The following is a 72,089-nucleotide window of genomic DNA, read 5'->3' as shown; positions in this document are numbered from 1 at the left end:
ATGCCACAGTTTTAGTCATTCCCTAATTGATGGGTGCCCCACTTAGATTTTAGGAAGTTTGTTTTGCTTAGGACAATTCCTGCTTAGCACTCCTTTGACTCTATCTTAACCCCTCTTGTCTCTGTCTCTACCTTTTTTCCTTATTGAATTTAATGGATTTCTACACTGAACTGTTTATGCTTACTCTCCTTTGTCTATTTCAAATAAGAGTGAGGTTCATTTGATTCTTACTCACCCCATTCCTTCCTTCATTTTTGTATATTCTTCTCTTCACACATGCTAATAATGAAAAAAATAAGTTACATTTCCTTCTTCCTCCTTTCCACTAGCCTTAAAAACAAAACAAACACTTTCCCACACTGTAAGGTTATCCCTTTGATCCTGCCTTGTGTTAAAGATATCATTTCATCTTTCTCCTTCTCTTCCTTGCCAGACTTTTAAAGTAAGTACTCTCTGTGTATTGGCTCTGATTCTTTATCATCTAGCACCCCTTTAAATCTGAATCCTTGTCCCACAATTCCTCTGAACCAGTTGTCTCCAAGGAAAGAATTATTTATCATTACTAAATCTAATGATGTTTCCATTATTGGACTTCATTATGGAACAATGGATGGAACCCTCTTTCTTGAAGCCCTCTTTTCCTTTGGTTTCTATGACACTGTCATATGTTTCAATAACAGGGGCAGCAAGTTGGTGGAGTGGATAGAGCAACAGTGCAGGAGTCAGGAGGACCTGAGTTCAAATCTCACCTCAGACACTTGACACTCACTAGTTGTGTGACCTTGGGCAAGTCACTTAACCCCAATTGCCTCATCCTGGGTCATCTCCAGTCATTCTGAGGAATATCAGATCACTGGATTCAGATGACTCTGGAGGGAAAAGTGAAACTGGTGACCTGCACAACCCTCCCTCACTCAAAACAAAGTCAAGTGCAAGTCATGTCATTATTTCTCTGTTGGAGTGGTCTTCTTCGGGCATGAAGGACAAACACACATGACATTGTATTCTCATGGCTCTCCTTCTGTTCATCTGACACCCTTTTCATTCCTCCATTGCTGGCTCCTCAGCTTCCTTAAATGTGGGTAAACCCCACTGGGTTTATTGGTTACATTTCTTGCTCAACGATCAAGCCTTAAACCCAATTCACTCTGGAGGTCACAGACTGGACAAGTCCCCACTCATTTAGCACAGAGTGAATGGAATAACTAAATAGTAATTGATTCTCTTTTACTCAGGAACCCTGAGGGTTTTCCCCTCCCAGATGGAATTTTTTTTATTAAAGGAGCCATCCCTTAAGTAACTTCTTAAAGAAGGCTATTCATTGAATGGGTGTATCTCACTCAAAGTGAGAATGTGGGGCAGGGTCTCCCACTGCATCCTGGACCATCTCCAGTCATTCTGTTGAATATCAGGCCACTGGACTCAGATGACTCAGGAGAAGAAAGTGAGGCTGGTGACCTTGCACAGCCCTCCCTCACTCAAATCAAAGTCAACTGCAAGCCGTCATCATCTTGATGTCATGGTCCTCTTTGAGAATGAAGAACAAACACTTAACTAGTGTATTCCCTTTACCTTCCCATATGATTACTTTCTTAATCCCCCCAAATCAAAATCAATAATGCAAAATTATAAAGAACAAGTATGACTTAGAAGAAGACATATGATGAGATACTCCCATCTCTCCCCTCTGCAGAGGTGAGAGGTCCACAAGTACTTTACACATTTTTATACTTTTTTGGGAAAAAATTATGATCAGTTATGCTGATTGCTTTACTTTTCTCTTTCCCTTTTTTGTTTAAAACATTATTTGCTATGGTGATGTTAAAAATGCATCAGTAAAAATTTCTTTAAAACAAAACAAAAACAACCAATATACCTCTAGGTCACCCATTTTTCTTATATGATTCTCTTAATACCCTTTGGAGACTTTCCAATAGAGGTAAAGGGGTAGCGGAGATGGGTGGACATTTTTTAAAATTAATTTATTAGGTTTCCTAGAATGGATGGGAGGGATCATTAACATGTACATTTGAATCTGGCTTTTCCTGTCTATTGGCGTCAATCCTTCCTTGTCAGAGATATTTTACCAAATGTAGAATGTAGGACTGACAGATTTGAGTGTTTGGGGAAGTGGTGGCTTGTATTAATGCTGAATCAGTTGGTAAAAGAAGGAATTCTTTTTTATCCATGACAAACTTGACAAATCCATGACAACTTTTGACTTGTTGAGATCAGACATAATTTGGAAAGACCTCCACTCTCAGAACCTCACTTGGCCCACATGGAAGTGCTGTCAGCATCCAAAATCTCCTTGGTTCCCAACAGATGGGTAATTTTTCTCTCTGGCTGTTGCAGGGCTTGATTCTTGAGAGCAAATATTATTCTTCTATTGTTATAATATTTAGGAACATTAATTCATGTTAATTGGTCAGACATTTGCCCATTAGTCCTAAAAAAGAAAAAAAAGGAAAATGTGTTTTTTTCTTCCTGAAATGGTGGGAACAAAATGGTCTTGATCACCCATGTTATAAGTTCCATAAGCATCTAGGTATGAAAGGCAATGGTTAGGGAAAGAACAGCTAGAGTGGTGTTCAAAAACTCCTGTGTAGACAGAGGTTTTGGAATGGATCACTGTGGTCCTTGAAGAAGGCTGGAGGAGGTAGCCAGGAGATGCTCTATCAACCACTAGAAGACTTGGCATCTTTTTGGACCTTAAAATCATTCCAAAGCTATTCTTTTTATTTTTATTTAATCCAATAAATATGAGGATTTTTTTAAATGAAAAAAGCCTGAGAATCTATGTTTGATTACCAAATCTTCTACCTATTTACTACCTAGGTGGGCCTAGGTAAGTGTTACCATCTTTGAGTCTCGGTTTCCTCATCTTAAAATTAAGTGGTTGAACTAGAAGGTCCTTGAAATCTCCTGCACTGGATCTTTGATCCTACAATTCTACTAGACTAGATACCACTCCCTTCTTCTGTTATCTTCTATCTGGTTTAGCTCTCAGTCTCTTCTAGTTCACACCATCTTTCTATCAGCTACTAGCCTGAGCAGACTTCCCCCAGATTAGTGAGTTTTTCTGCTCTCTATTGCCTGTCTTTACCCAATTTAGCTTCCCTGTGGCGATACCAGTCCCTCCTCCACATGAAATAAAAGACAATTCTTCTCCTATCCCTGTCAACTTCCAAATAGAGGCAGAGGGGTCAGCATATCCCTTGCTCCTCCTTGCTGTTTCCACTTCATTTTTAATCCAACCTTCTCTCCTGCCTCAGAGGAACAAGTCATTCCCCTCCATTTCACCAAAGCTATTATTCTATGCTCGTGATTCATTGCTCTTCTTGTGCTCTGGGACCCTTTTCTAACCATTATACTCCCTTTCTCTTACATTGTTATTTGAAAAACCTTTGTTTAGGTTTCTGAGGCATAAAAGGCACTGTGTTAATTTAGATAAAACACAGTTATCTTCAGCCAGCCCTCTCTGTTGGCTCCTTCAATTGAATCTACAAACATGCTGTCATTTACCTTAGATTAAAAAAAATCCTTCCCTATGTCTTCATATTATTATTATATTGTGACATATTTTATAATATACTACATGTAATACACACATTATATGAAACAAAATGTTACACTAAACGATTTTACCATTTATATTGTAGTACAATAATCATTGTTACTCAAATAAGAAAATGGTACATAAATGCTAGCTGCCATAATAATATATATTATGTCATAATATATATTATGCTGTATAAAATATAATATAATATATTATATAATATATAAAATATAATTTTGACATATTTTGAGTGATTATATTTAATATTTTATAATTATTGATCAAAGGATAAAATAGTATTTAAATATGAGTTACTCTACTAATAATATTATATATTATATTGTTATAATATATTAGTGTATAAATACATGATATATAATATATTATTATAGCAACTAACATTTAAATGCTGTTTTATAGATTGTAAAGTACTTTACATATGTTGACTCATTTGATCCTTACAACAAACCTTACCGTCCCCATTTTGCAGATGATGAAACTGTGGCAGGCAAAAGTTAAGTGATTTGCTCAAAGACATACAGCTAAGAAGTGTATGAAGTGAGATTTGAATTCAAGACTTCTTAACTCTAAGTCCAACACTCTATGTGCTACTCCATATGAACTACTGATCTTTTTTTCTCTGCTTTGAAGTTTTTTTCAAAGAAGTATACTCATTGATTTTACTTTCTGACAACTCATTCACTTCCCTACATCTGATCTGATTGACTCTCTCCCTGCTTGCTAACTCCATCACCAACTCCAACTTCGTCCAAAGTTACCATTGATTTCATGGGTCAAATCCAGTCTTCATCCTTCTTGTCTTTTCTACAGTACCAGAGTCTGCTAAATGTCTCTGACTCCTGGAAATACTTTTCCCCTTTGCTAAGACATTCTCTCAATGTCCTCTCTATCTCTCTGACTACTCCTTTTCTCACTCTTTCAGTGGCTCCTTTCTATCTTCTTTCTTCTCATCTGGAGGTGTTCTCAGCAGTTCTAAAGTTGACCCTCTACTCTTTTGTCTCCATTCTCTTTTTCCCTGGAGAGTTCATTCACTTTGTAGTGTGAATTAAAATCTGTTCTCCTGTGTACACCTGGCACATCTGGAATGAAATTCTACAATATCTACAGTTATGCTTATAAATGAGGAAACTAAGGCCCAAGCAGGAGAATTGATACAGGGTCACACAGGTAGTAACAGAGATGGAATTCGAACCTAGGACCTCGGATTCCCAAAGCAATATTCTTCCCATAAGATTTGTTAAATTGAATCACATCTAATCTAAGGCCCAGGGGAAGATTGAAAAAGAGGCAAGAAGATCCCAAAAGAACTACATGACTCATTCAAGGTCGCACAGGATACTCTTCCAATCATTTCTTTGAGTTCTTTACATTATCTCATTTCATATGCTCTCATACTTATAATCCAAGCAACGAAATCTTCCCTTGAAAGTGATGGATACTTTGCCATTTAGAGAGTTAATTGTATGTACGACATCTGAGGGGAAGGGAGCAATCAGAGAAGCATAGTTCCTCTGGGACCTTCTTCTCACTTTTTGAGTCAGCTGACAGAGAAGACACTATCTCTCCTCTTGGTGTAGGAATGGGGGAGAAATGGGTTGGAGAGGAGGGAATGGGAATTCCCAAATTATATCACTGTTGGAAATTCCCAGAAGGTGGCAAAGAGAATTCTTCTGGCTGGAGAGCTCCTAGAATATTGGTTCTCATGCTAGAAGCCTCTCCCCAAACCACATCTTAGGCCAGGAGTCCAATTGTTTTTGATAGTCTCATAGTTCCACAGGAGAAAATATATCTGTAGAACTTCTGTTGGGCCTTTTCCTTGGAGTAATTTCTTTGGAAGTGGATAAACTAACCGGAGGGCAATGAGCAGAGAATATGGTATGACAAAATCATGCTGGCTGCGGAATCAGAAGGTTTGTTTTTTAATCCCATTTCTGGTACTTATTACTCATTTGACCCTAGGCAAGTCACTTGATTTCTGGCCCTGTTTCTCATCTTCAAAATGAGGAGTTTGGACAAGATGACCTCTAAGGCTGCTTCCAACACTAAATCTAAAATCCTATGGCACCAAGACAGAAGCTTTCCATTTCTGCAAATTTTCTCTCTCTCTTTCCTCCACAGCAACAATTAAAGATTTTTTTTTGGTGAATAATCACAGTCTTCCTACTTTCCACTGACCCTGGCCCAGCACCCTTCCATGAACACCTAGTTTAGCTCCACTAGTCAGAGTTCTGACTCGAAAGTTAGCAAAGAAAGAAAAGCAGGAGGGAAAGTGAGCTGCTTCAGAAAGCTTTCAGGCAGGTAGCTATCGTAGCAAGTATCCTCACCCCAGCCTGAGTGTATCAGATGTGTGTGTGTGTGTGTGTGTGTGTGTGTGTGTGTGACAGAGAGAGAGAGAGAGAGAGACAGACAGACAGACAGACAGACAGACAGACAAAGAGAGAGAGAGAGAGAGAGAGAGATTTTCACATTCACCACTTCTGCGGTTCAGCTCTGGCCGTCAGCCATCACGATAAACTTTCTAAGGCTTTGAATGTGACTCACCACATGTTTTGAATTCAAAAAGTGGTTGTCACCCAGTAAAGGGTGGGACCCACTTTGCTAGTGGAGAACAATGCTTTCAGACCCTCCATCTAGGGTCTGTCTCACCTTACTTAAGCTCCAGCCTCTTCCATTTACACTGTCCTCATCTATTCTCCCATCTTGTGATGGAATGTTCAGACTCTCCTTTCATATCTTGTTCCCTGACCACTTCCCTGTCCAGCCTCAACAGCCTTTCTAAGCTAGGGAGACTTATTGGTTTTGGAAATGACCGTAGCATGTGTGAGAGTGTATATGGGTGTGGGCATGGATGTGGGCATGAATGTGGCTGTGGGTGTGAGTAGAAAGACATAAACCAAAATAGCACATATGCTGAGAAAGCATTGTAACTTGCCTTGCGTAGAGAGAATGGCCACATTTGTACCGAATCACTGTCCACTGAAGTACTGAAATTCTGAATGACTTTTCAGACCAGTTCATCCCTTATGGCTCCAAGGAAATGATGGCACCTATTGTTTTCACAGAAAAGTGGACTCACAGAGAGGGAGACAGGCTTTTCCTTAAGTCATAAGATGCAATAGTGTCAGAGTCCTCAACTAAAACCTATATTTGAAAGTTCAATCATCATCTATCCTAGGATGCCCCAATTCTTTTCCTGAATAGGAACCCATAGGAGAAGTTAACGGATCAAAGACACCAGAATGCTTCTTTTGGATTTGTGACTTAATGGTCAGAAGTTTCTCTGTTTCTGTGTGTGTGTGTGTGTGTGTGTGTGAGTGAGTGTGTGTGTGTGAGTGTGTGTGTGTGTGAGTGTGTGTGTGTGATAGAGAAACAGAGTGACAGAGACAGAAAGACAGAAACAGACAGACAGACAGAAAAAGACACACAGAGAGAAAAGAAATAGAAACAGAAAGACAGGGATAAAGAGAAAATGAGAGAAAGAGAAACAGAGAAAATGAGATAGAGAAAGGGATGGAGAGAAGAGAGCTGGGAGTGGGAAAGTGGAGGAAAGAAGAGTTAATGATGCTGATTTTCTTTGCTTAACACAAAACTAAGCTGAAGTATCTGTCTAAGTAAAAGTAGAAAGTAGTGTTGGGAAGGGTAATGGCATTGAATTGGAAGGAGCAAAAGCTGATCTAGTTCCTACTATGCAATTATTTTCCTCCCTCTGCAAAATGTTGCATGATGAAAAGGGAAAATTTCAGACACCAAAGCAGTTCGTTTGGTTAGTCTCACAGCCAGCAGGGAGAATCCATAGTTGCAAAGAATTGGCCCTGCTCCTAAGTATTTCTTCCCTATTTACTAGAGCCTAGAAGAGTCTGAAAGAAGAATGACAGATGGTATGTGGCCAGATGTTTAGTTATCTAGACTAGAAGCCAAAGACTTGGATTTAGACCCTGGATTTGTTTTGTAGTTTTATACAAACACCGTAACCTCTCTGAGCTTCCATTTGGTACGAAATGACCTTTATCATCAGTGGAAACTGGGTGTTGTTATTCCTGTATGGATCAAAACTATGAGACTGTAAAAGCTGTAATCTTGGCATTGGTGGAGCATTTCTCTTAAGGAAGCAATCAGTAGCACCTGGAGAACAGAGGAAGCTAGATGGAACTGTCACTGACTACTGTGTGGTCAGTGTAAAGCTGAGGTGAAATATAAAACATGTAATGAACAGTCCTGCAAACTACTTCCTGCTCTGATGTTTGTCTCAACTTAAATATTAGACCAGGATGTGTCAGCTTCCTAAAGTTTTCCAAGCAGGCTGAGGGCTACCGTCCAAAGGAGCACCTCTGACTAGCAGCCTGAACTGGAAGGGACCTTAAAGCCCATTTGGTCAAGTCCCTCATTTTGTAGATGAGGAAACTGAGGTTCAGAAAAGGTAAGCAATATGCTCAAGATCATACAGGTAGTAAGTGGTGAGATTTGAACCCATATCATCTGACTTCAAATTCAGTGTTTTATCCACTGTAACACACTGCCTTGGATGACAGTCTGGATCTAAAAAGATTCCTAAAAGCTAAAATAATAAAGCAAATTTAAGATGATATTTAATAGGTATCTAATTATTCAATGTCAATAGAGTCAGTGGATGCTGGATCATTGCATCCTCTCCCTCTCTACTAAGTAGTCTCTCTACTGTAGAACCATAAACTTGGCAAATGGGTTCAGTCCTGGAGGAGCCTGACCTCTACTGAAAGGGACTGAGATGCTTTTCTCACATCCTGGCTTGTTATATCTCCACTGAATAAAAAAATTCTTTGGAAATTTCATGGAAAAATTACTTAAAGCTTAAATTTTTGTTCACATATATGGTCTCTACAAAGAGAGCAGTAGAACTCAATGTACCATGAAAATTACACTTAAGAAAGGTATGTATTTCTTATGGATAATAGAAATACTTAACACTAAAGGCTCTGTAACACATATAATGGAAAACTTTAAAAGCATAATTCAATAACAACTATTGTTGTACTCTTGTGAGAGATTGAGATTTAAACAGAACATTGAGAAATTTATGGGACTGTTGAATAGGTATAATATACTTTGCCTCTGCTTTGTGCAGTCCAAACAATCCCAGGTCTATGTCATCTGGAAAGCCAGGGCAGATCTTAGACTTACCCTTTTGTGGGTAATCATCTTTTCTAATGCAGAAATAACCCTTGCTTCTACTCAGCTCCAAATATGGAATCCAGAATCTTTGGGCCTTTTGAGATAATAAAATCATCTCTTAGCTAGGACAGGTCCAATCTGATACTGATGTTTGGTTATCTTAGGAAAGGCATCCAGAGACCCTGACACCCAGAGTAAAGCTTGCCTAGACAATTTCCCAATTCAGCTTTCATATGGAAGAGACACCGTATTGATCATTTAGCTTTGGACAGGGGAAAAGCAGTTGCCTTTCCTCCAACCTATCCTATTCCTTCAAGGATAGACAAATATTCTTCACTTACTCTGCAGCCAGGAAGAGACACCTAAGAATGAAATCACTCCTTTCAAGGATCCCTGCATCTATAGCTCTTCCTACTCATTGACCAGTAAAAGAGTTGCTTCATCATCTCACGGTTCAATCCTTTTAGCATCTTGTCCTACATGGTCAGCTGGAAACATCCAGGGACTTTGTTATCCCCAAAGAGACAAAGTGCTGAGTTAGCATGAATGGTTGACAATGTAGACAGGGAAGTTTTGTAAAACCCCAGGTTACAAAGATAAAGGTAAAGTCTTACACTGATATTCCAAAACTGAACTTTGAAATTTTAATTTGGGGAATTTAAATCTAGATAGTTGAGGGTCACATGGGAAAGATCTATTGGTTTTAATGGATTATAAATTCAATATAATTCAATAATCAGGCAGGAAAATATTTTAATGCTCACTTAGGCTACATTGAGAGACATAGTGTCCCAAATTAGAGCTTGATAGTCCTCCTTTTCCACATCTGGAGACATAATTCAAACTATAGATGGAGCATTGTGTTCAGTTTTAAAAGGAACTGACAAACTCAAGAGCACACAGAGAAGGGCAGTCTGCATGATGAAGAACCTTTAGATCATTGCATACAATAGCTGATTGCTTGAGGGAACTAGGCTATATAAGGCTATAACTCTCCCGGTATCTGAAAGTCTGTCTTTACAATCCACATGACTTTTGCTTCTTGTTCTTAGTGGTTATAACAGATGGACAGATAAATAGATGGACGGATAGATGGACAGATGAATGGATGGATGGATGGAAGGACAGACAGATGGATGAATGGATGGATAGATGGACAGATGGGTGGATGGATGGTTGAATGGTTGGATGGATGGATGGACAGGTGGATGGATGGATGGATGGAAGGTTGGATGGACAGATGGAACATTTATTAAGCATTTATTGTTTGTCAAGCACTGTGAAATGAGTAGACGTTGCAGAGAGGCAGATTTAGACTTAATGTCAGGAAAAGTCTAAAGATTTGAAGCATTACAAACAATATGCAGTAGAGCTATCTTTATCCTTGAGACCTATTCCATTTCCTAGGATGTATGGGTGCAAACTAATCCTTCCTATGCCCCAGCAGAATACATATCCCTGCTTCCCTTTCAAAGAACTTACAGCATCTATTTTTCATGGTTATGATTTTTGCCGTTTTCCATTTATCTTTCTCACTTCTGCCAGTTCATAAACTTTCATCCCCCACCGCACTGATCATGTGTGGACATAGAGAATATTTCAGTTATCTTATTAAGATGATCCCCAGAATGATGACTTTCGAGTTCTGCTGAAGGAATGACTGTAGATTTCAAACTCACTAGCCAAAAAGAGAAATTCAGAAATTTTCTTCTGCTTTTATTAGGTTGAGGGGGAAAAGCATTTCTTCACCCACCTTGAAGGGCAAAGATCACTGATTATAGCTTCCACATTACTTATCAAAAGTGACAGTAGTTAGTAAAAAAAACATTTATTAAGCACCCTGTTGTATGCCAAGGATTGTATTAGGTGATAAGCATACAAGACAAAAATAAAACAGCCTATGTTCTCAAGAACCTTACATTCTATTAAGGGAAACAATCCAGGATGGCCATTTCTTCATTTCTCACCAGGCTACATTCCTCTGGACTTCTCTGTCATCACTTTCATACCAGCTACCTCCCCTCTTCCTCCTGCCTCCATTTTCACTTTCTTTTCATGTATTGTCTTCTCCCTGCCACCTTTAAGATTATAAACTCATTGAGGACAGGGACTTATCCTTCCTTTCTTCCTTCCTTCCTTCCTTCCTTCCTTCCTTCCTTCCTTCCTTCCTTCCTTTCTTCCTTCCTTTCTTGTTTGTAATTATAATGCCAATACAGCACAGTGTCTGTAACAAAGTAGGCTCTTTAAAGGTTTATTAACTGACCAACTTGCAGGAGAGAATAAACACAACAGGGAGAGAAGCAATAGCAAAGTCATACATCCATGGCCACTTGTCATCACAAGTGGGGAAATAAGGTCCTGAGGTCTCTCTCACAACATGGAAGTTTATAGCATTTATTCTGTTAATCGCCACCAGGAAAATGAGATTAATTTCTCTGTTGGAGTATTTTATATCTACTCTTAGTTACAGTTCAGTGATCAGTTAAAAAGCTTTTCTTCACCATTAAGTGGTCAGGAAACAGTCGCAGAACATTGTGAATTCCCTGAGCTGTAGGAAGAGCCCTCCACTAAAGTCATCATTTACTTTCAGAAGCTGGCTTACCAACACCCCACTTCAGTTGGCAGCAAGTAGAGTCCTTTGCACTTGCTCTGAGCACTGAAGCACCCATTACATAAATATTACTTCACCATTGGAATTAATTAATATAAAACACTATAGAAAAACATAAAAAGATATGAACTAACATTAATCAAAGTCAATAATCAGAAAAACAATGTGCACAATGAATTCAACAATGAAAATCAAAACAGTAAAACAAAATCAAAGATGAATCCTATATAATGATAATTACTAAGCTCAATCCTGGGCAAGATATAGGAGAATGAATCCATATTTCTTTGAGGAAGTTAGTTACTATGGGTATGGAACACTGTGTGTATTGCCTATCAATATGTTGATTAATTTTTACTGAACTGTTGTTCCTCTTTCTCTATTTAAAAAGAACATTGCTATAAGGGATGACTCTTTTGATAGAACAGAGAAAAGGATATGCAAGATATTTCAAACTTTAATAACCTGAATAACTTTTGGGACACCCTATATTGGGAAATGAAGCTAATATATAAAGAAAAGGTATCAATAATATTTTTGACAATTTTTTTTTAAAAATTAAGAAATATGTTTTTCTCATTCCAATATACTAGAAAAAGGGAGAAAATCCCATTAGTCAACATTCACTGTCTTTGATAGTTTCCCCATACCATCATGTTTATGGATAAATACAAATGTGTCATGAGGTTGCATATTGAAAAATATTTATTGATTTTTTAAAAATGTTTTTCTCCAATGAAACCTGATATGGCCCCTGCTATACATAAAGGTATAATTTAATCTTTGTATGTAGTATATGCAAAGTATTCTTATTAGTTTTAATTTTCTTTTTAAAAAGTTCCATTGATACCTTTTTTCTTTTCAACCACTGCAACCCTCCCCACATTCCCCCCTCCTTTGCAACAGAGAAAACCAATTGACCAAAAACATCTGATACAGTGACCATTTCCAAAACTGTATTCAGTATCCCGTACTAGTAGGATCCCACCTTTAAAGAAGGTATGTTTCATCATCTATTCTTGAGGACGTTAATTTGTTTTTCTAGTTTCTCAGAGATTTACCTTCTGTCAGTGAACTCATTAATGTTGTGTCATTTTCATTGTGATTATTGTTTCCTGGTTTTACTTATTTTGCTCTGCATTAATTCATACAAATCTTCCCATGTTTCTATGAATTCCTTATATTTATCACTTTTTGCTACACACTAATACACTATAACACACACTAATATACTATAACTATTTTCATTAATTCTGTCATTTTCTTTGATTTACAATAATAATTTAAATTGATATAATGATTTAAGGTTTGCAGAGTTCCATCAATACATTATCTCATTTGATTCTCATAATACAACCATCAGTGTAAGTAGGCATTATTCTTATTCCCATTTTACAGCTGAGAAAACTGAAGCTTAGAAATATTGAATGACTTGTGCCAGGTCACATGTATGAATTGGAACTACCTCCTCCCCCAGGCTGCCTGATTAGATCAGGGACATCTGAAATGTACAAATCACCATCATTGTCAATAATACAGTTCATATAACCAACTGTAACTGATGCATCATAACGTAACTATCAATTTCCTTCAGTGATTTCAGTTAGTCAATCGAGAAATTGTCATTAAGCATCTGGGGACCATCTCCATTTGTCTTGATCCATATCTTGCCACCGGACCCACATGGTTCTGGAGGATAAAGTGAGGCTGGTGACTCTGTACAGCTCTCCCTCACTTAGATCCAATTCACGTACAAGTCACGGATTCACCTTTATGATGTCCTCTTCAAAAAGGAAGGACAAACAGCAACAATTTATGGAGAATCTATTCCTATGACGTTTTTCAGTCAATTCTAAGACCCTCCAACTTCTTCTAGTGCTTGAACAGGGCGTATTTAGAAGAGCATTATTGGGTAAATACAAAATTTCAGGATGAAACCACTTCAAACATTCTTTATATCTGCAGATTTACCTTCTGATTAAAAAGAACCGAAACTGCAATTCAGCAAAGCAACTGCCTCTCCCTCATGTAAGTGAGAAACCCAGTATTACTCATGCCCACAAAGAAAGGAAGGAAGTGGCTTCCTCTTTAAAAAAGAAATCTGGAAGTGGAGGCGGGAAGAAGGAAGGAGAGTGTTGTTTCAGGGCCAGAAAGAAAGATGTAAGGGACCTTAATAAATCAAGACCGATCCTCTGATTTAACAGCTTTAGAAATTAAACTATTTGCTGAAAAAGTGAATTGATCAAGGTCACACAGATAGCGTGCAGGAGAGCTAGAATTCAAACTTGGCTTCTCTGACTCCAAAATTAAAGATTTCCATAATGTAATGTTCGACATCCCTAGGATGTTGAGATGGAAGAGACATGAAACCTCAACTAGGTAAACCTACTCATTTCACAGAGACTAAATCTCAGTGAGGTGATGTGCCTTGTCAAAAGTCACGCAGGATGCAAATAGTAGAACCAGAATGATGTCCTTTGACTCCAGAACAAGTGTTAATTTTGCTATAATATGGCTAGGATAATCAATACAGCAAAACATGGTCAATAAAGGGAAAGATGGTCCATTCAAGGCGAGGGGGAGAGTCAATGTTAGAAGTAACAGTTATTGTTTATAACATTGATTATAAATTATATAATTTTATATATAAATTGATTTTCACCTCGTGTGTAGGTATGAGTTCCAAAGTTACATTAATAACCTCAAATTCCCTACAGAAAGAAAGGTCCATTTTTAAAAAAATATGAAATCTTACAGATAATTTTTATATCACCTACATTTCTTAGTGCATCCCTCACCTCTTCTCATCCCAGAAAGCCATTCCATGTAATAATAATGATAATAGTTAACATTTAGATAGCACTGGTCTGCAAAGTACTTTGCAAATATTATCTCATTTTCTTCTCACATCAGTCCTGGGGAGCAGGTATTGTTATAATCTACATTGTATATCCACAGAAAGAAGAGATAAATAGAAATATGTATGGAATGATTTTACACACATACACACATATGTGTGCATATATATGTATATATACATACACACAAACACATATTTGTGTCTAATGGTAGCCATCTCTAGGGTGGGAGGGGGAGGGAAGAAAAAAAGGAAAAAAAAGAAATTCTCACAATAGCTTTATTATATATTTAAAAGGAATAGCACATTATACATAATAGTTTTGAAGTTTCATGTGCTATCATCTTTTATATTGTACTGAATTATGGAAAAGCTTACTTTATTCTATAAATTACAATTTAAAAATTTTAAAAAGGAAACTGAGACAAATGTTAAGTAACTTGCCCAGCATCTCTTAGAAAGTATATGTCTGAGACTATATATTAACTTAGGTCTTCCTGACTCTTCGTCCAGTGGTCTATTCATTGTGCCTTCTACCTATTATCAGAGGGGTAAGAATATGGAAGGGATCTTTGATTTCTTTGGTACGGGGAATTCATTGATATGGAAACTCCTACTGATGAAGATTAGTAATTTTTTTGTAGTTTATAGTATATTTATCTCAAGCACTGATTGTTGTTCACTTCTTTTAGTTTTGTCTGATTCTTCATGATCCCATTTGGGGTTTTGTTGACAAAGGCACTGGAGTGATTTGGTGTTTTCTTCTCCAGCTGATTTTACAGATGAGGAAAATGAGGGAAACAGGATTCCATGACTTGCTCAGACAGGTTCACATGGCTGGTAAGTGTCTGAGGTCAGATTTGAACTCAGGTCTTCTAGATTTCAGGCTGGGTGCTCTATCCACTTCATCACAAAGAGGTGAAAATTGAGCCCAGATCTCCAGGCTACAAAGTTTCTTCTTTATCACTGCTTTATATATCTTATAATAAAGAAAATCTTTAAAAGGAGGAAAGTTTGGCAAAGCTAAGACATAGAAAAAACAGAAATGGAATTAAGTTTTCAACCCCCATAGTCCCCCATCTCTACAAAGAAGTGGGAGCCAGTCCTCTTACATCTCTCTTCTTTGGGGGTCTATCTTTTTCCATAACAATATTTTAATTGTTACATGGCAGCAAAACATGGAATAAAAGTCTCAGAAGAACTAAAAGTAAATACCACATAGGGCAATGGAGAGATGTTAGGCTGCTGTGAGTAGGAAGCAACATATAACTAATGAGGAACTTTGAAGAAGAGTGGAAGTAATCAGGGGAAGGTGTAATAAGAAAAGAAGACCAGAGAGTCATGTAACAAGGGTAAGAGATGACAGATGAATAGCTAGGGTGCTCCACCGGCACCCTCCCAATGTCAAAAGAAATTGAAGTAGAACTCTTACATGATGGTGGGACTCCTATGGTGTACTTACGGAAGGACAGTGAGTGTTGAACTAGATGAAAAGACATTGATGGGTTGTGAGAGAACTTCCCAAAGGATGAAATAAAAGATCCAATTGAGTAGCTCAGTATTCAAATATTATGCATAACTCCATTTTTTTTTTCAGAAATACAATTACTTTAGACTTATAAGCTTTACACTTCTAGGTCAGAGAATGAAACTGAGGATCTTGTACTTATGGTTTATTTAGAGAACGAAGTTTTTGAAAGGTATCCACCCAATAGGCACATTTTAGAGGGAAATTTTCATGACATAAGGTGCTTGCTTCATCCTTATTATTATCATTAAGAAAAATGGGAGCTTTTCTAAAAGCTCAAATACTTTTTGAAGTACTTTTGAATGAAAAAGAATTATTTCACAATACCACGAAATACTCTATTCTCTGCCTCATGTTACATAGGTTTTCAAAGAGCTTTTTCCCCCCTTTTCAATGAAAAGGTGTTTTTTTTTAAAGATTACTGCTCTTTTAACAATTAAAAAATGCATGTAGCTTTCCACTCAAATTTCTTGATACAAATGTTTATCTATGAGATTTCAATCTGTCCAAATTGTGTGAGTGGTGAGGGAGGGAGATACTCATTTTAAACTAAGGCTTATAAGATTATATTTTGCCCTGCAATCAACTGAGCTCCATCACTACTAATTCCAATATAATTTTCTGATTTATGTAACTTTCATTTTTTAAATCTACAGATTATATTCATATTTCTCCTGATGTGGAATTGCCATCAACTGAGTTATACATAACATCTTTTCAAACATCAGTTTCCAAAGCATATTGTTTTGATGTGATTGTTTTATCCACTTGCAATGCCACATGGAAAGCTTGATCAGGACAATTGAGAGATATATGGGCAATTCTCTATCCCAATATATTGTCTTCAAATGGAACTGTTCAACACTCCTTTCAATATGCTTCACCAAGCATTGTTTTACCTATATAAATAGGTATAGCAGATCTAATACATTTCCAATTAATTGAAGAGTTTTTTACACTTAGCAATTCTGTAGGGGACCAAATGCTGTGCAAACAATACTCTCGATATTATGGACATTTTTAAAGTTTGTTTTTACTTACAAAAACCATCAGATTTTCTCTGGAAAATTTCCTTATCTTACTATCATAGTCTATCAATGTATATGCTTAAAATAGCAACTTAATAGGTTACATGAAGTTGTCAATTAAAAAACATTTATAAAACATGAACCCAGTAATGTTTCCTCTCCATCAATACTAATATTTGCAAATTCCAATGATACGCATCATTGACACATTTTTTGGCTTTAGGGTTCTAACTTTCTGATTTATAATATCTTTTGACTATGTTTGCGCTAGTTGAGTTGTTCAGTTGATTCCCTCTTCAAACCAGTTATAGGTCCATTACGAAAGTTTATTATTTCACTTTAGAAAAATAGAGATATCAAGAGAGTTAATGAAAATAAAGTTCAAAGGAAGGAGAACTAGTGCTACCAGATCTCAAATTTGCTATAGAACTATAATCATCAAAACAATTTGCTTTTTGTTGTTCAGTTGTTTAGTCGTCTGAATTTTTGTGACTCCAAGAACCATAGCATGTCAGGTCCTTCTATGCTCCACTATTTCCTAAAGTCTATCCAAGCTCATTTCATGTTCATTTCTTCCAGGAAACAATCTATCCATTTCATCTCTTCTACTGTCCTCTTTTCCTTTTGCCTTCAATCTCTCCCAATTTCAGGGTCTTTCCCAATGACTCTTGTCTTCTCATTACGCAACTAAAGTATTTAAGCTTTGGCTTCAGTATTTGACCTTCCAATGAATAGTCTGAATTAATTCTTTAACTATTGCTTGATTTTATCTTTAAGGAACTTTCAAAAGTTTTCTCCAGTCCCACAATTTAAAAGTGTTGATATAGCAGAGCTAAGCTTTTTTTTTTTTATAGTCCAACTCCCCTAGCCATATATTGCTACTGGAAAAAAAGCCATAGCTTTGACTATATAGACTTTTGTTGAAAAGATGATATTTCTGCTTTTTTCCCATGCTATCCAAATTTGCCATAACTTTCCTTTCAATGAGCAAAGATCTTTTAATTTCATGCTGCAGGAGCCATCTGCAGTGATTATTGAGTCCAAAAATATAAAATCTGACAGTTTCCATTTCTTCTCAACCCTATTTGCCAGGAAGTGATGGGATCAGTTTCCAAGATCTTAGTTTTTGTTTTGTGCATGTATGTTTAATGTTAAGCTTCAACCCAGCTTTTTATGTTCTCCTCTTTTGCTCTCATCAAGAGGATTCTTAATTCTTCTTTACTTTCTGCCCTCAGAGTAATATTGTCTGCATATCTGAGATTGCTGATATTTCTCCAAGTAAGCTTAATTCTGACTTTTGTTTCATTCAGCTTGGCATTTTGCATGATGTGCTCTGTATATAAGTTACATAAATAAGGTGACACCATACAGCTTTGTCTTAACCCATCTTAAACATTCTCACAAATCTTAAGCCAATCAGTAGTTGCATATTCAGTTCTAACTACTACTTCTTGGCCCACATACAGGTTCCTCAGGAGACAAGTGAAGATGATCTGGTACTCTTTGAGGGCTTGCCACATTTCACTGTGATCCACATGATCAAATGCTTTAGTGTAGTCAATGAAATAGTTTGGTTTTTTTCTGAAACTTCCTTGCTTTTTTTTATATTCCAATGAACGTTGGCAATTTGGTGTCTAGTTCCTCTGCCTCTTCTAAAACTATCTGGTACTGAATAAGAAATAGAGAGGTTGATTAGTAAAATAGATTAGTTATACAATATACAGAAGCAAATGAATACAGTAATCAAATACTCGATGCACTCAACGATCTTAGATATTGAGGCAAGAAGTATTCAGGATATCACTATTCAGCAAAAACAAGCAAACGACTGAAAACTTTTGGGGAAAGTGGAAAGCAGCCTGGCATAAAGTAGGCATAAACCAGCGTCTCATACCTTTTATCAGAGCAAGCGCCAAATGAGCTCATGATTTAGACATAAATATCATAAGCAAATCAGAGAATCATGGAAGAAATTGCCTGTCAACTCTATGGAGAGGGGAAGAGTTCATGATCCACCAAGAGATAGAGGGGTTCATGAGAAGTGAAACTGTTCATTTTAATTATATAACTTTCAAAAGTTTTTGCACCAATGCACTGTAAAGAAGAAAGGAAACAAGTAAATGGTGAGGAGTAAAGAATCTTTGCAGGAAGTTTCTCTGATAAAGCTCTCATTTCTAAGAAATATAGAAAAATTATATTTTTATAAGAATAAGAACCATTCCCCATTGATAAATTGTCAGGGGATATGAATAGTTTTCAGAGGAAGAAATCTAATATATCAATAGCCATTTGAAAATAATACATTACCTAATTAATAATTAAAGAAATATAAATTTAAAAAAACTCTGAGGTGCCACTTCATACTTATCAGAATGGCAGAGATGAAAAAAAGGGGGGGGGGGATGACAAATGCTGGAAAGGCTGTGCACAAAAGGTGAGGAGGAGTATTAATGTATTGTTGGTGGAACTCTGAGCTGGTCTAGTCATTCTGGAAAGCAATTTAGAATTATTCTTCAAAAGCTATCAAATCGTGCATGTCTTTTGATCCCAGCAGTGTCACCACTAGATCTACACCCCAAGGAGATCAAATGAAGAGAAAGAGGACCCATGTGTGCAAAAATATTTATAGTATCTCTTTTACTCTGATGCCAAAGAACTGGAAACTGAGAGAATACCCATCAGTTAGGGAATGACTGAAAAAGTGATGACATATGAATGTGATGGAATCATATTCAATTATAAGAAATGATGGAAATGTTTTCAGATAATTCCATTTGGTTGTACAAACAGATAAAAAGCAACCAGGAGAACAATGTATATCATAATAGCAATATTGTGAAGACAAACAACTGTGAAAGATCTAGTAATTCTGATCAGCACAGTAACCAACTAAAATCACAAAAGAATCATGATAAAACATGTTACCTACTTTAAAAAGAGACAATTTAACATTTTGAGACAGTTAAATTTAAATTATAGCTCTTCTCAAGTTACTTTAACTTTTAAAAAGTTGCGGTAGATTTGGAAATCAACATTTTATGTTGCACTTGCCAGATTGAATGATATTGAAAAATATAAGAGGTATCAAGAAACATTTAACTCCTACACACAGCTTGTTTAACTTGGGGTTTACACATTTCACATTGAATGTAGCAAGTAGCAACAAGAAGCTGTGTCATGATCCCTTGTTGATTAATGGTGATGGTGGGAAATCACGCCCATAGAAACATGCAAACTCAAATAATACCTTATGTTGTGCTTAATTACTTGACAGTTTAGATATGTTTGCCCTGTCAGTCTTATTTTTGTCAACTTTGGCTTGAATTTTATTTCTATAGGAAAAAGTGGGTATATTATTTGAGAGTTGTTCTTGAAATGTTCAATAATTCTGGTCATTTCCCTGTTCACAACTTTCAGATGGTCTTTAACCCACTTTTTTAAAGGACTTTGCCCTAGAGAGTTACTTAATCAAGAAATTCTAAGCAAAGGTATACTGGTGGAGCACACTTTTCTTCAGCCCTTCTCTTAGCTTTCAAAAGTTTGCACCAATCCTGCCTCTGATGTCACTTCCTTTCCATCTGCCATCCCTTCAAGATAGATGAAACTCAAGATGCAAATAGGGCAGATGATAGCAGAACTGAATTTGAGAGTACTGATAAGGGGCTATTACATGTTCTCTATGTATAATGCTAGATTATAGTAACAATGAATTTCAGGGTGGTAAGGGGCCAGAGTAGTAATCCAGGTCAGCCCAAATGACATTTCAGTCAAGAATTTTTTTTTAAACTGGTCACAGGACTTCATCTCCCATCTCACAAAAAGAAGGACCACTCCAAGAACCTCTTGGTATCTCCTCCTCCTGTTAGTCATGGTAATATATCAGTGTACTACTTGAAAAATTAGGGTGTAAGTTAACCATTTTTTCAATTTCTAAACCACAACTTTTCTTTGCCTCATTGCACCATGGTGAAGAAAGAGCCCATTGTCCTATTGGTCAGTATTCAATCTTTAATGAGAAATTTCTTCTTACTCTTTGAGATTTCTTCCTTAGGTAGTTTTCCACTTGAAATCAACAATTCCTAACTTGTCTCAGGGCTTCAAGTGGCAGGGGGAGGGATATTTATAAAACCATGATTAGATAAATACAAAAGATCAGACTGAAATCATTTCAAATATGCTGCACCTGCAGTTTACTTTCCTCTTAATGGAAGAAAAGAAAAAGTAAATCAACAAAGCAACTATTTCTCCTTTATTGATGTTAGAAACCCAACTATTACTGAGGGAAGGAGGGAAGAAGGAAGGAAGGAGCAGTTTTCTCTTTTAACACTAAATCTGCAGCGGAGTTTAGGTGGAATGGAATTAGAAAGAAAAGCTTTCAAGAATTCTGGCTACCATATGAGTAACTAGAAGGGAAACTGGAGATTGTCTAGCCAAACTTTCTTATGTCATAGGTGAGTAATCTGGAGTCCAAATCAAAGAAGTGACTTGCTCAAGGTCACACTGGAAGTATGTAGCAAATCTAAGATCAGAAACCAATTCCTGTGATTCCAAATGCATTGTTCTTCCTACTGTATTTCCTATGATTGTGCTATATTTAGGGTAGGTTGTTTCAGAGTTGTAAAGGTTCTATATATGTGCAATACCAATGGTTCCCTTCACATACAGGTTCCCCAGAATGCTGTTCTACATTTGTTGTATTTTGCAGATCAACATGACTTAAAATCAGAGCATGAGTCCCTACCAATACTTTTTTTTTAAATAGGCAAACCAGATGACACATTAATTTAAAGCAGCAAAGTTAAGTGAAAAGAAAGATGCTCTATTAACTCTCATCTCTAGCTGTCATCTCTTGAACTCTAACCCCAGATCTCCAAATGCTTGCTAGATATCTCTACTCAAATATTCCATAATCATCTCAAACTCAGCATGTACAAAATGAAACTCATCCTCATGTCCCTATCCTTGTTGAGGACATCTAGACCTGGATCCTCAGAATGTAACTGGATTGACCAAGTGGTTATCAATGACTTTTCGTGGTTAAATGTTGTCAAGAATCGAGTTTGTGGATTTTTTTCAAAAATACTTAATGGGAACTCACAGGATTTTTCCAAAATTATATAATTTCCCTAGAATTAAAAAAAAAACCCTAAAATTCATATATTTTGTTTATTTTGTTTTGCCTGATAGGAATCCCTTTGTGAAATGAACTAGTACATTTTACTGGGCATTAAAATTATGCTAATTTCCTAATTTAATGCCACAGATATTGAAGATATATTTTATATGATACTCTAAATTTATGCTGAGTAAGATACAATGTTGCTGCTCTGCAATTACATGGTTTTGCTCATTGTGTGCTAGTTGTTTCTATATTACTGTTGGATATTGAAACTTTACTGTACTGTTGTAAGGCATTAGAATCAAGATCTCCCCAAAGATTCTATATATTTGGTGAGCCTGACAACGCTGCAGATAAACAAATCAAGCAGTTCTTAATTTTGTATGTGCGTACTCATACCTTTCTTTAGCAGCCTAACCAAGTCTATGAATCTCATCCCAAGATAATGTTTCTAAGGAAAGAATAAAATACATAGAATTGCAAAGAAAGCTAATTATTATGAAGTATAGTTAACTGTCAATGGGGACAGCTAGGTGGTACAGTGGATAAAGCACCAGCCCTAAAGTCAAAAGGACTTGAGTTCAAATTTGACCTTACACACTTACTATGACCCTAGGAAAGTCACTTAATCTTCAGTTTCCTTATCTGTAAAATGAGCTGGAGAAGGAAGCAACAAACCCTCCCAATATATTTGTCAAGAAAACCCCAAATGGGGTCATGAAGGGTAAGACACATCTGAAATAATTAAACACCGATATAATTATCAATTTTTGCTTTAAGTTAACAGATTTCAGCTTAAGAACCTCTGTCAAAAATTAACAATTGGGTGTGGCAGTGAATCAATTGGGATGATACAAAATCTTATTAAATATTGATAAGAAGCATACTAAGCCCAGTTGGTAGTCTGTAAATTCCATGCATTTGAAACACATTCTAGCATCCCTGTAGAGATTAGAGTAAAGAAAAATACCTAGAAACTCATCACTAAATAAATCCTTTACTGAATACAAAGACAAAGAGATAAAATTCATGGACCTCTTGCAATGGAAGGACTGCATAACAAGGCTGTACAACTTAATTATAAGGGAAAAGTTGCCACCTGGAACTGGAAAGTAAGCTGGCAAGCAAGGACTTCGCTATGGGAAAGCATCATCCTTTTTGGAGTGAATTGCCCCCTTTCAGCTGGGTAGGAGTCATTTGAGACATGGATAAGACATACCAGAGAGACACTGCAGATCCTCCGAGTATAACAGGATTGGGTCAGTGACTATCAATAATTTTTAGTAGTTAAATGCTGGGGCATTAATTTAGCACTTCCATTCAATGGATCAGGCACTAACTGACAAAGTCACCATGGGACTCCCCAAAACCCATATGCTCATAGTTGAACAAGACTGAGTAAATGACAATCAATGACACTAAGTAGGCAAACTCTTTTGACTTATGGTATGAAAATTCCTTAACCCCTATCTTATCCTTGAGTTGGACAGGTGAATCCTCTCAATCAGCCTAAGAACTTCATTTTGAAAAAATGCAAAGATACTATAAACAAACCTCCATTTTTCCCCAGGTGCCATGCAAATCAATTCTGGATTGAGATGGAGCTATAGTTGAAAAGGGCCTGATAGTGTCAACTTTTGCCCTGTATCCGGAGGTATGCTGGTAAATGTTTAACAGTCAGCTTTCCAGAAACATGGGACACACTTTTAAGTTTAATCTGTATTATTAATATTTTCTCCATCACTTTCTTAATTCTAAGCAATCAACCACACAAGAAATCGTGTGCTGATCTGTAACTTCTGCTTTCCAAAGAATACGTGTTCACATTGACACTGAATAATCCAACGGTCAACAAGAATTGGCTCCAGCACACCCCTTGCCTACTTCCCACTAGAAATGAAAATCACTGTTCTCTTTACAATAAATACTGGGATGAGTGGTGGGAAATGAAGTGATAAATCCACCTGCCTGTCATGCAGGGTTAAGAACTGAGTGGTCTTATGCCCAGCCAAGCTAGTTCAATTTCACTTTCCTTGCTTACTTGCTGATTTGAGAGAATTGAATTGTACCACCTGCTGCTGTAAAAATTTCTCCTTTCTGTAAAATACAGGCACTCTGCCACTGGATTGCACAATTGGTTCTTGGGCATGGTGCTGCTGTAATCCTGGGACTTTCCCAGCTTCCTGTGATTATTCTAAGACATAGAATCAACATGCCAAGCTGTCTGGTCAGAGAAAGTTTTTTTTAATTATTGTTTGTTTGAAGGGCACTCTTAAAAACCCCAAATGGAGTATAAAGTTTTTTAATTACTATTCCTTAGCAGAAAATCCTTTGCCTGCATATTTTGCCAGCTTTCAAAGCCCTGCAGTGATAGAGAGCAGAGACTCCATAGATTGTTTCCAGAATAAGACTTATTTGGCATAGAACATCCACCACAGATAAGCACAAAAGTGGAAAGATTATCCAGGAAAACATAAGCTCTTGAAGTACACAAACTGACCTGGAGTTAGAAGACCTGAATGGCAATCTGGACTTAGACACTTACTAGCTGCGTGACTCTGGACAAGTCATTTTCCTTCTGTCTGCCTCGGTTTTCTCACTTGTAAAATGGGACTCAAAATGTCACTTAGCACCCCAGGGTGCTTGTGAGGATCAAGTGAGATACTAATTGTGCAATATTTTATAAACCTCAAAGCACTATTATTAACATTATATTATTATTATATCATTATTAGTAATATTGATAGTAATGTATGAATGATCACTATCATTATCTTTGTGTCTTCTGTGCCTAATTCAATTCCTTATGCATAGTAGACTTTTGATGGGGGTTTTCTTAGTTGAGTGGATTAGATATGATATCTTCAAGCCTCTAAAAGCCACATATTACTATGCCCGTCTTCCCCCAAACCCTCCAACAATGAGTATTTCTTTGTCATATGTTCCAGTTTTGGAGGTATGAGGTGAAAACTCAGAGTTATTTTTAATTTGCATTTTACTGGTATTACTTTGTAGCAATCTTCGACATGGTTGCTGATGGTTCATATTTCTTCTTTTGAAAGCTATTTGCTAATTTCCCTTGTCTACGTATTGTCTGGGAACTTGTCTTTGTTCTTACATATTTGTGAAAATCCCTTCTATACATTTGACAGCAGGGTTTTATCACAGGTATTTGATGCAAAGATTTTTTTTTCCCACACTAATCAAGAATTTTCATTTCAAAAATATCTAGGTTCATTGTTTTCATTTGTGCAGAAGCCTTGTAATATTTTATAATCAAAATTGTCTTTGCAATCTTCTGATTTTGAATTTTTCTTCTAGCTGTAGTTATAGCAGGTATCTCCTTTCTCCTCTTTTTCTGATATGATCTTGTATATATTGGTAACATATCCAATTGAATGTTACTGAAGTATAAAGTATAAGATTGTCCTCTAAACCTAATTGCTGCCAAATTGTTTTTTAATTTTCCCACCAATGATCACTGAATAAGGAATCTTTTCCTCAGTCGTTCATGGTCTGTGTCCTGCTTATCCACTCTTCCATTGATGCACTTTTCTGCTTTGTTTTGTTCTTGGCAAAGACACTGATTAGTTTTCCATTTCCTTCTCTAGACCACTTTACAGATGAGGAAATTGAAGCAAACAGAGTTAAGTGATTTGCCCAGAGTCACAGAGCTAGTATCTGAGGCTAGATTTGAATTCAGGAAAATTATAGTCTTCCCGACTTTAGGCCTTTCACTCTGTGCACTATGGCACCACCTAGCGGCCCAGCAGCATTTTTATGTAGTAGTAAAGACTGGAAACAAAGTAGATGACACCTATGGGGGAAAACTGAGCAAATTTTCATACATTAATACACTGTAAGAAACAACAAATTTAATGAAGACAGTGAAGTATATGAATATCTGCATGAACTGATGCAGAGAGAGATAATCAGAGCCAAGAAAACAATATATACAATGACCACAACTATGTAAAGGAAAGAAACCGACCACAAAACAGTTTTTAAAATATCACAAACTTCTAAAGAAAATATTTGGCCCCAGAGAAGAGATACGAGAATACATATCCCTCAACGCCTTTGCAGTGATAGGGTGTCCAGAGATGTAGAACATTGTACACATTGCCATTTTAAAAATGTATTCATTTGTTTTGATGATCCCAATTACCTTCTTTTTCTTTTGAGAACATTCTTTGTTATAAGGGATAACTCTCAGAGGGAGAAAGGAAAGCAAAAGGAACATAGGATAAAAATTTATATGATGCGAGAACTAAAGATATCAAAAAAGCTTTATTAAAAAAGAAACAAACCTCATTACTCTTCCCCAAAGGAGCTCCAGTCTCTCCCAGTCCTAAGAAAACATCAAGATTTAGATGGAACTCCTTAAGGCCACTGATTTATTTCAAATTTCACAAGCTCGACAATATATGAAGCTATATTAGCAGAATGGTTTTTGTTCCTTCCATTAATATAGTTCCCCAGCAGCCAATTCTACCCCTATATAAAATTGTGGCCATCGACTACTGTCCTATATCCCACAGAAACTTACTTAGAAAGAAATCAAGCATTGTCCTACAGAATCCAAGAGAAATTAAAATATAGTGAGATGGTAGCCCTTTCCCCAAGCTTAGGAATGAGATAAATGTGGCAGTGGCTGCCATGTTTGCTGAACTCTTGAGAATATACCCCACCATCAAAGTAAAGTGAAACTGAAACAGTAGATACTTCTATGAGTAATCAGTCAGCATTCAATAATGCTGTTGCAGCTTCTGAGGATAATATAACAATGATTTTTTAAAAATCATCAAGTGTGATGCCTAGAGAAGGCTTTACTCATTTTACATGGATTAGAATCTGCTTTTGTTATGATACCATCAAACACAAAAACAAAAATTCTCTTTTATGAAATCCACAAACCATATGGCCAAAGAAAGTCAAAGTTGTAAAGGACCTTTAAATTCCTCTTGTCTAACACTCCCACTGTATTCAGCATTCTTTATATTACACAATATTGTGTCTTAAGTGAGACAAAGTGTTGTAAGAAAATATAATGAAAATAAGGGGTGGGGAGTAGTTCAAATGGGTGTCATGTTGGTGAGGTAATGTGGTTCTATGGAAATGGTATTGGATTTGGAGTTAGATAACCTGGATTGAAATCCTCATTTTGGCACAAACTTCCTGTGTAACCTTGAAAAGTCACTTACCTCCTCTGATTCTTATTTGATAGTTCTATAAAATGGAGAGGGGGTAGAACTAGGAGAGCCTTAAATCTGTAATCTATGATCCTATGAGTATGATGAAAAATATAATATGAGAAATGTACATTACAGGCAGACAGAGGAGGCCACTGAATGACAATAGACACTGATATTTTATTCAGTAGGGAATGGGGAGTCACTGAACACTTTCAAGTAAAGGGACATGATCAGAAACAGAATTTGGGCAATAGAGGGAAAAATCAATCAAAGGGAATTTACTGAACAGAAGACTGATGGGAAGGCGAGGTGAAAAGGAGATGGGGACATGAAATAAGGTGGTTGCATCAGAAGCTAAAAAAAAGGGATTATGCAAGATAGACTGCTATGGTAGAATTGAGGGAACTGCTTAAATGGCAGGGTTGAGGATGAGGGAAGAAGAAAAGAGAACTTTGAAGTTATAAGCATGGTGACTAGAAAGATGGTGGTACTATCAACAGAAATAAAGAAGTTAGAAGAAGAAAATTTAGGAAAGAGGGTCAGAGATGAGTTTAGTTTGTGATATGTTGTGTTTGAAATACTGGGGCAGAGGGGACATCTAGTTGAATATGGCCAACAGGTCATTGGAAATATGGACCTCAAGCTCTGGGGAGAAACAGAGGGCTTCATATAAGCCTTTATGAATTCTCTACAAGGAGGTAAAAGCTGAAGCCATAAGAGTGGATGAGACCATTAAGAGGGGGCACACAGAAGAAGAGTTCTTATGTTTTTTGTCTTCCGGAACCCATTAGAAAGATCCTTTCTCAGAATGATGTCTTTAAGCTCGGCTATAATACTCAAGGAGTTCTACATGGAGAAAATGAGACAGACTAAGCTTTCGAGTCTGTTAGAGTGTTAATAGGTAAAGAAAAGAAGGGAAGGATCCAGGAAGAGGGATAAGTTTAAGCAAAACTGTGCAGGTGTGAAAGAGCATATAATATTTAGGGGACAGCAAAGAAAATACATCAAGGCACTGTTAGTGTGGTTGACCCTATGCATGCCATTGCAGAATCTTCTCTGTATCATTCCAGATATCTCTTGAAGAGGGCCCATTGGAGAGAGAAGAAGGTCCCCTATCCCTTCTACAATCTCACTACTGTCCTGGCAATGTAAAAGAGCTGGTGACTATTTTACTTCTTTTTTATTATTATTTTATTATATTTTATTTATTATTTTAGTAAATAGTGCTTTATATTTTTTCTTGTACATGTAAAGATAGTTTTCAACATTCATTTTTATAAGATTTCAAATTCCAAATTTTTCTGCCTTCCTCCCATCCCCTCTCCCCAAGACAGAGAGCAATCTGATATAGGCCTATACAGATACAATCATGTTAAACATCTTTCCACCTTAAGGACTGGTGATTATTTTAACAGAGACTAGAGTCTTTCCCAAGGAGGGTCTCCTTTCTCCTTCACTTGGAGATTTCTGATATCTGCTTCAACAATGAGCGGAAGCTGAAAAGATCCTCAAATCTGTACAGACCACTTTCTGACCTTGGTTTCCCCGCTTCCTTCCTTTTCTGAGGAAGAGCTTTGACTTTAGAAAAAGCTAAGCCTCTTAGAATAGCTCTGGAAGCTCACTTCCTGAAGTCATCTTGGGCAGAGCTCTTTCCACTCATGGCTTATAGTCTCAGCTCCAACTTGGAAGTCATGCATAACTCAAAACCACAGCTTCCCTCTCTCACTTCCTGGCAAAGTCCCCAGATCCATGCTGTGTGCTCAGCAGATTTTGGAGCCTCTTCACCATTGACAGCCCTAAAGATGACGCCCCTCCTTGTCCCTCCAGAGCCCTCTCCTTCTGCTTTAAAAGGGAGGAAAAGAGAGCCAAATGATCAGAAAGGCAGACAGAACCTTAGAAGCTGCTCAGCAACATCCCAAAGCCTGCTTTCTTTCTGACAGAACCATGAAGATCTCTGGAGCTGTATTGCCCATGATCCTCCTCGCTGTTTATTTCATCTGTCAGGTCTATGCCACACCAGGTAAGTGTCCTTGGTCCTCCCTTCTTCCCTCCATCCCAGGATCCCATGGGATACGTGCCCTCCTCTTGTTTTCATTAACTATCAGAAGGGACTTTAGACTTCCTGGAATCCTTCTATTTAACAGAGAGCCAGAAAATGGCTTGCTTAAGGAAATAGCTGGTTAATGGCAGAGTCTGAACTAGACCCCAAGACTCCCAAATCCCAGCCCAAAGTTTCTCCTATTACATCATCTTAAACTGAGCATGGCTTCCATCCCAACATATATCAACATGATGGGTGACCCTCTCAAAGAGAAAGCCTCTGATGTATGGAAAAAGGCACTTCTGGAACTGAGCTCTGTGAATTTTCACAAAATATTTCATGCAAGCCCAGAATTTGATCTTGACATTAAATTAACTTAACTTTTATCAGTTACAGTACAGTAGATTTTTGTTGAAATTTCAACACTGAATACTTATTTATCTAGAGGGGAAGGAGAAGGGAAAATGCATTTATTAAGTGCCTACTATATGTATCAGGCACTGCGATAAGAGCTTTGTAAATATATTCCATTTGATCCTCATAACAATTCAGGGATGTAGGGAGTAGTGTTATCCCAATTTTGCAACTGAGGAAACACAAGCAGACAGAAGTCAAGTGACTTGACCAGGGTCATATACCTATTGAGTGTTTTGAGGCTGGATTTAAACCCATATTTTCCTGACTCCAGAGTCAGTGCTCTATCCTCTCTGCAACCTACCTGTCTCAGACAATGAGGAACATATAACTAAATGTACAAAGTTCTGAATCTCCAAATCTACTTACCTTTCACTTCTTAATTGCATTGCAGAAACTTGTCAAATAGAAATGGGATTGCGTTACTATGAAGCCTCCCCATTTCATAGGTGAAGCAACAAAGACAAGACTTGAACGAGGTCATGAATGATGTCCCACCTAGCATCCTCAGTCTTGCCCTGGAACTCACTCTTGTCCTTGGATCTGAAGCAGTGGGAGAAAAGAGGCAGGGCTTAGAATAGTGAATGAAGAGTTTTAATCTTCATACCTCCTCTTACCTGGGTTCCTTTTCTTGAGTAACTCATCTTTAGGGGAAAAAATTAAGTGTCCTAAACATTTCTCATATGAGCTTTGCTTGAAGGGGAGGGAGAGAGGAAACAAACATATTCAGCTATCACTATGTACCAGATGCTGTACTAAATGCTTTACAAATATTGTCTCAATTGATTCAGATGGTGTCTATAGTCCGGAAAACTGCTGCTTTGAATTTACCAACAAGAAAATCCCCTTGAAATTACTGGTCAGCTATAAGAACACCAGCAGCATGTGCCCCAAGGAAGCAGTGATGTAAGTTAACATAACATAATGGCATTGTAATCCCAGTACTGCACTGGCTACACATGAGAGGAGAAAGGTGTGGGGATGGCAGAAGTTGAATAAGTCTTTGGTACTTGGGGAATTGAAAGTAGAGTTGATTTAGGACTTTGTTTAGGCATAAGATATTTAGGGGACTTTTTCATATAATTGATTCTATTGATAAAAATGAAAAGGAATATGGGATGCTAGCAAAACTACTGACATTTAGTAAATCCAAGGGAAGAGCAGAATACTAGAACCATGAAACACAAGAATTGGAATGATATGCAGAGGAGATCTCCCCAGTCCAACCTCTTCATTTTACAGATGAGGAAAATGAGACCTATGACGGGTAAGGGACTTATCCAAAACCTCACAGCTATTTGGTGGGAGAACCCAGTCTCTTGATGCTTGGGTTTGTGTTCTTTTAGAAAGATCAATCGTATTCAAGAGGTAGAATAGAAAGAATACTGATCTGGAACCATAAGATCTGGGTTCAAATTCCAGCTCTGATGCTTAATATCTGTGTGACAGCGGACAAACCATTTAACCTCTGGGGGTCTTTGTTTCATCAAGTTTGGACAAGATGGCCTCTAAGGTCCCTTTTGACTCTAGGTCTACGACCTATTCCCCCATGGAAGCAAATATCCCCCTTTTTCTTTGAGTCACTTTGAGCAAAGCCTTTCCACTGTCTGAGCTTCATTTTGCTCCTCTGAAAAATGAGAGATTATAATTCTTATGGTCTCAGTCCACTCTAACATTCTACAGAATGATGATTGTATCATTCCATATAAAGATCTTCAAAAGAAAGCTCTGGGATTTATCAATTTCAAATGCAGAAAGACAGGGAAGAACAAAAAAGATTCTTGGACTCACAGCTAGAATGAGATGACATGCAAGTGGACAGTGAAGCTGGTGGAAAAAGAGGACTGACACAAAAGGAAGAAGCGTATAGACCTCTAAACTTTGCTTGGGCTCTTTCCTTTGATCCCCAACCATCCACTCCAGCTCAATGTGTGTACTCATCATTCTATCTTAACCACCTATTTCCTACTTGTAGGGATATGAATAAACATAAATATCCCAAGAGTCAGGATAGCTTTAACAAGGAATGGACATCAGATTCTCCTGAAAGCAGCTTCTGATGCACCTCTTTCTCCTATCCCAAGCTTGGAGAGGGTCAAGGTTGAAGTGGAGAGAAGGTTCAAGGTAGGATGAGTCAACAAAGTTACTCAACAAAGGCTCTTATAAAATCTCTTTCTTCCACAGCTTTGTGACCAAACGTGGCTTCAACATTTGTGCTAACCTGAAGGATCTGTGGGTCCAGGATCTTATGAAGAACCTAGACAAAATGAAAACCAAGATCATGAAGCCCATGAAGGTCCTAACCACTACCTCTTATCCCAATGTGACCTCCCACCAGGAGTGAAGAATAATTTATTTCCCTCCAGTTTTCTGTAGCTGCTCTCTGAGACATTTATTATAATTTAAATGTTTTCTCTTATTTAGATTACTGTTGTTTAATTTAATATGCCATAAATATTTGTGCCTTTATTTTTATTTATTTTTCTTTGTAACCAACCTTTGGACAAGCCATTTAACCTCAGTGGGCCTTAACTGACATTTCAAAATGGGAGAAATTCTCCTCCTCCCTACCTCAAGGGAAAATTACAAGAATTTGTTGGAATCATGTTTGAGTTGTCTAAAATATTACTATGGAAAAGGAGGCAACACTATGATAATTAAATGTCCATAAAAATATAGTTTCATTTGTAAAACCTGGCAACTGCATTTCTTGTGTAAGTGTGTGTGAGCATGTTTGTGAGTGTGTGTGTGTGTGTGTGTGTGTGTGTGCGCATGTGTGTATGAAGAGAATAAATCACCCACTGTGGGAGTGTGCTGAGATGAAGGGGTGGAAGGGAGAGCAGACCCTAGGGGAATAAAGAAGTGTATTAGTGGCATTTTGGATTGATTGAAGCTGTCTCAGTTTCAGGGCAGCCCAATTATGAACAGGATAAAAGTCATACTGCCAAAGGGGTCCTTTATACATAGATATTAAGAAATCCTTCCTTAGACTTTGTGAAAAAATATTTAAAAGTCATAAAGTGAAATGATGACAGATAAGAGCTTTGTTCCAGTTGGTTGTGAAATTTTGTGATGCCCTCAGGATCCTATATTCTGTTTACTGAAACAGGAGACAGTTTTTCATCAGGTATCTGACTTATTTAATTATTCTGGAAAATTCTCATTCCTCGGCTACCTTAAGATCAGTCTTAAATGAAAGTCAGTTCACTACATTAGAGTAAATAGGTTATTGGTTTCAGAATTTGCTTTTCCAAAACTAAGAGGAATGAGATCAATCAAAAATCAGTAAACATTTGTTATGCAGAGCACTGGGGATCCACACAGTGAAATGTGACAGTCCCTGCTTTCAAGAAGTTGACATTCTACCAGGGATATATATGTTTACCAATGAATAAATGCAGTCCTTTTGAAAGAAATAGTCCTTGAGCTGAGGCTTGGAAGAAGTCAAGGGTTCCAAGACATGGGGAGTTGGCATGAAGGGAGAGGGCATCCTGTGCAAAGATATGGAAGTGGGAGAAGGTTATATATGGGGAACAACAAGTAAACCAATTTTGCTGGAGGGTAGAGTATATGACATGTATGTACATTATATATATCATATGTGATCAGCCTGGAAGATAAACGAGACAGAAATTGACAGATTTTAGTGATAAAGGAGGTGTTTATATTTATCTTAAAGGCCATGGAAAGCCATCATAACTTACTGAGTTCAAGGATGACATGGCCAGGAATATCATTATGGAAATGTTGGGGAGGGGGGAAAATAAGCATTAATAAAGCACTTATTTTTGACAGGTACTATTCTAGGTGCTTTTACAAATATCCCATTGATGGTATTCATAATCTCTACCCTTGCCTGCAGATTTCATTGGAGATGAAAGAGACTTGAGGCAGAGAGACCAATTAGGTCAACTATTCCAGTAATCCAGAAGTAATGAGGTGGTCCTAGGGTGGGTAGAGAAAAGGATATAGATGAGAGAAATGTAAAGGAAATGTAATCAAGATTTGATAATGTGGAATGAGAGAGACTGAAGAGTCAGGAGTCCTTCTTCAGTCATGAACTTGGTAGTTAGAAGGATGGTGGTGTACTCAAAAGAAATAAAGGAGTTAGGAATAAGGGAAGGCTCAGGGAGATGATAATGAGCTCTGTATTCAACATGTTAAGTTTGAGGTGCCTATGGGACATCTCATTGTAAGTGCCCAGTGGGTAGAGTTGGGCACATGGTACTGGATCTCAGAAGAGAGATGAAAGGATGTAAAATGGATGTCAAGAAGAGGCTGCCCTGTCCCCTAAATTTTTCCTTTACCCCCATCTTTTGGTCCTGATTGGGTATTTTTCTTCATTCTGCCACAAATACACACATGCACACATGCACATACACATACACACACACACACACACACACACACACACCATCCCCTCGGTAAGGGGAGTTTGCTGGGGCCCTGAGGAAGGGCATATTTGCAGAGGAAAGTACTAAATGTCAAACAACATGTCGTCAGTGATATTTTACTTGAGGGCTGCAGTATATAGAAATTGAGATTCCCTACACCATCGTCCCTGAGAAGACCTTTGGAGTTCAGAGTCTTCCAATCATTCCTCTTTTTCTCCTTTCCCAAACAGACTCTATTACACAGATCTATCACTGAAAAAGAGGCCAAATCACAGAGAGGCTCTGGGTTTGACTAGATGGTCTTGGACATCCCTTTTGACCCCTTTCTTTGAGCTCCATTTGCTTAAGGTAGATTCCCTATCAGAAAGTATCCCTGTGGGAAAAAAGAATGAGGTATCATTGTGAACATGCATTATCCTTATTTTTATCAAGAGAGGCAGTGTAGAATCATGGATAGGGAACTGACTTTGGAGCAGGGAAGATGGCAATTCCTTTAATCCCCCAGAGTCATTGTAGGATAGATTTAGAATTGTAAAGGACCATAAAGACCATTGGGTCTGACTCCACTTCCACTCCATTTATTTAGTTATTTGTTTGTTTGTTTGTTTATTTGTCTGTTTGTAGTTTTGAACATTCACTTTCATAAGACTTTGAGTTCTAAATTTTCTCTCCTTCCTTCTCCTCCCTCCTTCCCAAGGCAGTGTGCAATCTGATACAGGCTCTATGTTTATATTCATATTATACATATTTTCACATTAGTCATATTGTAAAGAAAAATTAGAACCAATGGGGAAAACCACAAGAAAGAAGAAACAAAATGAAAAAACAAACAAAAAAGAGATCAAATAGTATATTTTAATCTGCATTCAGACTCCATAGTTCTTTTTCTGGATATGGAGAGCATTTTCCATCATGAATCTTTTGGAGTTGTCTGAGATTCTTGCATTGCTGAGAAGAGCTAAGTCTATCAAACTTGATATTACACAATGTTATTGTTACTATGAGACCTAGCAGGATAAAATTGTCAGGCAACTTTTCTCCAAATGCTCAAGACAAGAAAAGCTTACAAATACTTCAAGTTTTTTTGAAACGTAGTCCTGAAAAGGACCTTAGAGTTCTTCTCTCTCCAAGTGACCCCACTGTCCTTGAGGAAGTCACCTATCCTAATGCCCTGTAACCTTTACCCCCCAGAACCACTAATGCCATCTTTTTTCCAGATGGAAGGTGACCAATTTTTACTCAGAAAGATGTGAGTTAAGAACTCCACCATCTCCAAGTACTTGTAGCCAAGTCAAACTATCATCTTATTTTAACCACTAGGAGGAAAGCCTTATTCGTTCATTTTGCCTTCAACTGCCTAAACTCATGTAAGATGTTGCTAGGGCAAGAGAAGAATTGAAAGCCAAGAGAAATTCTATTCCTATTGGAAACGTCACAGAATCACAGAGTTTCAGAGTTGGAAAAGACTTGAATGGAATTATACCAGACAAGTTATCAATCAGTAAACAAGCATTTATGAAGAACCTACTATGTACCAGGTTCTGTGCTAAGTCCCTCCAGGGGCTTACTTGTTAGAGAAGGAGGAAATGGATATGCATATCATTTTGGAAAGATTGAGAGGTGCAGGATCACATACTCTACCCTATGTATCCTTGATACTCTTTTTAGGTGAAGACAGATATCTGTTGAATCAATCTTTCAGACATGTGAAGTAGGTAGGAATAAGGACTGGTCATCCCCTGCTTGTCAACCAGAAATCTGCTATGATTATTTGAGGGACTTCTAAACACAGCAAGTTAGTTTAGAACTAGGAATTTCAAACCTTAGTGGAGCAAGCCTCTAGCAAAGTCTCTAAAAGGGTATTGCTTTTGGGAGAAGGAGAGAGGAAAATATTGGTCTCCTATCCCACCTCACCTCCCACGTTGGCCAGAAGAGGATGTTTTAAACTTCAGGAGGTTAAAGGATTAGGTCATTTCATTGGTGTTTCAGCAGAATCCCTGGGAAAACAATGACTGGAGGCAGGGTCTTTATTGGGAGCTCAGGATAGACTCCTTAGTAAATACTATTTTCTAAAAGCTAATGAAGTCTGACTGATTCAATGATATCTATTAACAATCAGGAGAAAAACACACCAATGGGAGCTTATGAAGCCCTGGAAAGTTAACTTCTCCCCAGTCTCTCAAGGATACCCTAAGAATTCTGAGGGGAGATTTAGCAGCCAAACTCTAGATGTCATTTGTGAATGAGTTTTTGGAAAGACCTCCAGAACCTACATGTGCTAAACATATAAATATATACAAAACATAGTTATAGGGACCAGACCTGTGATTTCATTGCTATAGGGAACTTCCAGATGAGAAATTTCCCTCCACCAATTCAGGCTGGCTCTGCAGTTCTTAGTCTAAAAGTGATGACCTATGTAGAATCCCATAACCAATGTATGCCTGAGGCAAGACTGAAACCCAGGTCTTTCTGACCCCAAAGCTGGCTCCCAATCTACTGTATCATGTCAAAATAAATTCAAGTCAGGGGGAAAGGAGGGAGAGTGTTGAATAACTAGCATTCAAGATGACCAGGAAAAATCTCATGAAGTTAGAAGGATGTGAGCTTGATATTTTCCAGGTTCAAAGTTCTAGAGCTAGAGAGATGTCAGGGGACATCTAATCCAACTCCTTCACTTTAAAGTGAGGGAGAGGTCTCAATCTCCACCAGCAAAGGGCTGCCAGGGGATGGACTCCTCCCCAAACTTTTCTCTGCCACCAGTGTTGCCTGAATCTCTGCCATTGAATCTATACCCTCTGTCACCCACTGCCACCATGGTGAAATGAAAAAGTAAAGTGAGTCAAAGAAAATGGCTCCTTCCCCAAAAGAGCTAGAGGACAGTGAAGATGTAGACATGTAAGAAGACGAAGAAGAAAGCAGTGGAGAAGAGGTTGTGGTCTCTCAACAAAAGAGTAAGGAGTCTGTGGCTACACTAGAAAAGAAGGTACCACCAGCCAAAAGAGCCTTTGTTGCCACAAGAAAGTCTTCAGGACTCTTGGGAAGGAAGTAGCCATGGTCCCTGCCAAGAAAGCAGCTAACCCAGCCAAAGTTGTCATCACCCCAGGCGATAAGGGAGCCACTTCAGCTAAAGCCTCAGCACCCCCAACTAAAAGGGAAGGGTTGCCAGGTGGGAAGAATGTCAAGAATGCCAGGAAAGAAGGCAGTGAATCTGAACAAGAGGACAGTAAAGATGAGAACAAAGAATGAGAGCCATCAAAAGCCACAAAATGGGAGTAATTCTAACCAAACATGACTGAAAGCTATGAAGATGAAGAAGATGAGGACTCTGAAGAAGAATCTATGGATTCCTATCAAAGGGAAGGCTACTTCTATGAAAGATGCCTATGGGAAAGCTGAGAAGGCCAAGGAATCAGATGAGAAGGAGGAGGAGGGAGGTGAAAATGAAAAGGAAGAAAAGAAGAAGGAAGAACAGGAGGTGTCCATCAAGGAAACACCAGGGCAGAGGAAAAAGAAAAGGGGCAAATGAATCCCAAACCAAAAAACAGGAGTTGGAAATTGAAGCATCTCCAAATCTCCAATCTCTTCACTGGTAACCTGAACTTCAACAAAAGTGCTTCTGACCTAAAAACTGACATCAAAAACTTCTGTGCAAAAAGGACCTTAGAGATGTGGACATCTGCATTGATGACATCAAGAAGATGAGCTGTATGGAATTTGAATCAACTGAAGACATAGGAAAGGCTCTGGAACTCAATGGTTAAATTGGAAGAAGAAAAGGTAAACAGAAAAAATGAGATTTAATGGTGCTCTTTGTCAATAATCTGCCTAATAAAATAATTCAGAGATAACTCAAGGAAGTGTCTGAAGATGTTATTGAGGTTAGACTGGTCTGCATCAAGAATGGACACCCAAAGGAATTCGCTATGTTGAATTTAAGACAAAAGAACTTGAAAGAGAAATAGGGCACTGAGACTGATGGTCAAATATTCATTCTGGACAGCACAGAAGAGAATAGCCAAGGTCAAGAGAAGTCAAGAGTTGAGAAGAATAATCCCTAGAGTGGGAATAATCATAAGCCAACAGACTCAAAGGCACTGGTGCTGAATAACCATACTTTCAGTGCCACTGGAGAAAGTATTTGAGGACACATTGATCAGCTTGTCCCAGAGCAACCACAGCTGATCATTGAATTTGCTTCTGTGGAAGAAGCTTTGAAGTCTTATAGCAATATGGATATTGAAGGCAGAACTCCTGAGCTAGAGCTAAAGGAACAGGAGATAACCAATGCAGCCCCAAGGAGCTGGTCCTTTGTTCATTAAATGTCTGTCCAAAGACATGACAGAAGAAACTTTGAAAGATTCTTTTCATGGCTCTGTTGGTGCTAGAATAGTTACAAACAGGGAGATAGGATTTGGCTTTGTGGACTTTAGCTCAGAAATGTCTTAAAGCTGTGAAAGAAGTCAGGGAAGAGGGTGAGATTGAAGGACTCTGAACTGGGTCAAGTCCAATGTCTTTGGAGGTTACAGTGGTCATGGTGGTGCTTGTGGGTTCAGTGGCTGAAGAGGAATCCAAGGGGACCTTGGTAACAAACAGACTCCGAAGAAACTTTGGAGGGCAGAGTGGTTTCTAAGGAGACTGAGGAGTAGGAAAAAAACAAGCCAATGAGGAAAGAAGATGAAGTTTGAAGAGCTTCTCTTCCATTTTCTTTTCCTCTGCTATTTGACTGGATTCTAAGTGTTTTATCCTATCATTTAATCATTGGCAGAGCCTTCTGAGGACAGTCCAAGACAAACATGCAATCCAGAGATCTTCTTGGGAAAATCTAGATGACATTTCAAGGGAAAGAGTGGTTGGTTTTGACTGGATGAATGTTCCATATAAACTTTTTGCAGAGATGGGTGATAGATATGGGAGTTAACCTTTTTGTCTATGAGTTATCTAGAGTATATAATGTTATACCTCATATACAAAACCATCTTTCCTACAAATATCTGCAGTAGTTTTTTGTTTTGTTTCACTTTCATGCCTGTTTTTGACTGTAAATTAAAAAAGGCAAATGTTATCTCATGTCTCCTGTTTCACTGGCCTGTCTTAGCACATATTAAAAGGGCCTAACCTGGAGAAAAAATAAAATGAGAGACAACTGTCTACCTCCTAAGGCAACTAGTTCCATTACTGAAAGTTACGCTGTCTCTGACTCATTGTTCCCAGCCCTGCTTGTTAATCAGTGTTGGAGAAAGCGTCATTCAGTCTACAGTTTCTGAATCACCTGCTATAAATCATGTAGCCAATCTCCCCCTAGCCCCACCTGTCACATATCTGCTACTTTGGGAAGAAGATGAGATGCAATGCCCTGCCCCTTTTGCTGAGGTAGGTCCACTCTAAATGGTCCTCATCTAATTACAAAAGTTATCAATAATGCTGCCTACATCTTGAATCCCTTGCTGATCTTTAGTGATTAGTTCATCTACCTGTTACTACTTCGATGTATCTTAATAAACTCCTTTTAGTTCACGTTGTCCTTAGTTCTGCCCTGTAAATCAGGGTAAAAACCCAAACAAAAAAATTCCTTTTAGTGGCATATTTGTATAGCTCTCATCATTACAGAGTTGATGTTTTTTGTTTTATTTGGTTTTTTTCCCTGACATCAAGTTGAAATTACAACTCCCACCCACTGCTCATGGTTCTTTGTCCTGAGACCAAACAGAAAATGTCTGCTCCCGTTCCAGGGCACAGTTATCAATTGCCCAAAGAAAACTATCTTGTGCTCCTTGAGTTGAGTCTTATTCAAAGACTAAAAAGAAAGATAGGCTAAAAAGAAAATAGACATTCATTAAACATCCACCATGTGCCAGGTACTGTGACAAGCATTTTAGAATATCTCCTATGATCCTCAAATAGCACGGTGATGTAGATGCTGTTATTGTATCCATTTAATAGTTAAAGAAACTGAGACAGGCAGAAGTTAAGTGACTTGCCCAGGGTCATACACTTAGGAAGTATGTGAGATTGAAGTCTATGCCAAGTGCTCGATCCACCACTCCACTGAGCTCCCCGAAGTTCCTTCAATGTCTCTTTGCATGTCATCGATTCATTTTTCTTATTCCCCTTCTGTAGACCCTTTCTAGTTTATCAGTGACATTACTAAATCATTGTTCCTAGAAAGAGCCCAGTACTCCAGAGGTGTTCCCGACAGTCTAGAGCTTCTTCAGGAGGACTCCTCTCCTTATTCCTGGAAGTGATGTTTCTTTTAATGTAATTTAAGATTCTTAGACTGTGGTTTTTAGATAAGAGTAATGGAGAGGAAACAGCCAAATAATGTCAGAAAAAGGTAGTCCTCCAGAGCTCCTCCTCTCCTTCCTCTTCCTCTTCCTCAACTCCTGCTAACCCAATATTGAATACATCCAGACTTCTCCTAGTTCCCTCAGTGGCAAGTACAACTTTGTGGGATTTTAGTATTTAAGAAAAGGAAAAGGGTGGGAAAGAAGCCTTTGTTCCCGGGCAATTTGCTAATAGAGATTTAATTGTAAGAGGGAGATCATGATTAGAGACAGTGTATTTTGGCATTAAGGATATAAGCATTCAACCAGCCTGTTTACAACTACAAAGCACATACTTAGGAGCATAATAGAGGAAGTTAGAACTATAATAGGGAGATCAAAAAGATTAAGTTTAGATACACAAATAAACTGTGCCCGAACTGCAAGAGCTCTTTGAAGAGAAGGCTGAGTCAGAGATTACGCTGATGATAATGGTTGGTGTTAAGCAGGTAAAAACTTCCTGGAGGAGTGATGGGGTATGGACCATGATTTGGAAGGGCAGGGGGGGGGGGGGGGGAGCAACAGAGAGACAGAGAGACAGAGAGAGACAGAGACAGAGACAGAGAGAGACAGAGACAGAGACAGAGAGCGAAGGAGAGGGAGAGGGAGGAGGGGAGAGGGAGAAGGGGAGAAGGAGAGGGAGAGAGATTTGATACTGGAGATTTCTAGCACTTTTACACCTAGGAGAAAAAAATATAAATGCTATCACATGCCTAGAAGAATAGGTCCTTAATAAATAGAACCTTCAATCCAGTTCTGAAAGGGAAGTCAGAGCTATCTACCTATTTTTCAGATGGGGAAAACAAAACCCAAGAAACTTAAGCAAGTGATCTGCCCAAGGTCACACAGATATTAAGTAACAGAAGTAGGATTTGAACCTAGGTTCTCTGACTTGAGGACTCCTTCCCACTGTACCATACCACCTCCTCTATTGCTCTTCTGTTTGTTGACCGAACTGTGAATTTGTACCTAGCAAGCACTGGCCCCTCAACCTGTGGCTGACCACCAACCTCCTTTCCACTCTGGAACTTTGACACAGAACCACATATTGGCAATAGAGTTGCCCATCAGTGCCAACTCTACCACCAACTGGACCAGTGTCAACAACAGATCCACTCTAATCTTTTTTTCTGGCCAGTTGTTCAACCCCCAATACCCCCTCTTACTGACTCTCGACAGAGAGTTCCCGAAGTTGCTGCTGCTGCTACTGCTTTTGTGGCCATATTTGCTTCCCCTGCATGTACTAATACCAAACAGGCCTCCACCCTGGTTTATAGACTTCTTCTGAAGACCTCCTCAGTTTTCTTAGTCTGGAAAAATGTCTCACCTTGATTTTGTGTTGACTCTGCCACTCCAAAATTGGATTTGAGGACGTATTTTAAAAGTTGTTTAGAGGGAAATGTTGAGAGAGTTTAGCTGGTTTGCTGCCTCTAATGTGTCATAATGGTTCCAGCCCTACTGCTTTCTAAACTTGCCATACAAGTGAACCTTTATGGAAGGACTCAGGTCTCCTGGAACTGCCTCATCCCTGAGAAAACTTGGCTCCTTAAGGTCAGAGATAAGCTGTACCCAAATAATAATTGTCTAACTCCTTTATCATCCTGTTATCATCTGCTCTCAAGGATTCAATTACCATCTCCATGCAGATGATTTCGAGATTTATGTCAAGCCTTGATCTCCTTCCAGAGTTTTAGTTCTGCCTCAGCAGCTGCCCATTGAACATTTTAAAGGGGAGTCTTGGAGACATCAAAATTTCCAAAACAGAACTTATCTTTGCCCCAAAGCTCAGCTCTTCCAAACTCCCCTTATTATTACCAAGGGTGCCACCATCTTTTCAGTCATCCAGATTCAAAACTTAAACATTATCCTCAACTCCTCTTTTCACTCACTCCACCTGACCAATAAGTTGCCAAATCTTACAATTTCAGTCTTCAAAATGGTGCTCAAAAATGTCCACTTTTCTCCACTTTAGTTCAATCCCTCATCACTTCTTGCTTGGGCCCCTGCACTAGTCTACCAGTTAGTCTCTCTGCCTCAAGACTTTCTGCATTCCAATCCAATCTCTAAACAATGCCAAAGTGATTTTCTTCATGCATATCTTATCATGCACTCTCTCCTACTCAACAAACTCCAGTGGTTCCGTATTCCCTCTAGGATCAAATATAAAATCCTTTCATAACCAACCTACCTTTCTAGTCTTCTTACACATTATTTCTTCCCTAGACAGAGCTCTGTGAGCCAGCATATTTGTTGCTCCTCATACACCCTACTTGAACTCCCATCTCCATGCCTGGAGTGTATTCCCTCCTAATTTCTACTTCTTGGTTTTCTTGAAGAACCAACTCAAGTACTATTTTCTTCATGAAGCTTTTCCTAGTCCTTGTCCATACTGCCATCCAATTGCTAGAGCATTCCCTATCTAAATAGCACTATATTAATTTTGAATGTGTTCTCTATATAATCATGTATAGAAAATACATTCAAAATGATAATGTGATATGAAATGATATAATAATATGATATATTTTGTGATGTGATATGATCTAATCTAAAAGAAATCTTGCCTTCCCTACATCAGAATGTAATTTCCTTGAGGGCAGGGATTATTTCACTTTTGTCTTTATATCCCCAAAGCTAAGTTTGGTGCTTGACACATCATAAGAACTTAATAACTTCATGTTCATTGATTGCTCAAATGATGGTCACTATCTCTTGCTACCCTTGTCTCACCCACTTATGTCTTTCCCTTCTAGATTTTTCCATACAATCTATACCACAAGGTTGTCATTTCAAGGATTTATAATAAATACAGAATGAATAAATGCATCAACAAATGTATAATTTGGAAAAGAAAATGGGACGTTTTAACACAACAATAGCAAGGGATCAATCCACCTACTAACAAAGTATTAAGTATTGTAGGTTATTCCGAGCCCTGGGGATACAAACAAAAACAGTCTCTATGCTCGAGGGGGTTTCATTCTAATGGATCAACAAATAAGCAAACTTTGTGTTCTGCTGGTCTCCATGTACTGTGAGGGGAGAGTGATGAAACCTAGAATATTGGGTGCATTTCCTGTGATGAACTTAAGAGAAAGGCACAGATAAGAACCTCCCAAGATGAGAAGGCACCTCTGTGCTGTTATCTTCATCACTGAAAGGAACACTCACACCCATGAGATCACTCATTCATCTGAATAATTATAAGGGAAAAGAAAGTGTATACACTCAGAAATACTGTGCTATGAGTACTTTTTTAATCTACTCATTAGCAGCAAAGCTTTGTAACCTAATCTTTAGCTAGTTTCCAAAGCCAGGGGCTGTCTATCCTGTTTCAATCTAGGCTGCTCCCTTCTAACTGTCTCTTGGGCCTGGCTGACAATGGCATCTTCTATCTTGGAAAACTTTCTGAGGGGGCGGAGCCAAGATGGCAGAGTGAAAGCAATGACTCACCTAAGCTCCTGGACAAACTCCTCTGGATACCTCTGAAAGGAGAATCTGACCAGACTTTGGAGGTGTGGAATCCAGTGGGTGACAGACTTTGACAGATTCAGAGCCCAGGTTGGACTGGAAGGTCCACGGGAAGGATCTGTTCCGTGGGGGTTAGCCCCCAGCACACAGTGCAGCGCGGTCAGTGCAGCAGGGTGGAAGGGACCTGAGAAGCCTGAGAGCGGCAGGCGGAACCAGCAGAGCAGGAGGCCAGCCAAACCGAGCTGGTGAGAGCTGCTGAGCGCCAGATATCGGCGCAGCAGCCCTTGAAACCTTCAGCCTGAAGACTAAATTTCGGTAAGTCACCTACTTGAACTTCCGGGAGCCAGGATGGCGGAGTGATCAGTAAATGCTCTCTCCTCCCCCCTGATGACCATGAAAGAACCATAAAATATTTCCCCAGATAAATCCTGGATCAGCGGGAACAGCAGAAGGGGGCAAATAGTCTCATAACACCAGAGGCTAGAAAAATAGCAAAGGGGGATTCTTCCTACTGTGGCGGAGGCAATCTGGAAGGACAGACAACCCAGGGCAGAGAAAATTCGCACTGAGACCCAGGCAAGCCTCAGCGCCGGGAGACGAGCCCCAGGAGGGGTGGGAACACGCATTAGCTTCTAGGCGTGCCCCAGCCCTCCAGGGGAAAAGGGAAGACAATAGGGAAGCTGGGATCACCATCCCCTGACCTTGCCTTTGCCTCAGGTCAGCTGAGGAGATCTCCTGAGACCAGACCACCCCTCCCACATACCTAACAAACTAACCCCAGGGTTGATCTGGGAAACAAAAAACAAAAACCTGCTTTTAGCCTAGACACACATCAGCTCAACTCAAAGATCTGTACCTTCTGACTGAAAGAACCAGAAGCTACAACACTCAGCCAACATCATGAATAGGAAAAAGCAGACGAAAAGTGAAAAAACCATAGAATCTTTCTATGGGGATAAGGACCAAAACACAAACACCAAAGAGGTCAGAGCTGAGACTGTACTTCCATCTGAAACCTCAGAAGGGACTATGAATTTCTCGCAAGCACAACTAGATTACCTGGAACAGCTGAAGAAGGAAATAAAAGAAAAACTGGCCAATGATTTTAAAACCATAAAAAAAGAATTCACTGATGAGAACATCACTCTGAAAAGGAAAATTGAACAAATGGAAAAGGAAGTTCAAAAATTAACTGGAGAGAATAATTCCCTAAAAGGAAGAGTTAATCAAATGGAAAAAGAAACCCAAAACCTAATTGGGAAAATTGATCAAATGGAAAAGGAAACACAAAACCTAACTGGGAAAATTGGTCGAATGGAAAAAGAAGTACAAAAATTAAATGGAGAAAATAGCTCCTTAAAGGGAAAAATTGGTCAGATGGAAAAGGAGATGCAAAAGCTAACTGAAGAAAACAATACGATGAAGATTAGAATTGGGCAAGTAGAAACTAATGACTCAATGAGGCAACAAGAATCAGTCAAACAAAATCTAAAGAATGAAAAGATAGAAGAAAATGTAAAATATTTAATTGGAAAAACAACTGACCTGGAAAATAGATCCAGGAGAGAAAATTTAAGAATTATTGGCCTGCCAGAAACCCATGATGAAGAAAAGAGTCTGGACAATATCTTCCAGGAAATCATCAAGGAAAACTGCCCAGAAGTACTAGACTCAGAGGGCAAAATAGTCATCGAAAGAATCCACCGTTCCCCTCCCAAAAGGGATCCCAAAATCAAAACCCCAAGAAATATCGTTGCCAAATTCCAGAACTATCAAGTGAAGGAGAAAATACTACAAGCAGCCAGAAAGAAACAATTCAAATATCAAGGACATACAGTCAGGATCACACAGGACCTTGCAGCTTCTACATTAAAAGATCAAAAGAATTGGAACCCAATATTCCATAAGGCAAAGGAGTTGGGACTTCAACCAAGGATCAACTACCCAGCAAAGTTCAGCATAACATTTCAGGCAAGGAGAAAGTCATTCAACGAAATAAGGGATTTCCAGAGCTTCCTGACCAAAACACCAGAACTCAATAGACAATTTGATCTTCAAATGCAGGTCTCCAGAGAATCATAAAAAGGTAAACAGAGGGGAAAAAATAAAAACAAAAACTTGCTACTCAATTAGGGCAAACTGTTTACCTCCCTATAAGGGAAGATGATACCTGTTAATCTTGAGAACTGTGCAGCTATTATGATAAAAGGGATATATGTAGAGGGAACGGGTATAAAGTGAATGATGTCATGTCAAAAATATGATTTAAATATGAGAAAGGATTGTAATAGGAGGTGTGAAAAGGGGGAAGCAGAAAATGGCAAATTATATCACAGGAAGAAGTACAAAACTACAGTAGAGGGAAGGAGGGGAGGGAGATGAGCATTGTTTGAGAGGTACTCTCATCTGATTTGTTCAAAGGAGGGAACAATAATCTTAAGTAGATAATCCTAGCTAGCTCTATAGGTAGTAGGAGGGGAAGGGGGAAGAAAGGGGAGGGTGGCTAAAAAGGAGTAAAGAAGCAATAAGAGTAAAGGGGAGTAAAAGGGAGGGGGGCTAAAAGAAGGAGAGGAAGGCTGCAGGAGGAGGGGGAGAAAAGTGAATACTATTGAGGAGGGGAAGGGAGATGGGAGAGCTAAAAGCACAAATGGTGGGAAAGAGGTTGGAGGGAAATACACAGATTGTAATCATAACTGTGAATGTGAATGGAGTGAATTCTCCCATAAAACGGAGATGGATAGCAGAATGGATTAAAAGTCATAATCCAACAATATGCTGCTTACAAGAAACACATTTGAAACGGGGGGATACACATAGGGTAAAGGTCAAAGGATGGAGCAGAATATATTGTGCTTCAGCTCATGTAAGAAAGGCAGGAGTAGCAATCCTAATCTCAGACAAAGCAAAAGTAGAAATAGATCTAATCAAAAGGGATAAGGATGTAAACTATATCCTGCTAAAAGGCACCATAGACAATGAAGCAATATCATTACTAAACATGTATGCTCCAAGTGGTATAGCATCCAGATTCTTAGAGGAGAGGTTGGGGGAGTTGAAGGAAGAAATTGATAGCAAAACTATACTAGTGGGGGACCTCAACCTCCCCCTCTCTGAACTCGATAAATCTAACCTCAAAATAAACAAGAAAGAGGTTAAGGAGGTAAATAAAACTCTGGAGAAGGTAGATATAATAGATCTTTGGAGAAAATTAAATGGGAATAGAAAGGAACATACCTTTTTCTCAGCGGTACATGGAACATTTACAAAATTTGACCATGTACTAGGACATAAAAATCTCACAATCCAGTGCAGAAAGGTAGAGATGATCAATGCATCCTTTTCAGATCATAATGCATTAAAAATTACATGTAATAAAAGGCCATGGAATGAGAAACCCAAAATCAATTGGAAACTAAATAATCTAATTCTAAAGAAGGGTTGGGTTAAAGAAGAAATCATAGAAACAATCAACAATTTCATTCAAGAGAATGACAATAGTGAGACAACATACCAAAACTTATGGGATACTGCAAAAGCAGTTCTTAGGGGAAGTTTTATATCTTTGAATGCTTACATAAATAAAATAGAGAAAGAGGAGATCAATGACTTAGGCTTGCAGTTGAAAAAGCTAGAAAAAGAACAAATTGAAAATCCCCAAGTAAATACCAAATTAGAAATACTGAAAACCAAAGGAGAGATTAATAAAATTGAAATTAAGAAAACTATTGAATTAATAAATAAAACCAATAGTTGGTTTTATGAAAAAACTAATAAAATTGATAAACCTTTGGTCAATCTGATTAAAAAAAAGAAAGAAGAAAATCAAATTACTAATATTAAAAATGAAAGGGGTGAACTCACCTCCAATGAGGAGGAAATTAAAACAATAATTAGAAACTACTTTGCCCAACTTTATGCCCACAAATTCGATAATCTAAACGAGATGGATGAATATTTTAAAAAATACAAATTGCCCAGATTAACAGAAGAGGAAGTTGAATACTTAAACAACCCCATCTCAGAAAAAGAAATTGAACAAGCCATCAATGAACTCCCTAGGAAAAAATCTCCAGGGCCAGATGGATTCACAAGTGAATTCTATCAAACATTTAAAGAACAGTTAATTCCAATACTATATAGACTATTTTTGAAAATTGGGGAAGAAGGAGTCCTCCCAAATTCTTTCTATCATACAAATATGGTTTTGATACCCAAACCAGGAAGAGACAAAACAGAGAAAGAAAATTATAGACCAATTTCCCTAATGAATATAGATGCAAAAATTTTAAATAAGATTTTAGCAAAACGAATACAGCATCTTATCACGAGATTAATACATTATGATCAGGTAGGATTCATACCAGGATTACAGGGCTGGTTCAATATTAGGAAAACTATTAGCATTATCGAACACATCAACAACAAAGCTAACAAAAACCACATGATTATCTCAATACATGCAGAAAAAGCTTTTGACAAAATACAACATCCATTCCCACTAAAAACACTGGAGAACGTAGGAATAAAGGGAATTTTCCATAAATAATAAGCAGTATCTATCTAAAACCTTCAGCAAGCATTATATGCAATGGGGATAAGCTAGATGCATTCCCAATAAGATCAAGGGTGAAACAAGGTTGTCCATTATCACCACTATTATTCAATATGGTACTAGAAATGTTAGCTGTAGCAATTAGACAAGATAAAGATATTCAAGGAATGAGAATAGCCAAAGAAGAAGCTAAGTTATCACTCTTTGCAGATGATATGATGATTTACCTAGAGAATCCCAGAGATTCAAGTAAAAAATTACTTGAATTAATAAACAACTTTGGCAAAGTTGCAGGTTACAAAATAAACCCACACAAATCTTCTGCATTCCTATATATTAGCAACAAAGTCCAACAGCAAGAGATAGAAAGAGAAATCCCATTTAAAGCTAGGGTAGACAGTATAAAATACTTAGGAGTCTACCTGCCAAAACAAACCCAGGGAATATATGAACACAATTACAAGACACTTTTTGCACAAATAAAGTCATATTTAAATAAGTGGAAAAACATTAGTTGCTCATGGGTAGGCCATGCTAATGTAATAAAAAAAAAAAATGGAAAACTTTCTGTCTACCCTGGGGATTTGCCTCTATGGGACTCTCAGAATTGGTTCATTCCTCTAATTCTGGGCTTACTCTCAGCCAATCAGGAAACCTTCTGAATAAATGATGAGTTTGTAAATGTTTCACTTGTGTATCTTTAAGGCACAGAATTATAGTCATAGATCTCAGGTTGGAAGTCTCAGAAACCATCTATTCCAATCCTCTCACAGGTGAGGAAACATATCCAAAGAGATAAGTGATTTCCTCTAAGTCACACAGGTACTAAGTCGGTGATAGTGTTAGGATTCAAAGTTAGGTCACCTGGATCTAAATTATTCTCTTTCCACTATTCCACATTCCCTCTGTGCATTTCTTAGTTATTTCTTGGAAGAGGTGGGAGAAAGCATTCTTGTGGAAAGTTTATATATATATAACCTCAAAAATCTGTGAAAGTAGACAATTGCGTACACAATAAATGAAGAAATATACCCCAGTTACAGCAGTCAAAGGGTTCATTGGCATGTCATTCAAAGAAGATCTTACTAATAAGGGGAAGCTTAGCACCCCAGCTCCTTTAATAGCTCCTGTGAATTCTGTAGGCTGGCAATTGGAAAGGGGGAATTCTTGAAATGCATGTTCCTTTCACAATCAAGAATTTGACAGGAGTTACAAAGGATTTCCCAGTCTCAACTGGCAGTAGTTATCTGGGGCTGAGGGACCAAGAACCAAAGATGAGGAGAAAGACAGTTCAAAGAAAAGATCTGATCTTTGCCTGTGGTATTTGGGTGACTTGTACAGGCACCTTGGCTTAGCTATCTCTGCCACAGATTTTTCTAGCCACGGCAGTCCAGTAGATGGTGGCAAAGAGCAACAGACAGACATGAAAAGACCAAATAGCCAAAGTACATCAGATGGCAGCAAAGAGGATGGTCAAAGAACACAAGACAAAGGAGATGATGCAAGTGAGACCATCCAGACAAGAGCAGAGATTGAATGCCCAACAGAAAGAGAGAGCAACTCAGTGACATCACCAGAAAACATCAATGGTATAACATCAGCAGTATGAGTTATACCATCCTTATGGTAACCTTGTCTACATACATCTCCTAGGGTGTGCTTTCTCTGTGTTTCTAAACAATATGATTTCATGTATGCTCCAAAGTCATGTGTAACCTCAGCATGTGCACTTTCTTCCACATTAGTAGCATGGTCACCTGTAGGACAGTGTTTTTCCCATAGGAAAGTAGGAGAATCTTTTCTTGTCTCTGTATTTGCTATGGTATTTGATTAAATATCATTTGCTTTGAATAAGTGTGTCCTCTGACTTGCTGGTAAAACAGGAAAGAAAGAAGGAAGGGAGGAAGGAAGGAAGGAAGGAAGGGAGGGAGGAAGGAAGGAAGGAAGAAAAGAAAGAAATTGGTAGGGGCTTACAAGCTATAATTTTAAGTATGTTCTGACTCACAAAGTACTTTGGCCCTAGAAAAGCATTTCTACAGGCCCCTACATGAGGGATGGCTTAGATACCTCATCAGAATAATTAAACCTAATATAATAAAAATGACAATTCTACCCAAATTAATATACTTATTTAGTGCCATACCAATTAAACTATCAGACAATTACTTTCTAGAGCTGGATAAAATAATATCAAAATTCATTTGGAAAAACAAAAGGTCCAGAATATCAAAGGGACTAATGAAAAGAAATGCTTGGGAAGGTGGCCTAGCGCTACCAGACCTCAAACTGTACTACAAAGCAGCAATTATCAAAACCACTTGGTATTGGCTAAGAAACAGAGAGGTAGACAAGTGGAATAGACTTGGCACTCAAGATGCAGTAGGCAAGCAATATCGCAACCTTCTGTTTGATAAACCCAAGGACCCCAGCTTCTGGGATAAGAACTCATTGTTTGACAAAAATTGCTGGGAAAACTGGATAACAGTGTGGCGGAAATTAGGCATAGACCCATACCTGACACCGTACACAAGAATAAAGTCCAAATGGGTACATGATTTAGGTATAAAGATTGATACCATGAATAAACTGGAGAAGCAAGGAATAGTGTATTTATCAGATCTATGGAGAAGGGAAGAATTCTTTACTAAAGGAGAGATAGAATGCATTATGAAATGCAAAATGGATAACTTTGAGTACATTAAACTGAGAAGTTTTTGCACAACCAAACCCAATGCAACCAAAATCCGGAGGGATGTAGTAAATTGGGAAAAAATTTTTACAGCTAAGCTCGGGGATAAAGGCCTCATTTCTAGAATATATAGAGAACTGACCCAAATCTATAATCATACAAGTCATTCCCCAATTGATAAATGGTCAAAGGATATGAACAGGCAATTTTCAGAGGAAGAAATTAAAGCTATCTATAATCATATGAAAAAATGCTCTAAATCACTATTGGTTAGAGAGATGCAAATCAAAACAACTCTGAGGTACCACATCACACCTATAAGATTGGCAAACATGACAGAACAAGAAAATGATAAATGCTGGAGAGGATGTGGGAGAGTTGGAACACTAATTCATTGTTGGTGGAGCTGTGAGCGCATCCAACCATTCTGGAGAGCAATTTGGAACTATGCCCAAAGGGCTACAAAAATGTGCATACCCTTTGACCCAGCAATATCGCTACTAGGACTATATCCCCAAGAGATCATAAAAATGGGAAAGGGTCCCACATGTACAAAAATATTTATAGCAGCACTCTATGTAGTTGCCAAAAACTGGAAGTCAAGGGGATGTCCATCAATTGGGGAATGGCTGAATAAATTATGGTATATGAATGTAATGGAGTACTATTGTGCCATAAGAAATGATGAACAAGAAGACTTCAGAGAGGCCTGGAAGGACTTATATGACCTGATGTTGAGTGAAAGGAGCAGAACCAGGAGAACTTTATGCACAGCAACAGCCACAGTGTGTGAGAGTTTTTTCTGGTAGACTTAGATTTTTGTAATAACACAAGAACTTCTGAAAAAAAAAAAAATCCCAATGGTGGACCTCAAGGCAAAATGCCTTCCACACTCAGAGAGAGAAATATGGAAATCACTCACATAATGTAGCAGATCATGTTTGTGTATGTGTATCTGTTTGTGTATCATGTTCTGATTTGTTATACGGATTCTTTCATTTATCTTAGTCTGACTACATAGCATGACTATAGTGAAAATATACTCAATAGGAAAGTATATGTAGAATCTATACAGAATTGTATGCAGTCGTGGGGAGGGAGGGAGGTAGTGGGGGGTGGGTGGGGAGGGATAAAATCGCAATTGTATGGCAGTGATTGTTAAACATTAAAAAAATAAAAAATAAAAAAATAAAAAAAAAGAATAATTAAACCTTATTCAAGTCAACCGAAAAACTGATAAAATATACTTCTCTTTCTTTATATTCTTGCAAAAGACACTGAACAGTATCTTGAGAAGGGGCTCTCAACACAGTGGTTATTTCGAGAGGGAAAGGAAAGTGTAAAGAAGGAGCCTGGAATTATTCTAATCCTGCAAGGGTTCTTCCTTGACTCTGTGGGGGGACTGCTGCAGCAGTACAGATTTGGACCTAACTGCTATGGGGGACAGTCAGCATCACACAATGAAGACTTATCCATCCACTGTATGTTAGAACTGAAATTGACTTGGGAGATAATCTAGCCTAACCCCCCACACCCTTTGAAAAGTGAGCAAACTAAGACTCAGAGAAGGGAGATGATCTGTCCCAAGCTAACTAAAGTTTTTTCCAGCTCCAAAATTTAATTTTCTGGTCTCATTCTGTCTGTGTTTGCCACAGGAGTTTGCAAGGCTACATTGGAAGTGATGGAGTCTCCAGTCAGGCTAGAAGAGAGAGTAAGGGCATTGTCTCTAGTATTTGATCCTTGTGGTATAAAGAAGAGTGTATTTTCACTCTGTACCCCACATAACCCTTCTTCAGCCCTTCTGAGTTGGGTACTTGTCTGAAGATTTGGATTTTTTACCTATGGCTTAAGGCAAAAGAGTCTAATAATTACTGTGCCCAGGAACCAAGGGGAGTCAAAAAAGACAGAGGAACTTGAGTTAGAGCATTTATATATCTTAATTTAGATAAGTTACATTCATTCCAAGTCAAACAGACCTATGCTGCCTTTTGACACTCAGTTTGAGACCAACTAAGGCTACACTTCCATTTCCAAGTAGAGTCCAAGTAATAGACAGGTTACAGAAATCAGAGGTTTTAGACCTGTCAATAAATAAGACACAATAATAGCTTATTGAGACCTAGTTCAAGCTTCAGAGACTGGCAAAATTGTCAGTAAGGGAATAGTAGATAAACAGAGCTCTGGGCTGCCCAGATTGCTTTCATTCTCTTTTGGAAAGCCACTTTCAATTCAATTCAACAAACATTTGTTAATTCCCTGTTATGTGCCAGACAGTGTGATTGGTCCTGGGGATACAAGAAAAAAAGGGTGGGGGAGGGGAAGCCTTTCTCATCCTCAAGGAGCTTATACTCTAAGGATACAACATTGACATAGACAATTATATACAATATATACAAAGGAAGGAGGAGTACAATCGCAACCGGTGGAATCGGGCTAGTCTTCTGGTTAGAGGTAGCCGTCAAATTTAGCTTTGATTTGAGTTTTTATGTTCATTTTTTTTCAAGTAATCCTGAACCCATTTGTCTTCAAGATGTGCACAGTATTTCTTGTCCTTCTTCAGAGTAAACCTGTGAAAGGAAGACAAAGGGAAAGCTTGAAGACCACTGTCAAAAGAAAAGTCAAATATTCTAACAGGGAACTGAGATCAAATCCCTAAAAGGGTAGAAAGAGTAGGCTATATGGGAGATAGAGTTAACCCTTGGACAATAAAACAGGAACCTCACCTCTTCTTTAACACCCAGGAACCTGCCTCCTATCGTCTTTCCCTTCCATTCCTTCCCAACTCAGTCCTGGTTAACAGACACAGTCTGTCATATTTGCTTTACAGAACAGTAGCCAGTGTGGTAATCTGTCCCTCCCTGATCCTGGAATATGCATTGGGGCTCTGAGCGAAAGGGCTGTCCTCCCCCCTAGAATAACAGAGGATGACTAAACCAACATCAGTCTCATTCATGCCTTCCATCCTTGGGGTAAAGTCCTTTATTTCTTCCCAGAACCTAATGCCCCATCAATCTTCCCTTCCAAACTCCAACCTTCATCCCAATCCCCCCCTTACCTTTTTGATTCTTTCTTTCCTCTTACTATAGGCTCTTTTCTTCATGCCATCTACATGACTTAGACTCATAGATTTAGAGCTGGATGAACCCTCGGTGTCCATCTAGTTCAGCACCACCCCTTTATTTCACTAAGGAGGAAAATGAGGCCCAGGGAGCTGACTTGCTTTTTTGTAAGGTCACAAGGATGGCAAGTGTCAGAAGCAGAATTTGGTTCCAAGTCTTCTGACTCCTGAGATAATGGTCCTACCACTGAATCACATTTCTTGTTTCATATCATCTGACCTGTGGCTACTTCACAGAGACTGTTCAGAAGACCAAAGTATCCTCTTCTCCCTCAAAACTCATTAGTTACTCCCCTGGTTCCTCTGCCCTTCAGAAAGTCCTATAAGTAAAATGTTTCAGAGCAGGGAATTGGGGGCCCCAGTTCCATTCCTCCAGTACCTAATCTGGAGCTATGATCCCACTGAGCCAGGTCAGAACTGATTCTAACCTAAGAGCGCCCCTCAGTGCCTAAGTAGCTAAAATGTTTCCTCTGCTCCCTGAGATTCTCCTGGCTGTCCCTTATTCTGTCATAGACAGTTTCATTTCTGGTGGAGGAATCTACAGAGCCCCCATTAGTGTGAAACCATGTGTGGGGCAAGAAACTTACATCACAGCCTTGTAGGAGCAGGAACGGCTAGTGATAGCATAGCTTTTGATGAGATTGTGTGGAAGGCTCCTCTTCAGGAAAGCAAAGCAGCAGGTGGGCTTCGAATCAACCACTGTAAAGAAACCCCAGAAGATAGTCTGTAACTTGACTCTTGCCAAGAAGCCTGCTCACCTCACCAGCTACATTAGCATAATGTGGGCATCTCCAAGATTGTGCTGTTCCCTAGCATTGCCTGAGCCTGGCTACAGGAGCAACTCCTAGGGAAAATCACCTACATGGTTTCTCAATGAAACAAGGGGCTCAGAACCCCAAAGCTCTTCAGGTGCTTGCCTTCCCAACCTACTAAACTGGATCCTTACCACCCACCTATATTAATAGGACAGTGACACATGTTGTGCAGAGAGCCATGGAAAGGCCATGGGGAAATATAGGTTCTCACCCTGCAAGGCACCTTCTGTCACATCAAAACTGTGCAAACTGGAGCAATTCATCCAACCTCACTGTGGTCTCCATGGTAGAATGAAGTCAGCAGACTCAATAATACTTAAGACCCTTCTTTTCAGCTTTAATTCTAAGTCCATCAACCCCAGAGGGAGAATGGACCAAAAAGGTCCCTGCTCTCTAGAAGGTGATTCCTTCTACCTTATCTGTTTGCCATAGACCCTCACCCACTATCTACCTGCAACCCAAGTTGAGAAGTGCCCTCTTCTCCTGTATGGCTTTCCTCTCTTCAGAGGAAATCTTAACCAGAAATTAGCTTGAGGTTCTCTAGAGAAGTCTCCCAGATATGGGGGTCTTCTCTTGTTCTCTAAGGCATTGGAGAAGGGAGAAACTAAATAATCAGCCTCCTACTTACAACTACTGCCGAAACTGTTCTGAGGTCCCAGCAGTACAAGCAGCAGACACAGCAGGACCACGGAGGTGTGTTGCATCTTGGAGTGAGCTGTGGCTTCTGGGGATGATGAACCTTCAAATTCTGCTAGCTCCCCATCTCCCCAGGACTGGTATTTATATCCAGCACTTGGGGTTTTCCCTGCCCATCCCTGCAGAGGTGGGGGGACTCACAAGAGGAAAGGAAGTTATTTATGACACAATGACCACATGGAAAACTCCTTTTCCCTACAAGTAGAGTAAGGCTGTGGGGAAAACTTGCTCTCACCAGAGGACAGATAAAGATCCTGTATAGATGTGTGGTGCAGTTAGATCCTCAGTATAGATAAGTGGGTGTGGTGGGAAACAACATGTGGGGGCAGGGGGCAGTGGGAAGCAGTGACTATCTGAGAAAGCTGCTTTCTTCTCTCCTCATCTTTCTTTCCTCTCTTCACTCTCCCTTTTCTTCTTCCTACTAAAAGTATAGCTCAGATTTTCAATCAACTAATTAAAAAACATATACTGATCATCTACTCTGAGCCACACACACTTTGCCAAAAGATGAACATACACAAAGATGAACAATCCCTGTCTTTGTAGAGTTTTCATGCTATTGGAAGAGGAAGAAAAGTTAATATAAACATATACAAAACATGTAAAATGAATACAAGGCAATTTGGGAGTGATAAGAAGGCACTAGTAGTAGCTGGGCTTCTGGAATGTTTTAGTGGCTTTTTGTAACCCTCTACTTGTCAGGCTATTCATCCCAAAGGTACAAGACACCTTGATATATGAAACACTGAGCAAAATAAATCCACAAGTATTTATTAAGCACCTATTGTGTGCCAGGTACCGTTCAGATTGCTGAAGATACAATAATAAAAATGAGACAGACCCTGCCCAAGAAGCTTTAGATTCTCTTGGAGGAGACAACATGTATACATATAAATATATGCAGTACAAAAAAGTAATGGGGGAGGGGGTCTAACAACTAGAGGGATCAGGAAAAGTTTCAAGCAGGAAATGATCCTTGAACTGATCTCTAAAAGGGGTTAAGGCTTTTAAGAAGTAGAGATAGAGGACAGGTATATTTTAGGCAAGGACACAATCAGGAAGATGACCAGGATGCTTGGGGTATGTAGGCATATGTGTATGTTTCCAACCATGTGTGTCATCATCCACACATATGTCCATATGTGTGTGAGTGGGAAGGTCAGTATTGTAGGCTCCCTCTCATCAGTGATACAGTGCCCTAAGGATTTAAGGTTTTAAGTCTCTTTTCTTGGTCCATAATCTTAAGAATTCTGCTCATCTATTCCCTCCAGCATCTTTCCTCCTATTAAAAATTTCAAATATCAGCACAGCTGCTCTAAGGTGACTTACTGGCTTCAGAGTTCTGGTCTGGGCACTAGAGGGAATAAAAGCATGCCCCAGATCCCTGATCTAAAATAGTTTACATGCAGGGCTCTCGAGGGGGTGGGGAGGGGATCTAAGGCAGCAGACACTGAGTTCTTTGGGGGAAGCAGGGTGCTTTGACTCCCTGCATAGACACTATAGGATGGTAAGAGGTCATATGACTAGGGCATCTGAATCTCAGCACTGCCTACTTACTCTTTGAATAATGTTAGACTTCTCTGGACCTCAGTTTTTTGGGCATTTAGTCATTAATTTGAAGGTGAGAACTTGTCTTAGAGTCAAGAAGATTTGGGTTCAAGTCCCAACTCTGACACATACCAAAGGATTAAGCTACTTAACTCTTAGTGCCCTGGGCAACTCCCTAAGGCCCAAATTGCAGAGCAGATGCCAATGTATATCTGTAGGGGAATTTCCTCATGGGGAGTTTCCCATAATATTGAAATCATAGGTTTGAGCAAAAAAAAAAAAAAAAGGCAAGGGTTGGATTCAACAATTTCTAAGGACACTTCTACTACTAAATCTATGACACACTTGTCCCAAGTCAGGGGCCATCAAGAAAGAAGGCATCGGTCCATGGGAAAGAACAAGAAATCTAGATGAAGAGACTAAAAGGAGTCTGGGAAGCATTTCTTTGGAAGGTAGGTCCATCCAGTGCTGAGCTGAAATGAATGATTTCCTCTCTGTAGGCAGTGAGAAGCAGATGCTAAAATAGAAGCAGATAGCAGAATGGATTAGAAACCAGAATCCAACAATATCTTACTTCTGAGAAACACACTTGAAACAGAGAGACACACGTAGAGTTAAAATAAGTGGTGGAAGCAGAATCTATTATACTTCAGCTGAGATAGGGGAAAAAATAGGCTGAGAGCAGCAATCATGATTTCAGACAAAGCCAAAGCAAAAATAGACTAAAAGAGATAAGCAGGAAAACTATATCTTAATGAAAGATGACATGGACAATGAAATCATATCAATACTAAATATATATGCACCAAATGAAATAGCATCTAAATTCTTAAAGGAAAAATTAAATTAATTACATGTGGGAAAAGACCTAGATAAATCTAATCATAAGAAAGACATTATGAAGATGAACAAAATTTTAGAAAAGTTAGAGATGATAGACCACTGGAGAAGATTGAATTAGAATAAAAAGGAGTACAACTTTTTCTCACCTGTACCTTCCACCTTCACAAAAATTGATCATGTATTAGTGCATAAAAACCTCACAAACAAAGGCAGAAAAGCAGAAATATTAAATGTACCTCTTTCAGACCATAATGCAATAAAAATTACATTCAATATAGGGATTTGGAAAGATAAATTAGAAATTAATTAGAAACTAAATAATCTAATCCTAAAGAATGAGTGGGTCAAAGTACAGATCATAGAAACAATCAATAATTTCATTTAAGAAAATGGCAACAATGAAGCAACATACCAAAATTTGTGGAATGCAACCAAAGCAGGAAAGAATGTGTATTTCTAGATGTATACATTAATAAAAGAGAGAAATGATAGATCAATGAAATGGGCATGTAGCTAAAAAGAAAACTAGAAAAAAGAACAAATTAAAAATCTCCAAGTAAACACCAAAATTGAAATCCTGAACATCAAAGGAGAGATTAATAAAACTGAAAGTAAAAAAAAAAAAAAGCCATTGGACTAATAAATAAACCTAGAAGCTAGTTTTATGAAACAACCATTAATAGATAATCCACTGGTCAATTTGATCAAATAAGAGAAAGGACAAAATCAAATTGCCAATACAAAAAATGAAACGGATGAATGCACTGCCAAAGAAGATGAAATTAAAGCAATTACTGAAAGTTATTTTGGCTAATTGTATGCCAGCAAAAAAGACAAGCTAAATGAAATGGATGGAACTAGAATAAATAACCCTAAATAACTTTAACAACTCTATTTTAGAAAAAGAAATTGAACAAATCATAATTGAGGTCCCTAAGAAAATCCCCACAGGACCAAATAAATTTACAAGTGAATTCTGCAAAACATTTAAGGAACAATTAATCTCAATGCTATTTGAAAAAAAATAGATAAAGAAGAATTCCTACCAAATTCCTTTTATGACACAAATATGGTTTTGATACCTAGACCAATATCCCTAATGGATATTAATGCAAAAATAAATAAATAAAATACTAGCAAAGGAATTACAGCAATATATTCCAAAGACCTTCCATTATGACCAGTAGGATTTATACCAAGAATGCAGGGTTAGTTCAGTATTAGGGAAACTGTTACATAATTGACCATATCAATAACAAAACAATAAAAATCATGATTACATATCAATAGATGGAGGAAATAACTTTTGACAAAATATAGCACCCATTCTTATCAAAAATGCTGGAAGACATGAGAATAAATGACACCTTTCTTCAAATAATATCTAGTATCTATTTAAAATCAAGAACAAGCATAATCTGTAATAGCAATAAACTTGAAGACTTCTTAATAAGATCAGGGGTGAAGCTAGGATGTCCATTATCATCACTATTCTTCAATATTATATTAGAAATGTTAGCTATGGCAAAAAGATAAAGAAAAAGAAACTAAAGGAATAAAAATAAATAATGAAGAAACAAAATTATCATTCTTTGCAGATGATATTATGGTATACTTAGAAAACTCTAGAGAATCAAATTAAAAACTGGTTGAAATGACAACTTTAGCATAGTCACACGTTATAAAATAAGCCCACATAATTCATCAGTATTTTTATATATTGCCAATAAAAACTCAGCAGGAACAGATAGAAGGAGAAATTCCATTTAAAATAACTGCAGACACTATAAAATACTTGGGAGTCCACCATCCAAGAAAAACCTAGGGACTACATGAGCAAAACTGTAAAATATTTTTTTCACTCAAATAAAAACAGATTCAAACAATTGGAGAAATATTAATTTCTCATGTGCAGGCTGAGTCAATATAATAAAAATAACAATTCTACATAAGTTTTAAAAATTCAATATTGAATTACATATCAATCATTCTACCAAAAAGTTACTTTATAAAGCTAGAAAAAAATCATAACAAAATTCATCTGGAAGGACAAAAGGTCAAGGTCAAGAATATCAAGGGAATCAATGAAAAAATGTTATGGAAAGAGGTCTAGCAGTATCAGATTTCAAACCATATTATAAAGTGGTAATCATGAAAACAATCTGGTACTGGCTAAGAAATAGAGTAGTGGATCAGTGGAATATATTAGATATGCAAATGACCCAAGTAATCTAGTGTTTCATAAAATCAACAATCCAAGCTTTGCAGACAAGTACTCACCTTTTGATCAAAATTGCTGGGCAAACTGGAAAGCAGTTAAGCAGATACTCGCCATGGAAGAGCATCTCATAGTGTATACCAAAATAAAGACAAAATGGATAAAAGATTTAGACATAAAGGCTGATGCCATAAGTAAATTAGGGGAGAATGGGAAAATGTTACCTGTCAGATCTATGGAAAAGAGAAGAGTTTATGATCAAACAAATGAAATGGGATCACAGGAAGTAAGATAGATAACTTGATTGCATGAAATTTTAAAGGTTTCACACAAACAAAACAAATGCAGACAAGATTAGAATTAAAGCAGGAAACTGGGAGAGGAATAACAGCAAGTTTCATTGATAAAGATCTCATTTCTCAAATATATAAGCAACTGAGTCAAATTTACAAAAATAAGAGCATTCCTTGGTTGATAAATTGTCAAAAGATATGGACCTGCACTTTTCAGAAAAAGAAATCAAAACTATCAATAGTCACATTAAAAATGCTCTAAGTCACTATTGATCAGAGAAGTGAAAATTAAAACAACTCTGAGGTACCATCTCACACCTATCAGGTTTGCTAATATGGTAGAAAAGGAAAATGACAAATACTGGAGGGGGTATGGAAAAATTGTGACACTGGTATATTGATGATAGAATTGTGAACTAATCCAACAGTTCTAGAAAATTATTTATAACTATGCCCAGAGGACTATAAAATTATGTATACCCTTTGATACAAGCATATCACTACTAGGTCTGTTTTCCAAATAGATTTTTGAAAAAGGAACAAGCCTGTATGTACAGAAATACTTATAGCAGCTCTTTTTGTGGTGCCAAAGAATTGGAAATTGAGAAGGTGCTCAACAATTAGGGAATGGAAAACAAGATGTGGTATTTGATTAAGATGGAGTATTATTGGGCTTTAAGAAGTGATGAACAGATAAATTTCAGAAAAACCTAGAAAAACTTACATGAACTGATGCTGAGTGAAGTGATCAGAACCAGGAGAACATTGTACACAGTAACAGCAACATTGTGTGATGATCAACTTTGATAGAGTTGACTCTTCTCAGCAATATAACGATCTAAGACAGTTCCAAAAGACTCATGATGAAAAATGCTATCCACACAGAGAGAAAGAATTAGAGAGTCTGAACGTAGATCAAAGCTTTCTGTTTTCACTTTTTTTGTTTGTTTTTTCTTTCTTGTGTTTTGTTTCCTTTTTGTTCTGATTCTTCTTTCATAACATGACTAATATGGAAATATATTTAATATAATTATACATGTGTAACTTAGATTGCTTTCTGTCTTGGGGAGGGGTGAGGGGAGAGAGGGAGGAAAATTTAAAACTCAAAATCCTATAAAACTGAATATTGAAAATCAACTTTACATCTAATTGGAAAAAAATAAAATACTATTAAATGGGGAAAAAAGAAAATGAGTGGGATGGTTTCAGAAAAATCTGAAAAGTCTCATAAGAACTGAGGTATAGTGAAGTGAGCAGAACCTGGAGAATATCATAGACAGTAGCAGCAACGTTGTAAAGACAATCAACTGTGAAAGACTTAGCTGCTCTGATCAAGACAATGATCCAAGACAGTTCCAAAGGACCCATGATGAAAAATGCTATCCACCTTCAGAAAGAGAACTGATGAACTCTGAGTGCAGACTGAAGCACACTTTCTTCAATTTCTTTATTTTTCTTGGGAGGTTTGTGTGTTTTCCTTAGTAACATGGTTAATATGGAAATATGTTTTGCATGACTTCACAAGTACAATCAATATTATATTGTCTGACTTCTCAAAGGATGGGAGAAATCTGTGAGAGAGGGAGAAAATTTATAATGCAAAATAAAAATGAATGTTTAAAAAATAAATGTAATTGTAAATGAAGTATTAAATAAATATGTATTTTTAAAAAATAAATGAGAGGTTGAGGGGAAAGGGGATTTGAGATAGAGGAAAGTACCCTGAGTGAAGGTACAGAGGTGTGAGCGTATGGGAAAAGCTTGAGGAGCAATGATTTGCCAAAGGGGAGGAGTTTGAGATAAGGTTTCAAAAATGAAATGATTTCAGATATTGAAGGGCTTTGAATGCTGTTGATATTGGCCTTTATTCATGAAGCAGTGTGAAGCCACCAAAAATTTCTGAACCAAGAAGCAGCATGATCAAAATTGTGCCTCAGAACTTCAGAAGATCTAGAATTGCACTGAAACCAGTAGCCCTGACATCATGGCCCATTGAAACCCTGCCATTCCTGAACAGATAGCGTCAGGAGCTGATCTGCCTATACAAGTCTTTGATATATTTCCTGGTTGATGAGACCTTCCAAACTTAGTTAGGCTGACCCTCACATGGTAGTTCAAACTAACTCATATTCAAAGTTTTACAGCTTGGAAAGAGTAGGAATGAAAAAAAAAAACAATGGATAATATAATAGAAGACGTCTTGTCCAACCTGCTCCTTACACAGATAAGAAAATGAAATCAATGAAAGAATAAGTGAGTAGGTGGATGGGTGGATGAAATAGCACATGTTAAGGGCTCATGACATGCAAAGTTACAAAGAGAAAAGTAAGACAGTCTCTGCTGTCAAGGAGATCAAATGGCATAAATCACAGGTGTCAAACACACCCTGTGGACACAACACTCCTGAGTACACCCCAAACCAGATTAAAATATACTTCCCTTCTGATTTTAATGTGTTGATGTGTATGTATGTATACATGTTATACATGCGTGTGTGTATGCATACATGTGTGTATATGTATTTATGTGTGTGCATGTATGTATAGATAGATGGATACATGCATGCATACATACACAAATGTGTGTTTTTCTTTGTCAATTTGGTCCGCAGGGATCCTTAGGTACAAATTAATGGCTCCTATTCTTATTTGTAGACAACTGATATAGACATTGATGTAGACAAAAAATTTTCAGTTGCAAGTCACATAGAAAGGGGCCATGATTCATAGGGTGCCTTAACAATGCAGATGATTTAATATCTTAACATTTTAAGCATCTTCTTTAATGTCAGCTGAGGCCTAGAGAGATTAACTCACACCAGATCATACAAGTCACAAGGGTCAGGCATTGTATTTGACCCCAAGTATTGGGATTTCAAATCTTCCATTCTCTCATCTATAGTGCAAGTAGGACCTGTGCTCTACTTCCACTGGATTCCAGAATCTATATTCACCTCTGTTTCCAAGATGGTAATGGAGCAAGACTTTTGTTGGGAACTGTACCTTAAGAAATCCGATCTAGCACCAATAGCTGAAGGTAGAGAGGACTATTAGGAGACTACTGCAATCAAGCAAATCAATGATGAAGAAAGCTTGTAGAAAATTTGTAGGGTCTATAAATGTTGACAGTGGGAATGGAAAAGAGACTGTGGGTAAGAGAGATAATATGGGAGCAGAATTCACATAACTTGACCACTGATAAATATGAGGGATGAGGGAGAAGGTGAAGGTTAAGTCCTGTATCATTTGGAGAAAGATAGCTCCATTTAAAAAAAATAAAGAAACAAAGAGAGACTAGTTTGACAAGAGAGGAGGCAGCATAGTAACTGTAGAGATAGGAAGATCCTCCTCCATCTGTCTATCCTGATACCTATAGAACTGATGTCTCTCCCCAGAGGAATCTGCTGAAGTAAAGAATCAAGCACCTAGCTCTGGGATTGCCTACAAATTGAAGGATCAGTGATTTAGAATCCCCTTCCTCAAAGAGAATAGTTCTTTCTCTGCATCACTGGATGGGAAAGATGGGAAGGAGAAAAACACTAGCTCTCACAGACATAATGGTTTTCCTAGACATGATCAAAAGCAGTGAGATGAGATGAAACCATGAGGACTCCGGTACCTCCGATGGGACTAGGCTCCTGACTATTTCCCATTTATCCTCTTGTTTGTACATAGAGTTGTCTCCCCTGTGAGCCCCTTGACAGCAGGCATCATCTTTTGTATTTCTTTGTATGCCCAATGCTTAGTACAATGCTGAGCACACAGTAGGCACTTAAATGCTTATTGATTGATTGATTTGAAGGGTGGTATTTAAAATGCTTTTAACTAAGCAATCAAAACTCACAAACAATCATAGAACTTAGCGTGAGAATCTTTTTCTGACACCTCACAACACGCCTACCTCTTCCCCTCTCCTTGAAACAACATCACAAGATGCTAATATCCCCTCAAGATATTATCCCATACCTCTCTTCTCTTTATCAGCCAAATTCCTTGGGGAAAGCTGTCTATACTTGTCACCTCCTCTTCCTTTCCCTTTGCTCACTTCTAAACTGTCTCCAATCTAGCTTCCAACATCATCATCACACTGAAACTGCTCTTTCCAAACAGACAGATTTCCAAAGCTGATGGCCTTTTCTCATTCTTCTTTCTCACCCTCTCTGCTATATTTGTCATTGCTAGTCAGTCTCTTCTCCTGTATCTTCTGTGTTTCCTGCATTTTGTTGACTTTGGTGTCTCCTGGTTCTCTTCCTACTTATCTGACTGTTCTTTTTCAGTGTCCTTTTCTGGTTAATCTGTTGTACATCCCCTAAGTGTGGGTGTACCCCAAAGCTCTGTCTGGGTCTTTTCTCTCTATGAACTCTTGGTGACCTCATTAGTTTCCATTGCTTTAATTATCATTTCTCTGTGGATGATTCCAAATCAACAGATGCAGTTCCATTCTCTTCTCCTGAGCTCAAGAGCCACATCACAAATCTGTCACCAATTTGTCACCTTTTTTGAATTGGATGTTCCATGGATATCTCAAACTATGTTGAAAGCAGAATTTATTATCTTTCCTTTTCTGAACTTCTACATTTCTGCCAAGAGTACTGTTGTTTATCAGGTTACCCATATTCATAACATTGACATTATTCTCAACTCCTCACTCTCCCTCACCCCACATATCCAGTCAGTTGCCCAATCTTACTTCGACCTTCACAAGATCTCTCCCATCAATGCTCACATAGCGAGCATCCCAGTTCACATCCTACCTCATCTATTTACCAAAGCCTCTTCATTGGTCTTCCTGCCTCAGGTCTCTTAATTCATTCCAATCCATCCTTGATACAGTGGTTAAAGTGTACCCCCCACCCTAAAGCACAGATCTGACCATGATATTCCATAAACTCCCTGTTGCCTTTAGAATCAAATAAAAAATTCTCTGAATTTTAAAGTCATTCACTTGGTTCCCATCTACCCTTCTAGTCCTCTTGTAGATCACTTCTCTTCCCATAGTCAGCATTCCAGTCAGACTAGACTTCCTACTATTTATTCCTCAATGATGACCCTCCATTTCGCATAGCTATGACTGCCCTCTAGGTTGGGAATTCCCTCTTCCTTCACTTCCTCCTCTTAGAATTCTTTGTATCATTCCAAACTCAACTCAGATGTCACATTCTACATGAGGTCTTTCTAGATCCTTCCCTCTCCCTGCTCCCATCCCCACTCCCAGCTACTAAAGCCCTTTCCAATAAAAATACCTTCTATGTATCATGCCTATGTTAATAAGTAAATATCTTGCCCATGTAATGTAACTACAGGGAACATGTTTTTATTTCTGCATCCCCAGTGGCTAGCACTATGTCTGGCATAAATTAGGTCCATAATAAATGCTTCCTGATTGATAGATTATGCCCTCTGAAGGACTCCATGCTATGATATCTCTGACAGGTGGTTATTCAGCTTAGAGCCAGAAATTCAGAGCAGGGAGAAACTTTACACATTATTCAATTCAACCTTCTCATTTTCCAGAAGAGAAAATTGAGCTTTCCAAAAACTGAAGTCACTTCTCCAAAGTCACATAGGATGAAATTCTACCAGACCCTGGTGCTCTAATTCCAATTCAGTGATCCTTCCATTACCCCACACTTCCTTCTCCTCTTGTACACTTCCAGGAGATCACTACCTTAAAAGATAGCCTACTAATTGTGTTCAATTCTGCTCTTAAGTCTCATCTGAATTCTAGCTCAAGATCCTTCATATATCAAGTAAATTGGCATTCAGGTTACTCACACTCCTCCTAATTCAGCCTCCTGGGGATCCACAGAGCATATCATCCCATAGTAGCTTTCCAGTTATTTGAAAACAGCAATCTTATCCCCCTCTGATTTTTCTCTTGTCTATACAAAGCATAGGCAGCTAGGTGGTACAGTGGATAGGGTGCTGGGATTGAAATCAGGAAGATTAATCTTCCTAAGTTCAAATCTGGCTTCAGATACTTACTAGCTGTGTGATACTGGGCAAGTCACTTAAACCTCTTTGCCTCAGTTTCTTCATCTGTCAAATGAGCTGGCGAAGGAAATGGCAAACCGCTCCAGTATTTTTGCCAAGAAAGCCCTAAATGGGATCATGAAGAGCCTGTCACAACTGAAAAATGAATGAACAACAAAAAATACAAAGCATTCCCAATTCTTCCAAGAATTCTTCCTATAAAACATTCAGAGAATCCCTGTATTATTATTGGTACCCTCCCCTGGGGCCATTCCAGGTTTTCAATGTCTTCTCTAAATGGAGGTTCCCAGAAAGGAGTACTATAGTTCAGAGGTAGGAGGATCAGGGCACAACATACTTGACACAGTTACCTCCCTTCCTTACACTATATTTCTATTAACATAGACCAACAGGTATTATGTCCTGGAGAGTAAAAGTAGTACAATAGCAAGAGTCCTGAGTCTGAAATCAGAGAACCTTGCTTCAAATCCAACTTTTGACACTTGTAGGTCTGGATAAACTTGAACAAAAGTCATTTGGTACCCCTGAGCCTCAATTTCCTCAACTGTAAGATGAAGGGGTTGGAATAGGAGGCAAGGAGGACTTTCAGGGTCTCTCTCAGTTCTACAACTATGATCTTGAGGACCTAGGGGTACAGTGGTGTCCAGAGCACAGTCTGTGAAGTCAGAAAGACCTGGTTTCAAATTCTTAGTTGTGCGACCTTGGGCAGCTCTCTATGAACTCAAGCAACTCTATCGGACTTATGTCCTAAGTTCCATAGAGGTTGAGTCTCATGTAGCAATTTAAGGTTAGCAAAGCACTTTACACAGGTCATTTCATTTGATCCTCACAATAGCCCTGAGAGGTAGGTACCATTATCTCTCCCATTAGGTAGATGAGGAAACTGAGAGATGTTAACTGACTTCAGCCAGTGTCTGAGTAGGATTTGAACTTAGATCTCCCAGACTCCAAGTCCAGTATTCAACCTACTGTACAACCTAACTGTCTCATTGATAGAGGGAGTTTCCAACCGTGAAGTCCTCTACACTGATAAAATCACAGATTCTTCGTGTCTCTGCATGAGATGAGAAGTCAGGTCACATTGACCTAGAGGGCAATTGAAATCCCCAGATATTTTTTCATTTAAACTATGGATAAGCTACATTGTCTTCATCCAGTACTCAAAAAGGTGATCTATTGAACCTAAGTGCATGACTTTCCATTTATCCTTATTAAATGTCATCTAGTTAGATTTTGCCGCATTGTTCCAGACATGGAGAGGGCTTTTGTAGGATCCTGATTCTGTCATCCATCATATTTGCTATCCTTCCCAGCTTTTTGTTATCAACAAATTAAATAACCATGCCTTTTTCACCTTCATCTATGTCACTGATAAAAGTGTTTACCAGACCAAAGCTGAAGACAGAATACCTTGAATACTTTCAGTCCACCATCTATGAACCTACCCCAATACACTGTATCATCCCACCCACAGGAGGATATTGTGAGGTGTTCTCAAAATGTCTTGCTGACCTCCATATGTCTGTCTATGACATTCTTCTGAGTTAGCTATTTAGTAACTTTATCAACACTTCAAGTCTTATTAAAACTTACTGTATGTGAGTTCTAAGTACTAAGAATGCAAAGAAGGGTAAAAAGGGAAGGAGAAATACTCATGTGCCTACTATGCTCCAGGAATTTGATAAGTACTCTTCATTAAAATGTCTCATTTAATCCTCATAGCAATCCTGTAAAGTAGGTTCTGTTATTATCCTCCATTTTACAGTTCAGGAAACTGAGGCAAACAGAGGTTGAGTGACTTGCCAAGAGTCACACAGCTAGTAAGTGTCTGAAGCTAGATTTGAACTCAGATCTTCCAGATTTCAGGCCCAGCACTCAATCCACGGGACTACCTTGCTGGCAAAGAAAAGCAAAAAGTTATCCCTTTTCAAGGCTCTCACAGACTAATAGCGTTCAACCCATTGTTATTACATCCCACAGCAATGAGAACTTTTCTAGATATTGAGGAAAACACAGATTGTTGCCTTTATCTGAAATGATCTGTCTCTAGTAAATCCATGGTGGAATCAAAGGCACATAATCCAAATCTGGAAGGGACCTCACAGACCAGCTAGTCCAATTTATTCATATACAGAAAAGGAAGCTGAGCTATAGTTTTGAGATCAAGTGATTTGATCAAGGTCACAAGGTAATGTGTCAAGAGTGGAATTTGAACCCAGGTCCTGAATGTCCTTGAGGAATAGGAATTGTTTTGTTCTTTGCCGTACTCCTATTGTCTGGCACGTGGCCGATGTTGACTAAATCCTTATTGATTCATTGATTGACTCCACTTCCTTTTCTAAGCACTCACAAATAATTGAATTAACAATCCATTCTAGAATTTTTCCAGACCTTAATTTGAGGTGCCTCATTCCAGAATCTTCATCCTCTTTAAGGAAATTGAGACATTGTTGTCTCCAGGCAGCTGTTGGCATAATGGATAGAATGTGGGGGTTGGAATCAGGAAGATCTGAGTTTAAATCCAGACACTGACTGGGGCAAGGTGTGACTCTGGGCAAGCCACCTAACCTCACTTTCCTAAATTGTAAATTGGAGATAATAATTGCATGTACCTCACAAGTTTATTTTATTTTATTTTATTTTTTTGGAAAATCAAGTAAGGTAATATTTTTAAATAGTGGTTAGCTCATTGGATGGCACATAGTAGGCACTACATAAATGTGTATTCCCTTCCAGGCCCCCAATATCTCTGTCTTCTATTATCCGTGAGTCCTCAAATATCACTGAGACTCATAGTTGGGAAGAAACATGCCCATCACCATATGGCAAATTCTATGATTAAATCTACATGGTATTTCAGTGCCCTGGAGTATAATTCAAGAAATTTAAACTTGTTTAGGGCGGCTGGATGTCCTCTTAAACTCAGGTTCAAATACAGCCTTGATAGCCAGAAAATAAGAGGCAGAGTGATGTAATTGACAAAAAGTAAGATCAAATTCAAATCTCACCGGTGACACATACTGGCTGTGTGAGACTGGGCAAAGCAATTACTCACAGGGCTCTAGGCAGCTGGTCAAGAGTAAAAGCTGTGTAGAAGGTGCCAACCAAGATGCTTCACTTGGGAATTCCCAATGGCAATAACATCCTAGGTCTAGTCTGCATCCTCCTAGGGAGCAGAGGTGCCTGACCTGGGATGTCATTGACACAGGAAGCTCCCAGATGAGGAAACTCCCTCTATCAATACAGGTAGCACCCCTGGAATGGATGGTCTCTAATAATAATAATTGTATAGTGCTTTAAAATGTGGAAAGTGTTTAATATATGTTCTTTTTAGATCCTCACAACAATCCTTTGAGGTAATTGATATTAGGATCCCCACTTTCCAGATGAAGAAGCAATCTGAGGCTGAACTAGGTTCAGTGATTTGTCCAAGTTCACAGAGTCAGTAGTGCCAGAGGCATCCCTTGAACCTAGGTCTTTCTACCATGAAACAGGCTGTCTACTGTGCCACATGCTTTTGGATGTGCAGTGTGCATGGAGGCATTCATGCATGTGCTTATGTATATATGTGGAGAGAGACAGAGAGGAACACAGAGACAGAGAGACAGAGACAGAGGGAGGCAGAGGGAGAGAGACACATAGGCAGGCAGACAGAGAAGGAGAGAGAAAGAGCGGGGGAGAGAGATAGACAGACAGAGACAGAGAGGTGGGAAGAGACAGAGAGAGAGAGGGAGAGAGACAGGCAGACAGAAAGGCAGAAAGAGAGACGGGGGGCAGAGAGAGAGAGAGAAACAGGCAGGCAGACAGAGAAGGAGAGAGAAAGACAGAGTGGGGCAGAGAGACAGACATGGACAAAGACAGAGAGACAGATAGGCAGGCAGGCAGAGCAGGAGAGAGAGAGAGAGAGAGAGAAAGAGAGAGAGAGAGAGAGAGAGGTTGAACTCCTCCTTTGGTGTTTCTGGTTTCTATTTTTGCATCATAGTTAAATGTAGCTTAAAGAGTCCGTTTTGCTGTGCTGAACAATCTCTGAGATGCGATGCATTGGCCTTTGTGCAATTTCTGGAATAGGAAATTGCATCTCCCAACTTCAGGCATTTTCACTGTTTGTCTCCATGCCTGGAAAGCTCTTTCTCCTCATCTGGCTTCCTTCATGTCCCAGATAAAATTCAGTGTTCAACAGGAAACATTTCCTGAACACATTTACTTCCAGTGTCTTCCATCTGGTGATTATTTCAAGTTTATCCTGTAAATTTAGCTAGCCTAGAGGCAGTTAGGAGACGCAGTAGGTAAGAACACTGGTCCTGGGCTCACGAAGACCTCATTTCAAAATCTGTCCTCAAAGATTTTATTATGTGACCATAGATGAGGCACTTAAACTCTCTCCCGCTTGGTTACCTTGACCAAAATGGAGATAATAATATATCACCTCCCGGGGTTGTTATGAAGATCAATGAGATACATGTGTAAAGTGCTCAGCATTGTGCCTGGTATAGACTAGTAGTTCTTTAATTAATGCTTATTTCTTCTGTCCCTTTTTTCTTTCCTTCCTTCCCTTCCTCCTTTCTTTCTTTCCTTCCTTCTTTTCTTTCTTCCATTCTTTTCTCTTTCTTTTCTTCCCTCTTTTTCTGTTTCCTTCCTTCCTTTCCTCCCTCCTGGGGTAGCTAGGTGGTGCAGTGGATAGAGCACCGGTGCAGGAGTCAAGAGAACCTGAGTTCAAATCTCACCTCAGACACTTGACACTCACTAGCTGTGTGACCTTGGACAAGTCACTTAATCCCAACTGCCTCATCCTGGGTCATCTCCAGTCATCCTGATGAATATCTGGTCACTGGATTCGGATGGCTCTGGAGGAGAAGTGAGGCTGGTGACCTGCATAGCTCTCCCTCCCTCAAAACAAAGTCAAGTCCAAGTCATGTCATCATTTCTCTGATGGCATGGTCTTCTTCAGCAACGAAGGACGAACACATATCCTCCCTCCTATATATCTTTTTCTTTTACATAGAGGTTTGCTTGTCCTCTTACTCACTGGACTATAAACTCCCTAAGAGCAATCTTTTACTGTTCTTTGTATTTCCAGTGCTTAGCATGGTGCCTAGCATATAGTAGGCACTCAATAAATGTTTTTTGACTGACTGCCTCACTGAAACTTTACAAATCTCAGCTTATTTAACACTACTCCTACTACACTCTCTCCCTCTACTCCACCCATAGACTATCAGAAGGAAGCCCAGAGGTTGTATGGTTCAACCCCCTCCCTTTACAGGTGAGGATAGTGAGGTTCAATATGGTGAGGTGATTTTTCCCAAGCTGGTTGGTGGCAGACTTGGGCCTAAAAGTGAAAGAAGGCTCCTGACCCACTGTCCAGTACTCCACACTAGTTTCTTTGCATGTAGTCTTCAACGTCCCTTTGATAGGAGGAGTGAAAGTTATGATTTCACTGTTATTTGTCAGAGTGATCTGACATACTGTTGAGTGATAAATGGAATTGTGGGCTTGCACTCAAGAAGACTAGGGATCCAATTATTTCCTGGATTCAGACACTTTAGTTTTAGAGTTTCAATATTTCTATCTACAAATGAGATGATGGATACAAAGCTCCTTGAAAATTAGAA

General features: G+C 38.5%; 2 protein-coding genes and 1 pseudogene across 2 annotated transcripts; 2 read left to right on the top strand and 1 right to left on the bottom strand.

Moving 5' to 3' along the window:
• Positions 1–28,887: 28,887 nt before the first annotated feature.
• LOC140527773 (C-C motif chemokine 2-like) lies at positions 28,888–32,202 on the top strand. Its single transcript, XM_072644947.1, has 3 exons — positions 28,888–29,089; positions 30,316–30,430; positions 31,709–32,202. Exons 1-3 carry the CDS (start codon positions 28,939–28,941, stop codon positions 31,866–31,868), a joined length of 426 nt encoding a protein of 141 aa, XP_072501048.1. The 5' UTR covers positions 28,888–28,938; the 3' UTR covers positions 31,869–32,202.
• Positions 32,203–34,017: 1,815 nt separating this feature from the next.
• On the top strand, positions 34,018–38,413 carry LOC140523008 (nucleolin-like; annotated as a pseudogene).
• Positions 38,414–52,869: 14,456 nt separating this feature from the next.
• On the bottom strand, positions 52,870–55,680 carry LOC140527772 (C-C motif chemokine 26-like). Its single transcript, XM_072644946.1, has 3 exons — positions 55,515–55,680; positions 54,659–54,770; positions 52,870–53,520 (listed from the first exon to the last, which is right to left on the bottom strand). The coding sequence occupies exons 1-3, from the start codon at positions 55,588–55,590 to the stop codon at positions 53,418–53,420; spliced, it is 291 nt and encodes a 96-aa protein (XP_072501047.1). The 5' UTR covers positions 55,591–55,680; the 3' UTR covers positions 52,870–53,417.
• Between the last annotated feature and the right edge of the window lie 16,409 nt (positions 55,681–72,089).

Source organism: Notamacropus eugenii, chromosome 2, assembly GCF_028372415.1.
Source record: "Notamacropus eugenii isolate mMacEug1 chromosome 2, mMacEug1.pri_v2, whole genome shotgun sequence".
Classification (NCBI taxonomy): Eukaryota; Metazoa; Chordata; class Mammalia; order Diprotodontia; family Macropodidae; genus Notamacropus; species Notamacropus eugenii.
The sequence above is the reverse complement of the archived record's forward strand: the minus strand, read 5'-3'. Positions and strand labels throughout refer to the sequence as shown.

Excerpts from the sequence above, each read along its gene's own strand:
- LOC140527773 (XM_072644947.1), top strand. The coding sequence starts at position 28,939 with ATGATCAGAAAGGCAGACAGAACCTTAGAAGCTGCTCAGCAACATCCC. Across the intron at positions 29,090-30,315 it reads TCAGGTCTATGCCACACCAG|ATGGTGTCTATAGTCCGGAA; the intron begins GTAAGTGTCCTT and ends CAATTGATTCAG. Across the intron at positions 30,431-31,708 it reads TGCCCCAAGGAAGCAGTGAT|CTTTGTGACCAAACGTGGCT; the intron begins GTAAGTTAACAT and ends TTTCTTCCACAG.
- LOC140527772 (XM_072644946.1), bottom strand. The coding sequence starts at position 55,590 with ATGCAACACACCTCCGTGGTCCTGCTGTGTCTGCTGCTTGTACTGCTG. Across the intron at positions 54,771-55,514 it reads GAACAGTTTCGGCAGTAGTT|TGGTTGATTCGAAGCCCACC; the intron begins GTAAGTAGGAGG and ends GTTTCTTTACAG. Across the intron at positions 53,521-54,658 it reads TGCTCCTACAAGGCTGTGAT|GTTTACTCTGAAGAAGGACA; the intron begins GTAAGTTTCTTG and ends TTCCTTTCACAG.